Below are 71,383 nucleotides of genomic sequence, written 5' to 3' on the forward strand. Positions count from 1 at the left end.
AAAACAGGGCCATTTCAGAATGGATGAAGCACACTTTTTTCCCCTCTTGAAGGATTAATAGCTTTTACCTTCAAACAGTTCTTCCTCTTTCATCAGGTAACATAAGAAACAAGAGAAAAAGCAATTTATTTAAAAAGGTTCCTGGCAGGATTAAAACAAAGGCATTCTCAAAAATTAAGAGGGGGTGGCTGACACTACCTGTCAAAGCTTGCTAACATTTGGGCTTGCAGCCAGCTCTGCAAAAGCATTCAGTTTTGTTTGGTGGTACAATCACTTAGAATCTCTTCCCTGCAGTGGTTTATGAGAAGAGTGGAAGAGGTCAGCTTTTGTACATGTCCATCTTGACACTTCTAGTTTGGAGAAAGTGCCAGCAGTAGAAAAAGTTAAATCTATTTGAGGATACTTTTGGGGTTACAAAACATGGCTGATTGTATTTCTGTAGGTTCTACAGTCTGTACTCCTGTGGGATGCTAGTGATATCCATACTAACAAAGAAGGGATTGGTAGGGAAAATGTTCATGGTATGTGTGGAACAAGGTATACCTCAAAAAAACCAAAAACTAACCCCAGTTACTTACACAGTAAGGGGACTGAGGATGGTTCTGTGAATCCCAGTAGTGCTTCAGTTAAGAAGCTGCTGTGGGATGTGACAAGAGGCCAACAGCCTCCCTTGCCTATAGATCTCAGGGAATATGCAAGGTGTTCTTAAAAACTAGAACAATATGGGATTCACTTGCATCACTTTTTAAACATTATTGGAGAACTAATTTTAATGATGGTGTCAAATACGATAGGAGGGGTACCAATTCAAAGTCTTTAAAGCATAGGCTAGGAGAACTATTTAGGGTTATCATCATTCATGTCAGTGGTTGAACCTTAAGGTTTTTTCCTAGTAGAAAGAGAGAGCAGCAATTGTTGTTGTTCCGAGTACATCACAGCAACCCAAATGTAGAAGTGGATGCAAGGTGTGATTCCCACCCCCCAGAAGACTGTGCCAAAAACAGCAGAGGGTGATTTTTGTATGTCTGTTCCCTAGGCTATCAATAGGAATGGGTGGCTGAAAGTAGCTTCATCTTGTTTATAGAAAAAAGTTACCTGAAAAAGGAGGTGGGGAGAGGGGCTGGAGATCAAAGAAGCTGACTTCAGAATTCCAGAGAAAACAGACCAGGCTGTGTCTGCAAGTAGATGAAGAAATAACAAGGCTGGCTTATGAGTGGGAACCTCATGATGGTTACACTGAGACAACCATGGTGTCATGCATTAAGTACACAGAACTCTGCTGCTTCAAGTTGCATTGCAACACCAACTGAAAACCACAGCAATGAGCTCCATTACATCATGGGGATATCTAATCCATGCCGCATTGTGCCTCCCACAAAGAGAAATGCTTTAAGAGCTGCCAATCTTCCCGACCACACCAGCTGCTCTTCACACACAACCAGCCATCAGCAGCTACCAATTTACAGAATGAGAAAGCCACTGTCTGCACCCTGCAGTCAGGGGCCTTGCTACTGCCAGATTTAAGTTTCAGCACAGCTAAAGCAAAAGCGCCACAATCCGCTCACGGTAGAACAGAGTGCAGAATTCACAGTATGAGGAATAAAGAGGTATATCCGCCACTCACTGTGCAACAAACAGAGTTACAGCAGTATTTAGTTGACAGATAGAGAGTGGGAAACAGTCAGTATGTATGTCTGCAAAAAGAGTCAAAATAAGCAGTTTTCTACTACACTTTTTTCCTTTCCATAAACTAGCTAGATACTAGGGCAACACTGCTATTCTGAGAAAGCTCCAGAGCTGGCCTGTGAGACTATGTTTACTGGTCAGATCCAGACAATTTGGAGCAACTCCAGAAACTGTCACCAGACACTAAACACTCAGAAATCGTATAAGCTTTCAAACAGCTCAATATTTTCCTAGTGCCTGAGTGCATCTAACCCACACAAATGAAAACACAAGCTAAACAGAAGGGTTTGCTCAGCAGCATATTGTGACTTCACAAAATGCACTTTTCATACACTTAGATTGCAAATAGCAAAGGATGACCCATCTTAACAGCCCAAACCACAGAATTATTAGTTTTCTGACATGGCAATTCTAAGTATCCTTGAGCAGCTACTTCCTTCTGTGCTCTTCTCACACCCTTAAAACAAAACAAAAAAGCAAGAATGGAATAAAAGGTGGCAGTTCAAACCCTTAAGAGCATGTAGCATCGGCTTGAGATTCTACAGTACAAACAAACCACAAGTAAGTGAAAGCATATTGAACTTGTTCTGGCAGAAAGCCAAATCTCCCCCAAGGAAGGAGGTGGTGGGAATGCCTTGGGGACAGAGATTTTTGCTATCTTCCCTCCATTGATTAGGTCTAATGACATAAGGATTCTCCTGTACATGCAGGTTTTCCTTTTGAAAAGCATGGCACTGCAGCCATGACACTCTGACCTTTTCTTCAAAGTTCACAGCAAGATCCACAAGTCTGTCTACACTGCAAAAAAGCAGCATAAGAAGGAGAGCCTTCAGCTAGCTAAAAACAAGCTGCAAGTGTTATAGTTACACCACTGTGGTGCACTGCAAGAGCTATTTATTGAGTTGAAAGATAAGACTAATTTACAGCAGATACAATGCAAAACTCACATGGCCAAGAGGCTTTCAAGAGCCACAGCCATAGCTTGGAATATGATTTTGCACTGTGTAGGTGTAACTAAGCCTGGTGCATGTTGAGTATCCTTGCAACCCACAAAGTAGAACATGGCAGGTATGCTAAGTAGATTAAGCTACAGTGACCAGGATGAGCTTCACAAAGCAACCAAGCAAACTTGTGAAAGAAGAATCCATCCAGAGTTACTAAATGCAAAGACATCACCTCTGGTCCAGGGAGTGCGGGGATGAATCTGTCATCTAACAGAGGATGGCTGCATTCTTGAATGCACAAGCAGCAACATCTGTGCCTTGTTTGCCCTGCTTGGGCCATCTCCCTGTTGTGGTTTAGCCCCAGCCAGAAACTAAGCCCCACACAGCCACTCGCTCACTCCCCCATGGTGGGATGCGGGAGAGAATTAGAAGAGTAAAAGTGAGAAAAGTCATGGGTTGAGATAAGAACAGTTTGATAATTAAACTAAAACAATAATAACAACAACAACAATAATATAATGAAAAGGAAAATAATGAGAGAGAAGCGAAACTGGGTGGGGGGGAATAAACAACCAAAACAAACAAGTGATGCAACCACCCACCGACCTGACACCACCAGTCCCCGAGCCAAGATCACTCTCCACCCCCATCAACTACCTCCGTTAATATACTGGTCATGACGTCATACGATATGGAATATCCCATTGGCCAGTTTGGGTCAGCTGACATGGCTGTGGCCCCAACCCTCCTGGCTTTATGTGAATATGGCAGAGCATGGGAAGCTGGAAAAGTCCCTAACTAGTATAGCACTACTTAACAACTAAAACATCAATGTGCCATCAGTGCTATACCAGCTACAGTGAAGAAAATTAACTCTATCCCAGCCAAAACCAGCATACTCCCACATCAGGTCTGCCTCTCAGCTCTTTTTAGGTTCCAGGGAACTCTGCCCCAATTGTCTACCCAGTTTCCCACTGCTTCCTTTCAGGCTGCAGTTCTTTCACCCCCATTGGTATCATTTAAACCAGAAGACTTTATCTGTTAGTACACTCCCACTTTTACAATACTGTTCTTGCTCTGAGTTACAGCAGTGATCTCGGAGATCTTTTCTCAGAGCCTGCCCATGGTGGTTAGAGAATGACTGAGTTATTTCAAACATTTACTATTGTATCTTTGCAACAAAGCATCCCATGCCCCCTGAAAACTGAGCCCAGGTTCTAACATCACTGTCTCCTTCCACAAAACCCAGGCTAAAATACTTACTCTAGCAAGATGAGTTATAGACCAAGGGGAAAGGGCAACATAATAATAAGAGGCAGATTAACTGTACAGTAAAAGGCATGAGAAACTGGCCTGTAGCAGAACTGGAAAACAATTACAGATCTCAGCTACTTGGGTAAGGTCTGCTACTCCTCCAGGCATTGCTTAACCTCTCTACTTCAACAGCCTTGAGAAGGAGCTACAGCCTCAGTGAAGAAGTTTTGGCAACTCTGGACAGTTCCCCATTATACAGTGTAGTGGGATGACAAACTGAAGACCTCATAGTGACTTTCCATCGCCTGCTTTTCCTATTATTTTTGCATACTGCTACAGTCCTTTATTCTCAGCTTCCCCCAGGAATTATTACTTTGTCCCTCTTCTCAGAGCTGCCTTGACTTTTGAATCACTGACAATTCTTCTTTTTAAGGGGCAATATAAAATAATGAGGATATTTACATATATCCTTAAGCAGACAGCTTATAATTTGTCTATTACGTCTCCTTCTAGATATTTCAAGGCAAGTGTGTGGAATACTGCAGAGAGTCATTTGCATATCAAAGAAGATAAAAAGAAGTTTAATACTTTGGCTGGCATCATGATCAATGCATACTGTACAGTATATTAAATTAGCCTGACTACATCAGACCAGTGCTAGCATTTTTTACCCTTTGTAGCTCAAAGAGCTGGAGACTGCCTAAAGAAGAACCAAGGCATCAAGCTAGCTGCATTTAGTTTACACAATGCTGTGTTACTGTTTTCAAAGAGAAAACAAGAGTGCATGGTAGTTACACCACCTACAGGAAGCCATTCATTGGAATAGCTGATGCACATTTCACTTCACACAGACTTTCAAATCTACTAGAACTCCAAAGCAGGAATTTTTCTCTTGTGAAACCTCCTTACTGAGGAGCTTCTCTATTCTGCACCAGAACAGGGAACCATCCCCTTCTGTCACCAATAACTGCCCCACTAACCTTCAGAAATCACAACAGGTAGAATGCTGTCATAAATTGAGACCACAATGGATCATAATCCAATTAGAATTTTATTAATTGTAGCAAGTAGAATATGAGCAAATACAGCGCTGGACGGCAGGGGAGTCTGCGCTCCGCCAACTACCGTACTGAGCAGTTCAAACAGTCTCTCTTTATACATCTTTACTTCCATGTTCAATGAGATAGTGGAGGTACTCTTCGCATGCTTCAGTTGTTGTTAGGGGGTCGTTTCCTGCTTCCTGGTGATATGGGGTTGCTTGTCCTATCTCTGTCGATAAGTTTGGACATCTGATGGTTATCTTGCATAAGCATGCCTGGGAGGTATTCTTCGCATAACCTTTACATTGAGCTTAACATAAGTCTTAATAAACAATACCTTAGTTCAGTTTCTCACAATCCCCCCTTTTTCTTTTTATCCTATTATTGTTTATTAGACACTACTTTCATTTTCAGCACTGCAGGCAAATCTTCTTCCACAATTCCGACATTTATCATAACACTCACAAGGTAATATCTCACAATTACAATCATAGTTCTTATGTGGCATAATGCATTCACAACAATCGTCATCTTCATTAATAGATACACTCTTATATTTTGCTTCAGACCTTGTAGTCAAAATAAGCAATTTAGCTGGGTCAAACCGTTCTTTAATAAAATGTAAAATACAGCGTAATATACAAGGTCCAAATATAAGTCCCAGAATCAACATAATAAGCGGTCCTGCTAAAGCAGACAACAAAGTGGTTAGCCAAGGTGAAACATTAAACCAGCTTTCATACCATAACTTGCCCGCTTCACGATCTTTTTTACGTTGATCTAACCTTTTCCGGAGTTTGGGCTATTATCGATAATAAAACTAACGATATACCAGGAAAAAGGGTGTCTGTCAATTTTTCCAATTTAAGTACACTTTTACCAGTCTTGGGGAAGTTCGACCATAGCTGCTTTTGCGTCTCATTGTTCTGGTTCTTTTCTCCACAGTTTGTTCCTCCTCTGCCTCGCCCGTCGACTCGGTTGCTTCGAGCCACGGGGTGTACCATCTTCTTGGCAGCAAGGGAAATCTTCAGGAGAACAGCTGTTTCAGGCTTTCTGCCTGTTTATATAGGCCTCCCACTTTGCAGCTTTAACTAATGGGACTAAGCAAGACACAGCTAGTACTTCCCTTCTGCACTTTGTAGCCAAAATTTCAACCACAAAGGGGATTGATTCGTTGGAATGGTAACAATAATACTAAGGGTTTATTCCTTTGGCAAAACTTTCCACCATTCATGGGATCCTCGAATAATTTCTTGTTCCGACTCTAATTGTTTTTAATTTCCACTCAGTGAGAGTTCTTTGGGTTTTCCAACACTGTGTGCAAACTCCTATCGGAGGGTATCCATATTCACAGTGTGTCCACCATTTATCCTGGCATACCTTACACTTGCAACGAGCAAATGGATAACAATCGCAGTTCAAATGATTGCATCTAATTTGTATATCTAAAGTGCTTATTAGCTTTTCCTCTATATTCAATATTGTGTTACTACATAAGTTTAGCAATTTCCTTCAACACACTTTGTACGCTTCCATATATAATAGATTAAAAAAAGATAATTATAGCAAATATAAACAGCAATATACACTTTATACCAAAAGGTAATGCGGCAAAATAATCAACTAAAGTTCTTATCATTACGTTATCTTTTCAGAGTTATCTTGGTGTCACCTGGAGTACTGATTACTTTCCAGTGGGGTCTCGTCACTGGGCCTTTAATGCGACTAGCATGAGTCCATCCACGCTCAGCAGTCCGGACAGCTGTTTCTGTTGTAAGCAAAACAAGATAAGGTCCCTCCCAATTGGGTTTTAGGGTTTCTTCTTTCCACGTTTTAACCAATATCCAGTCCCCAGGTTTAAAATTGTGAATTTTTAAGTCCAATGGGGGTCGTTGCACAATTAGTCCATGTTCCCAAAGCTTGTTACGATGTTCTGTTAATTGTGAAACATATTCATTAATCACATGATCTCGAATTAAAACATTTGTTTATGGACTTTCGATTCTATAGGGCATTCCATACACCAGTTCAAACGCTGATATCCCTACATCTGCTCGGGGCCTGGTTCTGAGAATTAATAGTGCCATGGGTAGGCACTTAACCCATGATAATTTGGTTTCTATCATTAATTTAGTCAAAATAGTTTTGATTTCTCCGTTCATCCTTTCAACTTTTCCCGAACTTTGTGGATGCCATGGTGTATGGTATTCCCACTTAATACCTAAACTTCCTGTTAGATTTCTAACAATTTTTGACACAAAGTGTGTTCCTCTGTCCGAATCGATTACATCAGGTACTCCATATCGAGATATAATATGTTCAAGTAATACCTTAGTAACTTGGTTAGCAGTTGCCTTAGAGGTAGGAAAAGCCTCAACATAATGTGTTAAATGATCCACCATTACTAATAAATATTTGTAACGCCCTACCCTGGGTAGTTCAGTAAAATCCACTTGTATGTGTGAGAAAGGTCTGCATGCTGGGGAACGTCCTCCAAGAGGTTTTTGTCTCATGTTGTTTCGATTAACCTTTTGACAGGTCTCGCAGGCTGCCGTGACTGCCTTTGCTATGTTATATACGCTTATACAGGCAAACTGTTGATTGAAATGATCAACTAACGCCTGGGTTCCCCAGTGTGTTTTACTGTGTATTTTTGAAAAGATTTCGAGTGCTATGCCCTTCGGCAAGACTTCTCTCCCATCTGGCAATATGTACTTACCATCTTGTTCCTTAGCTCCCATTTGTTCTAGTTTTTCCTTTTCTGCAGACTCAAAACTCAAATTATTACTAACAGGTACTTGTTGCATAGTCAAAATCGTACTATAATTGCCTGCTACTCGTTTTGCTTCTGTATCAGCTGCATTATTTCCTCTAACTTGATAACTCGTGCCTCGCTGGTGTCCCTTTATATGTACAACTGCTATTTTATTTGGTATTTTCAATGCCCCCAGAACTCGCCGAATTAATTCTGGGTGTATCAGTTCTTTTCCCTGTGAGTTAACAAATCCTCTCTCCTCCCATATTTTCCCAAAGGTATGTACTACTCCGAACGCATAGCGTGAGTCTGTATATATAGTTCCATCCTTTCCCTTCAGTGACACTAAGGCTTTCCACAATGCGTACAGCTCACAGGCTTGAGCCGACCAGCTGGCACTCAGGGGGCCCGATTCTATTGTCTTAAATTCTCCTTTTGCCCCAATTACTTGTACTTTTTCAGGGGAAACTGTACATCCCTCAGGTATTTGCCTAATAGTCGATTTCTCAGCCCCAGTGTCTACTAAAAAGGTGAACTCTTGTTTATGGGGACCTATTTTTAATTTTATCAAGGGCTCATGATGACTCCGGTCCCCTAAGATATAGAGCCCCTGACTCTCCTATTCCGTTTTTAATATTTCCTCATCCCTGATCCTTTCTCTGCAATTCGTCTTTATATGTCCCTTCTTTCCACAGTAAAAACAACATCTCTGTTCCTTCTTTACTACCACGTTCCCTTGTTTCGTTCCAGCAGATCTGTGTTCACCAGTCCGCCCTTTGCGATCCTCTCTGACTGCTGCTACCATCATTTTTACTTGTCGCTTGCTGCTCTCTTCTTCCCGCCTTACGTAGACTTTCTGAGCTTCCCTCAATAATTCATCCAACCCTCTATTCTGCCAGTCCTCTAACTTTTCAATCTTCTTTCTGATATCTTCCCATGATTTTGCCACAAACTGAGTTTTGAGGAGCGCTTGCCCTAAAGGGTCATCTGGATTTACCCCAGAATACAGCTGAAGGGCTTTCCTCAGTCGTTCCAGCCACTCAGTAGGGCTCTCATCTTTCTTTTGTATTTCATTAAATGCTTTATTGATATTCTGGCCACGGGGTACTGCTTCTCTAATCCCTTGAATTACTATAGTTCTCAGGTCCTGCATATGAGTTCTATGCACCGGATCCTGATTATCCCAATTAGGTCTTTGGAGTGGCCATTTAATATCTGCTTGGGGTCCCTGGGCATGCTGAGCATTCCACAGTCTCATTCCTGCTCGTCTAATCATATCTCTTTCCTCGGTAGTAAATAATTGACCAAGGATAGATTGCATCTCATCCCAAGTATAAAGGTTTGGTCCCAAAAATTGATCTAATCTTTCTGCCACTCCGAGTGGGTCTTCAATTAGGTTTCCCATCTCGGTTCTTTTAAAATCTCGTAGGTCAGCCGAACTTAGGGGCACAAAAATATATCCAATCACAGGTTGGGGTCCCCCCATGGGCATTTCCCTTAAAGGATACATCTGAGCTGCCCCTTTTTGACTCCTAGTTACGCGTCTAGGAGGAGGGGGAGACCCTTGTTCCGATTCTGGTGGGGGAGTGGGCACTCTGGGGACCTCTGAAGGGGCTGCGGGAGCAGGAGGAGAAATATAAGGAGGGGGGGTTAGAAGGGTTTCGTCTAACTCTTCCTTCTTTTTCTTTTGTTCAGTTTTTACTTCATTCAGTGGATAAAGTCTAGCTCTCTGTGCTGGTTTTGGCTGAGAAGGGGTTAATTCTCCTCACTGTGGGGGTCGGCTACCTTTCCAGCTTCCCGCGCTCTGCCGCGTGGCGGGGGGGGCTGGGAGGGGCAGGGCCATGGTGGGGGCGGCTGACCCCGACTGGCCAATGGCAGGTTCATTCCATACCATGTGACACCATGACCAATATATTGAGGTGGGGGCAGTTGCAGCGTCAGCGCGGAGGCGGCGCGGCGTCGGGTCGGCGGGCGGCGCGCGGCTGCGGCGCGGGCAGTGTGTTCCGGCGGTTCGTTCCCCCTCTGCCCTCCCTTCCCCCCCCCGGAGCTTTGCGCCTCTCGTTGTTCTCCTTTACATTGCATTTCTACTGTTGTTTTCTTTTAATTCTCGTTGTTCTCCTTTACATTGCATTTCTACTGTTGTTTTCTTTTAATTCTCGTTGTTCTCCTTTACATTGCATTTCTACTGTTGTTTTCTTTTAATTTTAATTATTAAACTGTTCTTATCCCAACCCACGAGCGTTACCCTCCTGATTCTCTCCCCCATCTACCGGTGGGGAGTGAGCGAGCGACTGTGTGGGGCTGAGCTGCCGGCTAAACCACGACAGTCTTTTTGGCGCCCAACGTGGGGCTCAAGGGTTGGAGATAATAACAGCTGCTGGTCACAGCACCATGTTGTCCTTTTTGCAGTTGGTGTTACAGATTGGTGTTGGTTTGTTGAGTCTGCTGTGTTCTGCTGTGATTAGTAATGTTTTGCCTACAAGATTTGTTATACAAACACTCGTTTTCAGCTTTATCTGGTATTTGGGGTTTTTGCTGAAACCGTTACTGTACTTTGGATACCACCTTGTTGAGGCAATTAGCAATTATACCTCCTCCTCTGAGAGATTTTATATGGAGGAAATACAGAATAATACCTTTGCAACTTTGTTCTATGATGTCTGTGCCTTTGTTACAACAACGTCTTTGTATCTTGAACATCCTTGGGTGGTTAAGGTGCACTTATTGTTAGTTTTTGGGCAGGTTGTTTTGGTTTTGACTAAGCAACTTAAGAATATCACCCAGAAATCTGCCCCGAGGCTTGATAGTTACGAGTGGCAGGGCATGTGGGATAGCATGGGCAAATACCTAGGGCAGTGGGCACCCCCAGTGTTTTGGAGTTTCACCCCCGAACAAGTGCAGAATCCTAAAAAACTAGTAGAATATTTGGAGAAAGTATGTTGTTACGCTGGGAACTCCAGAGAGACACAGATAACTGCAACATGCTGGGGTCTGGCCCATGCATACCGAGCCCTGCTCAACAGCATTCAGTGCCCCCAGGGGGAAGAGAATGTCTCTGGATTGAAATGCAAAGTGACTGGCGCTGTAGACAATCCAGCCCGGACGACAGGCACTGCAGCCACTCAAACCCCCACAACAAGTACCAGAGCTAGCTCAGAAAATAAACCCGTCCCAGTATCAGTTGCCCCCATACACAAGACAAAATATTGGAAGCGGACATCAACTCGTTTAGAACGGGATGATGAAGAACCAGGGCCATCGCGGGGAGAGGAGGGAGAAGTAATAAATGAAATAGAGACCACCCGATCCCTGTCCTTAAGCGAGTTGCGAGATATGCGAAAAGATTATAGCCGTCGTTCAGGTGAGCACATTGCCACCTGGCTGCTCCGATGCTGGGATAATGGGGCCAGTAGCCTGGAACTAGAGGGAAAAGAAGCCAAACAATTGGGATCCCTTTCTGGGGAAGGGGGCGTTGACAAAGCAATAGGAAAAAAGCCACAAGCCCTCAGCCTCTGGAGGCGACTCCTGTCTGGAGTGAAGGAAAGGTATCCCTTTAAAGAAGATGTTACATATCGCCCAGGAAAATGGACAACTATGGAGAAAGGCATCCAGTATCTAAGGGAATTAGCTGTGTTTGAGGTGATTTATGGTGACCTGGATGATCAACGGTCATCCAAAGATCCAGATGAAGCCGAGTGCACACGACCCATGTGGCGGAAGTTTGTACGGAGCGCACCATCTTCGCATGCAAACTCATTGGCAGTGATGTCCTGGAAAGATGACGAGACACCAACGGTGGCAGAGGTGATAGATAGACTCCGAGATTACGACACAAATATCTCTTCCTCGCTTGTCTCTGCTGTGGAGAAACTATCCCAAGAGGTCCAGCAACTCAAAGAAGATCTGTCCTACTCCCCACCTCGACAGAGCAGTGTCTCAGCTGTTAGGAATAAGCGTCCTTTGGCTCCAAGAAGGGGATACACACCACGGGCCACCCTATGGTTCTACCTGCGTGACCACGGAGAGGACATGATGAGGTGGGATGGCAAGCCTACCTCGACCCTACAGGCACGAGTGCATGAACTGCAAGGAAGAACAGTCACTCAGGGGGGCTCTTCCAGGAAAGCTGCTGCTCCAATTTCCAGTGAACAAGTCCCCAGACAGAGGAGTAGAAGCGCAGATTTTATTTCTAAGTGTAATAGAGGGACTCCTGATTCACATTTGCAGGAAGTGAGTTGTGACTGCCATGATCAGGACTAGAGGGGCCCTGCCTCCAGCCGGGTGGAGGAAAGGGATAACCGGGCTTACTGGACTGTGTGGATCCGATGGCCTGGCACGTCCGACCCACAGGAGTATAAAGCTTTAGTGGACACCGGCGCACAGTGCACCTTAATGCCATTGAACTATATAGGGGCAGAACCCATCAGCATTGCTGGAGTGACAGGGGGATCCCAAGAGCTAACTGTATTGGAGGCCGAAGTGAGCCTAACTGGCAATGAGTGGCAGAAGCACCCCATTGTGACTGGCCCAGAGGCTCTGTGCATCCTTGGCATAGACTACCTCAGGAAAGGGTATTTCAAGGACCCAAAAGGTTACAAGTGGGCTTTTGGTGTAGCTGCCTTGGAGACGGAGGAAACTGAACAGCTGTCTACCTTGCCCGGTCTCTCAAAGGACCCTTCTGTGGTGGGGTTGCTGAAGGTCAAAGAACAACAGGTGCCAATCGCCACCACAACAGTGCACCGGCGGCAATATCGCACCAACAGAGACTCTCTGATCCCCATCCATAAACTCATTCACCAACTGAGGAGCCAAGGAGTCATCAGTAAGACCCACTCACCCTTTAACAGTCCCATATGGCCAGTCCGGAAGTCCAATGGAGAGTGGAGACTAACAGTAGACTATCGTGGCCTGAATGAAGTCACTCCACCGTTGAGTGCTGCCGTGCCAGACATGCTAGAACTTCAATACGAACTGGAGTCAAAGGCGGCCAAGTGGTATGCCACAATTGATATTGCTAATGCATTCTTCTCAATCCCTCTGGCAGCAGAGTGCAGGCCACAGTTTGCTTTCACATGGAGGGGCGTCCAGTATACCTGGAATCGACTGCCCCAGGGGTGGAAACACAGTCCTACCATTTGCCATGGACTGATTCAGACTGTACTGGAACAGGGAGAAGCTCCAGAACACCTTCAGTACATTGATGACATCATTGTGTGGGGCAGCACAGCGGAAGAAGTTTTTGAGAAAGGAGAGAAAATAGTCCAAATCCTTCTGAAAGCTGGTTTTGCCATAAAACAAAGTAAGGTGAAGGGACCTGCACGAGAAATCCAGTTCTTAGGAATCAAATGGCAAGATGGTCGTCGTCATATTCCAATGGATGTGATCAACAAAATAGCAGCCATGTCTCCACCAACTAGCAAAAAGGAAACACAAGCTTTCTTGGGCGTTGTGGGTTTTTGGAGAATGCATATTCCAAATTACAGTCTGATTGTAAGCCCTCTCTATCAAGTGACCCGGAAAAAGAATGATTTCAAATGGGGCCCTGAGCAACGACAAGCCTTTGAACAGATTAAACGAGAAATAGTCCATGCAGTAGCTCTTGGGCCAGTCCGGGCAGGACAGGATGTAAAAAATGTGCTCTACACTGCAGCCGGGGAGAATGGCCCTACCTGGAGCCTCTGGCAGAAAGCACATGGGGAGACCCGGGGTCGACCCCTAGGGTTTTGGAGTCGGGGATACAGAGGGTCCGAAGCCCGCTATACTCCAACTGAAAAAGAGATATTGGCAGCATATGAAGGGGTTCGAGCTGCTTCAGAAGTGGTTGGTATGGTTGTATTGCATCATATGGGACCTGGGCATGGTGTAAATGGTATGGAATAAGGGGTGGAGAATGTGCTGGTTTTGGCTGAGAAGGGGTTAATTCTCCTCACTGTGGGGGTCGGCTACCTTTCCAGCTTCCCGCGCTCTGCCGCGTGGCGGGGGGGGCTGGGAGGGGCAGGGCCATGGTGGGGGCGGCTGACCCCGACTGGCCAATGGCAGGTTCATTCCATACCATGTGACACCATGACCAATATATTGAGGTGGGGGCAGTTGCAGCGAGGGCGGAGGCGGCGCGGCGTCGGGTCGGCGGGCGGCGCACGGCTGCGGCGCGGGCAGTTTGTTCCGGCAGTTCGTTCCCCCTCTCCCCTCCCTTCCCCCCACCCCCCCGGGGCTTTGCGCCTCTCGTTGTTCTCCTTTACATTGCATTTCTACTGTTGTTTTCTTTTAATTCTCGTTGTTCTCCTTTACATTGCATTTCTACTGTTGTTTTCTTTTAATTCTCGTTGTTCTCCTTTACATTGCATTTCTACTGTTGTTTTCTTTTAATTTTAATTATTAAACTGTTCTTATCCCAACCCACGAGCGTTACCCTCCTGATTCTCTCCCCCATCTACCGGTGGGGGAGTGAGCGAGCGACTGTGTGGGGCTGAGCTGCCGCTAAACCATGACACTCTCGGTCTTTCTAGCCACACTTCCGCATACTGACTCTCTTCTGGGTTAAGGGGTTTTTTTTATTGTTAACCCAGAGGTTTAATTGTTGTCTGACCCAATCCTCTTCTGACCCATAGACTGGCCAAACGACATCTTTAGAAATCTTCTTCCCTCCCCATATCCTAGTACAATATTTTATCATTTTCTGTTTATCTTTCCCTAGGGTTCCAGGGAAATATCTCCAATTGTCTAGGATATATGCCAGAGGGGTATTCTTAGGTACAGTGGGTACCTTTCCCATGGGAGTCGAAGGCTTGCTGCCCTTCGCCCCCATCTTCTGGAATATCCACAAGCGTGCACTCACTCGTTCCCCTTGTTCCTGGCCCAGTCCCTCGCGAGAGATGGGAAACGCAGTACTTAAGGGTCCGCACTCGCCTGGTTCAATATAGCGAACCTCTCACTCGTTATATTCCAGGAAACCCAATCCCGCCCGAACGGTAAACCCGCGAACAAATTCGCCATATACTTACGCGCCCTGCGTCTTCGTCCGGACTCCCGTGCACAGAATTTTTATGGGATTTTACCGGTTTCTCCTTTGCTCATCATTCTAGAATTTAGGTTCGTCGGTAAGGTTGAGGTAAGCTGTCGGTCACGGGGCCGCGGATTGCCGCGGGGCGCCTCCCCGGAGGACAGAAGCTCACCGTTCCTTATCCGAGTCACGGCACCAAAATTGTCATAAATTGAGACCACAATGGATCATAATCCAATTAGAATTTTATTAATTGTAGCAAGTAGAATATGAGCAAATACAGCGCTGGACGGCAGGGGAGTCTGCGCTCCGCCAACTACCGTACTGAGCAGTTCAAACAGTCTCTCTTTATACATCTTTACTTCCATGTTCAATGAGATAGTGGAGGTACTCTTCGCATGCTTCAGTTGTTGTTAGGGGGTCGTTTCCTGCTTCCTGGTGATATGGGGTTGCTTGTCCTATCTCTGTCGATAAGTTTGGACATCTGATGGTTATCTTGCATAAGCATGCCTGGGAGGTATTCTTCGCATAACCTTTACATTGAGCTTAACATAAGTCTTAATAAACAATACCTTAGTTCAGTTTCTCACAATGCAGTTAGTCAGAGTTTCAACCACCAGGAATTAGAAATAGGATTTCCCTGTATCACAGCCGAATATCCAGCCCCCTAGGTTATTACGCATGCAGAGGGATTTCTCCATCTCTGGGTTCCAGAAAGTCTGCCTGGGACTTGAGCAATGGTGAAAGGAGCTAAATCCATTTGGTGGCCAGTCATGAGTGGTGTTCCCCAGGGTTCAGTTTTGGGGCCAGTCTTGTTTAATATCTTTATCAGTGATCTGGATGAGGGGATCAAGTGCACCCTTAGTAAGTTGGAGATGACACAAATTTGGGTAGGAGTGTTGATCTGCTGGAGGGTAGGAAGGTTCTGCAGAGGCTGGATCAATGGGCCAAGGCCAATTACAGGATATTTAACAAAGCCAATGGCCACATCCTGCACTTGGGTCACAACAACCCCGTGCAACACTACAGGCTTGAGGAAAGAATGGCTGGAAAGCTGCCTAGAGGAAAAGGACCTGGGGGTGTTGGTTGACAGCAGCTGAACATGAGCCAGCAGTGTGCCCAGGTGGCCAAGAAGGCCAATTACATCCTGGCTTGTATCAGGAATAGCATGGCCAGCAGGAGTAGGGAAGCAATATTGTCCCTGTACTTGGCACTGGTGAGGCCACACCTTGAATATTGTGTTCAGTTTTGGGCCCTTCACTACAAGAAGGACATGGAGTTGCTGGAGTGCATCCAGAGAATGGCAATGAAGCTGATGAAGGATCTGGAGAGCAGGTCTTATGAGGAGAGGTTGAAGGTACTGGGGTTGTTTAGCCTGGAGAAGAGAAGGCTGGGGGGAAACCTTATCACACTCTACAATTTCCTGAAAGGAGTTCCTAGTGAGGTGGGTGTTGTTCTCTTCTCCCAAGTTACTAGCAATAGAACAAGATGAAGTGGCTTCAAGCTGCATCAGAGGAGGCTTAGGTTGGATATTTGGAAAAATTTATTTATTGAAAGAGTAGTCATGCAGTGGAACAGGCTACCCAGAGAGATGGTGGAGTCACCATCCTCGGGGGTATTTAAAAGACATGTAGACGTGGTACTTGAGGGCATGGTTTAGGAGACGTGGTAATGTTGGTTTGACAATTGGACTTGATGGTCTTAGAGGTCTTTTCCAACCTTACTGATTCTATGAATCTTTATCCAACAAAACGTCACTGAATCTGGTAGATTCACAACAGAATACTAACCAGTGTGGGCTATACTCCAACACAACCACTAGCAGATGGACTAGCAGCTCTTCTCTTCCAAACTGCTCTTCAAAGGATATATACCATAGGGAAAGAAAAAGATCCAAGTAGAGCTGAGTACTACACCCCCAAATTTAGTCCACGTGTTAAGCAATTTTACACATTCTTGTGGCAAAAATACAGTAGTGGAGCCCAGTCTCCTTTTATGGGAGTTTCCCCCTGTATGGAAAAAAAAAAATTTGGTGAAACCCTCTAACAAATCTTAACATCGCTGCCACTATTTGAGAGCCTGACCATAGGCAGTGCTTTGCTATAGCGTATATCAAAACAAGTGTTACAATACAGACAGGAGAGCTGTCTTTAAGCTGCATTCTCACCACACTATCATGTAAGACAAGCTTTACAGTTTGTGTACTTATTCAAAACTAAGTGTTCACATTTTACACTCTTCAGAGACATTCACACCTTTGTTTAAGCAATACTAAGAAACTCAAGTATTAAGTGTATATATTTTATAGAAACATAGAATCATTAAGGTTGGAAAATACCTCCAAGATCATCAAGTCCAACCATCAACCCAACATTTTACTAAATACTCATGCAGTTTTACCCAACACCATATATTCTGAGCTCCTGTTTTTCATGGGCTTGCAGTGAAATTTTAGTCTGAGCAGCCTCACGCTTGTTCCTTGTGGTTGGCTTTGACATAACACTATTCATTCATTCCAAAGTAGGTTTTTTTCCCACCCACCCCTGAAAAAACCAGCCATTTCTAAACCTGGAAGATGGGTTTGTGCAACAAACCCATCAGTCCCCTCTGATGGCTGGTGATACAGCCATACCACACCAGTTCAAAAAAACCAAGCAGGGGTTAGAGGCTGTAAAGAAAGAAAACCTTGCAGAGAGGTCAGTGTCAGCCAATGAAAGATAAAGCATCTTTCCTTTGCCAGAGAAAAGCAAAGGAAAAAACCTATCTTTCAGCTTAAATCAGGTATTTCCAGTAAATAAACTAGGAATAGTTTAATAACAAGCATTATTTTAAGAATCAGCTCAGGCCCCAAGGTTAGCAATAATATTCTCTCGTTATTATTTTCCTTACCTGGCTACCCCATACCAAGGATTCCTAAATCTCAAGGTCATGAAACATTTCAAACTCATATCAGAAAGGTATCTTCTTGCAACAGCCAACTGAAATATCAAATAAAGTACTTGGGGAAGAAAGAGTAGAACAACACAGGACTCCACATTTCAAATAAGAGGTCACCACTTCTCATCCTCACCCAACCCAGCTTCCATCAGCCTGCCTTTACAACCGCTAACTTTCCCCCCTCTCTACCAAGGTGGTGATTTTTATAGCAGCTGCTGCTCATCCCCCTCTCCTTGATCCCAGTCAAGGCTCCAATTAGCCTTTCTTTAGCCCTGCACCAGGGGCAGCTGGGGATGTTGTTTACCCTCCTCCAAAGTCTTCATGCTGCAACCTGTAAGGAACTTGGCACCTATCATCTGCCTGCTGTTTGTTGTACAGAGCTGGCTGATGTGCTGGTAACACCACCCCCCTGTGGGTATGGGCATCTCATATACTGTCTCCTCACTACAGGGCCAGCACTCTTCAAGAACATACAGTGCTCTTGTTGACAGAGTGCATTGGTATGACAAAGTTGTGGTGGCAAGAACATATTTTCTGTGGAAGAAACACATTGCAGGAAAGCCCCAAGTGAACTTCTTTCTTGTCATCTTTCATAAGCCCTAAGGCATGTTTATTTTTAGTAGAATAGATAACAAGATGCTTACAGCAGTGTACGTAATTAGGAAAAAATCTCCCGTGTAAAATGTTAGTGCCATCACAAGTAAGAATCAGATAAGCATGTGTGAATCCTTCATAAACTCTGTCATCCTTATTGTTAACAACAAGCCAAATCAGGAGCCTGGCTTGCTGCTGTGCAATTTGAGCACTTTCTGTGAAGAGACAGTGAGATGGGCAGGGGGGCACCCACCCTGAGAGGAGAAGCTGTGGGACCTGGACTTGTTCAGTCAAAACTACAAGGGGTTTATTGAGAACATGGATCTTACTGAGTTGTTCTGTGGAGGAAAAGGGACAATGGACATTAACTGAAAAAAACCCAAGTTTTAGATAAAGAATGTAGTTTTCACTATGAGAATAATTAAGGAACGAATTACTCAGGGTCCTTGGAGGTTTTCAAGACTGGGCAAATCCGTGAGCACTCTGATGTGGATTCAGTGTGACCCTGCTTTAGTTTTAGGCAGGAGACCCCTGAGGGCCCTCCTGGGTGGGGTGTCCCTCTGATGCTACTAACTGGCCTTCCTACACAGTCCTTCTAAACAGTCCTTCCTACGGCCAGGCAGAAGCCAGCCGCTGGATGTCACCCTGCGTTCACCAAACAACGCTGCTCCCACCAGCAACCAAAGGATCAAATCCCATTGCAGCTGGAAGAAACTGCAAGGACAATAATCACTGCAGAGGAAAAATAAAGAAACTAGAAAAATCAAAAGCATCCTCCACTGCTTGCTAGCATAATATTGATTCCCCTCTCCTCCTGAAAGTCAGCTCCTGTTTATTTCAGCTAGGTACGCTACAGCATGAACACTTAGGGGTCTGAATGGCAAGCTGTGTTGCTCTGAAATGAGCTTCACCTAAGAATGTGAAGTGCAGAAAGCAGATCTGTGTTCAGTGTCAAAATAATTGATCTTAACTGTCAACTTCACTCCCAACTGCAAGCACTCAAAAGTTTTCTACAGACATCCCGTGCTCCCCTGCCATTTCTCCCTTCCCCACTTCCCCAAAATTTCATTATACAAGTCTGGGATCGTTTTTTTTACCTTTGGCACTAGTGCTGTTAAGATTAAGGTCATCACACTTCCCTACATTTGGAAAGGGCAGAAGCTTAGACTTTCTTCTAAAAACACGAGATTCTCATTTTTCTCTTGTAATAATCAGGCCTTAGCAATTTTAAGTTAATCAAAGGTTGTGAAACTTGTGATAAGATAATGAAAATTGGCATACTGAAAATAAAACCAGGCACCGATGATTTGATTCAAGTGAACGAATGACAATTGAAGCATGCTGTGTATCTTCTCTAAAGTGAGAAGACCATGTCAGGCTGCAACATCTCCACTCTTCTGAGTACACACACCATCCCTTGCAAAGTGAATCTACCTAACAGGCCTTCTCGGTGTAGCATTTACAATTAAGAGCCTGCCCTCAAAGAGGCACTGGCCATAAAGATCAGGAATTGCTGCATTCATTGTATCATGTCCCTAGTGACTAATGAATGAACTCACAATTCTCCTTTGGACAAGACAAGATCCTGCTGATAAGTCACATAAGTTTATCTAGTCTATCATTACCAGAGTTCAGATTGTGGCATAGGTCGTCAGTGCATGTGAATGACAGTTTTACAAAGTGGATATGTAAAATAAGTGCCTATGACATTGTGCAGACAAAAGGTGCTATAAAGCTTCATTAGATTGGAAACCATTCAACAGTTGGACATTAGAGGATGAATTCAGTAGACAAGTAGCTTTGCCAGAACAATACTTCTTCACAGCCATATGCTTTATGAATACCACAAAAAGTGAACCCTTATCTTACTTTCCTCAGAATTAGATTTTCAAGTAGCAAAGACAGACTTTGACGACCCTTGAAAGCCTGCTGAGTTATTTTCTGCACAGAACAGATCACCACAGAACAGGGCCTCTGATGACTGCCAGGGAAAAGGCAAAGAGAAATAAATACATACCGCCCACATTCTGCCATAACGGCCCCAGGCTTGCTGTAAGTGCCAAAGAAGTCATAGCAGGCTGTTTTTCACTGATACTCCAAATATTGCCCTTCATGCAAGCTCAAAAAGAACAATATATGTATACCTACTCCCTGCTGTATGCATTCCGCACTGAAAGTGTTCTCCTCTTAGTTGTTTAACTCTCCTGAAGTATCCATAGCTGATAGAAGTTGGTTAAGGAGCTAACAGGAGCTAACAGGAGTTTTGTCTGCAACCTTTTCTTTACAAGGACATGGGTTAAATTAAGTGCACTGGTCTCGCTTTATACCACAGAAAGTCCGATTCTCCTGCCCTGGAGCTCTTGCACTATAGATGAAGAGAAAAGGAAGAAATTATTTGTGAAGAAATGTATATAAAACCTTTTACATCTGCCTCTTACACATCTATGTAGAACTGTGTACATGAATAGCTGTAAGCAATTACCTGAGATGATGATGATTTGGGGAAAAACTTGTATTTTCTGATAGCAAGTGCTAAACCTCACAATTTTCATTCATTATAACCATAGCGCAATTTAATGTATTTTGTGTGTTGTTTGTAAACACCTACTACTACGCATAATTTTCTGGTACCCGCAGCTTCTAACTTGTGACCATATATAGGATGCATTTCCATAAAGACTATCTAAAATGAACGTGTACAATTGCAACACCTCACCTTGGAAAGCTGTGCTCAGTTGGAACGATCCCGCTAAAAAAAAATTACACTTTGTTGGTTAAAAAGTAACTTTGTTCACAGACAACCCTGCCAGAGGACTTTGACGAATGCAAGTACTACTGGTCCTAGAATGTTTTGTCATGGTGTCCCGCGGGGACGGCCCTTTCCTCCTCCCGGGTACCTGCGCGAGTCGGGGTCACGAGGGGGGCAGGGAATGCCCGATTCCTATTGGCTGCCACGCTGGGGGGCGGGCGCTCGCTCCCGCCCTCCCCGAAGGTTCTCCGCCGGCTGAGGCGCAGGGACCCTCGCCCGGTGCCGGGCTGCCACAAGAGGGGGCTCGGGGGCGGATTTAATTTTTTAAATTAAATTTAAAGGCGGCTTTAATTGCCGCGACAGAGTACCCATCTCTATTCTGTGGCTTCAGCAGCATGCTTGTTGGTAAAAAATTACACACGTACGTTTTCTACTTCTTCACCCGATTTCATGAGTGAGGTTCTTCCACGACACAGCAGGCATCCCAGCGCTAGCACTACGGCTGTTGAGAGGGATCAGCAGGATACCTCCTCCAATTCTCGTACACTTTGAGCATTGAGCAGAGACTAAATGTCCCCTGTACCAGCGCTCAGGGGAGCAGCAGGACACTGTGCTCCCTCTAGGCTGGGGGAGGTCCTGGGCAGGCACCAGCCCCAGCCTTGGCCCATCCTCCTGTTTCAGCCCATGGCCCTCAGCCAGGTTCGGCTTGAACACGCCCCATACCAGCACACACGATGGGTGAGATACTCTTTTCAACACACTGCTAAAGCCCGTATTTAGTTACTGGAGATTTCTCAGTTGTTGGATAGGCTCTTGGAACAAAAACTATTTATTCCAGCGAGTCACAGATGGCTCACCCAAGGAAGGTATTTTTAATATCTAATACATAGTGTAAGGTTATGGCAGGAAAATGCAGGTGAAAATCATGCATCTAATCCCATACACAGCATATTTATACCACACAGACTTACAGCAATTCAAAGGCTATTAGCTTTATTAACAAGTAATGAAGTATATGCAGGTAAAAATTCTAAAGAATAAATCCTGTGTGAGATTATTTCCCCATCCCAAATCACTCCCTTTAAATGAAAACTTTCTTGTCTTGAAGAAGGATTACTTGTTTCACAAACATCTATTAACAGGAAGGGCTGTGCGTTCAGGGAGGGTGTCCAGGTTTCCTCCTGTCGGCTTCCCCTGGTAGCAGCCAAAATTACTCAACTGCTTTCAGAGCTATTCACAGAAAAAATCAATGTCCTGAAAAAGAGAATTAAAAGGCAAGATGTTTTCAGATTACTGAAGGATTAACTGTCCTTTATCACCCCCCAAAGATACATGAGTAGATTCAAATGCAGAATACACTATAATATACTCAAAGTATTCTGGAAAAGAAAAAGGTCTCTTGACTCGTTTTGCATAGCTGGGATAATCTGTTCCTGACACAAATTTTTAAAGCGATTTAGGCAATTCCACCTTCTCTCTTCATTTCAAATGATCACTTTATCTCCCCTTTTTTGTTTTGTATTCCCACATCCATACCTGGATTTATTAGCCATGTGTAACCCTTTATCCTTAAAGAGTTCCTAATCACACGTGAAAAAGATGCCTTACACAGACTGAGGCTATGCGATACACTTGCTACAGAGAAATGTGACTAAAATATAAATGCCAGTATTAGACTTCCATACCATATTGCTTTCATCTAACTTTGTGCTATTATCTTGTATAGCTATGTAGATCTCAATTCTGCTGCAGGGAATTGTCACACTGTGGTGCTCAAACTGTACAACATTTACATTAGACCAGCATATCACATATAGCTGTCCACTGGAAGCAGAAGACAGGGAGCTGTTTCGGAACAGATGCTTACTGGTAATGAAAGTACTCTCATTTTAGCCAGCAAATGACCAATTTTAAGTGATTGAGGGAAGATACGCAATTCAACACTGCTTTGTAGTACACGCAGTATATTGTATTGAGCCTGTTGTATTAAGTGTGATTCAATGGTTCAGAAGTAACAGCACTGGGGAAAAAAATATTTCCTAAGATTTATTGCTTGAACAGCAACAAACAGGTATGGATTACCCAGTGCTGCACAAAAGGATGCTGAGAGAAGTTCACAGGCTGAAACATTTACTAGCAGGGTCGGTAGCTGATGGCATACATTGACTCCCAACACTGAAGGTTACTTTGGGGGGGAGGGGGGAGGAAATCAGAAGGAGGGTCAGAGACCCAGAGGCCCCCAGGCTGATGTCCTCTTTCATGCTTTACTCCAACGCAGCAGATGCCCCCCCCAACATTTTTCCCCATCAAGTTCCCTATCAGTTGCTCCTCCACACAAAGCCATTTGTCTGTGCTACCCGGTGCTTTGATCAGGGGCAGATGCTGCATGCTGATTAACCATTAGGCTTTGAGCATCATCAGGTCCCCTAAGATAAATGGCAACCCCTTCCCAGGATGAACCCATCGTAACACCAATATTGGGCTTTGCAGGTGCAAGGCCAGGAAAAGAAGGCAAAAACATTGCCAGCGGTGTGGAAGAAGGTTACAGAGCTGTGAGCAAGATAACGGCTTCTGACTTGCAGATGGAAGGCTGGTGGCATTAAAGGCAGTATGGTGGTGCACAACACTAGCTCTGCATAAAACAGCACCTTTAAGGGATATTTCTGCAGCATGCCCATACACAGATTGGTCAAGATGGGCTGTAGACTGTTTTAAATGTGAACTTAGAGTCAGATCCTTAAGGTCATATTTGCAATGTATGACTGGGAGCAACAGAACAAGGAAAAGAACTATCTGTATCGCCCTGCCCTTGCTTTTCATTGCAAAGTTCCTACATAGCAAGAATGTGAAGTAAGGGTGAAATGACTGTTGAAGTCTGCGTTGTTAGTTGTGTGAAAGAAAACTACGGTCCAATTAAAGTTCTGCATTGTAGCCTGACAACAGCCCATTCTGGACCCTGAGTCTGCCTGCAGGCTAAAACATCACTTTAACCTACCTCTGCTTCTGCTTCAGCTGGCCATGCAAGCAGAATGGCTGTCATATTGTTGAGAGCTTAGAAACATATTTTAGTCATTCTTTCATGTTCTGTGACTAATTAATTGCTGCAGTGCTTCTGGGCCACATTCAGAATAACCTAATGTAGTGTCAAGAAAAGCAATTGCTTATGAGATGCGCATTTCCTCAAATAAAACTTGTCTGACACATAATGCAAATCTTAGCGACTATTACCATGAAAAAAAAACCCCTTCCTTTCACTTATCTCCTCTGTGTTAATGAAACCCATCTAGTAATCTGGACTTAAGCTTAAAGACTCCATATACAATTTCAAGATTGACACACTAATCATATTTTGCCATATGCTGCAAAATGGCATAGATAGCTAAATATTCAATATCGATGAAGATAATTCCTGGAAACCTACCACTCAACTTGTTTTAATCATGAAAATAAGCTACTAGTATGCATTAATTGTAAGCCAAACCATCTGAGAAAGGACCCTTGTCTTCTACACCTCTGTGAAGTGTTTCCGATCTTCAGTAAAATTATGAATTTTCTGATGTATGAGACACTACTGTACATAATCAGGGACAATCACCCTTTCAGAAATACAGCCTGCTTACTCACAGAACACTAATGTGTTTCCAATAGCTTTTCAATTCAGCTTTTTGATGTACCAGTAACTTTGTTGTGAGGAAGTAAGCATGCTTTCAGTAAATTGGAAGTTCTGTATGACAGTGTCCATCTATATACACAATTAATAGAAAGCTCACTTGTACATTCACTGAAGCACGCAGTGCAATATCTAGACTCTAAAAAGGCAAGCTTCTTGCAACACATGGCAAATGGTTTGGGTAAAACTTCTGCGGCCTTGCAGGAATACTATTCAAATCAATAGGAACTCTAATAGGATTGAACCCTTAATGCAGCACTTGCAATGTCTGCAATATCAGAACGTATGTTCAGAATTTATTGAGGTTATTTGCCTGTAAAGGCCTAAAGATTGGATCCCTAAGCATCTGTGATATGCTACAATCAACTGCCACAATTATGATTTGTTTTTATAGCAAATTAGCATTACACAGCCAACTATAATTATGTAGCCAGCTGGGCTTCTGCAAATTCCTTACCGTTGTAGGAACAGTCTTATTTGCTTCTTGATAAACATGTTGTTCTGAGACTAAACTGCTAGGAAAATAACCCACTGTCCCCATATGGTCTTCATACTGTTCTCCATAAACCTTCAAGGAAGAAGATGGATAATTAGGTACCTTAAAACAGTCTCATCTGGTTTTAGCTAGTTCATAATTTAGTCAAAAGCAGTTACTAATAGTGCTTCTTACTCTGATTTTAGATTTCCTAGTTTCCAATTAGCTGGTACGTGAAATGAACCATTAACAGAAGCTCTGATACAGGCATACATGTTTTGGAGTAAATTAATAGTACCTATAGTTTATCTGGATTTTTTTTTTATAAATGCAGCTAATATTTACCCTTGCTTCCCTTAAATTTCAGAGTTTTATGACCAACTGTGATAAAAGCTTTCTCCTCTATAGTTTCACCAAACAGCCACAGAAAAGAACTGGTAAGCCTTTCTGTTATGGTTCAGTTCATTATTACCATATAGTTACTGAAGATATGTCATTAAAAAAAATTAAATCCCTCAATACTTCTCAATCAGTTTAAGTTTAAACATTCACTTTGAAAACTAAGTTGCTGCTTTAAAACCCATCCTAAAACGTCCACTTCTTGACAGAAACGCATGTTAATCTACTTCTGGTTTGCTCATATACACAAGAATCTCCTCTTACACTTCCAGCCCAGAATTCTCCAGAGTCTTTTTCTTTTACCAGTTTTGAGTAAACATAAATCAACTGCCCTTTTTTAATATTAATGAATCTGCAGTCTGGAGCATCATAATCCTCTTCTGCTCTGGCAAGGGAAATGGTGTCTAGGAAAAAAAAAAGAATGAGGTGGATGAATTTAAATACATATATACTTTTAGAGAGAGAAATATAAATACATGTGTGCTTATATGCACACATGTGAAACTAGTTCTACAGATAAAAGTAGGTTATCCTGAAATTTAAAAGGGCCTTCACGAATTTGTTCTGCTAATTATTCTGTTCTCCAGTGAGCAAAGTAACAGCTTAAGAACACGCCATTTCATCATAGTGGAAGTTAAAATCCTCTCTACACCTACCTTCCACTTGAGTGCAAAACGTCCTTTATGAAACCCTTTTTGTAGTAAAACTACATGTGACATTCTACACAAACCCTCCCACTCTGCTTTTAAAGGTGACAAGCCAACACAAATATAACAGACCTAAATAAGTAGTTTTCCCTCACACTACTGCATCCAAACTGCAGTCATTTCTGAGACTATTTTGTCCTCAAAATTAAAGTAAAATTACTTACAGACACAGTTGTCATCAGCACACTGCTTCTTGCTGGCAAGCTTGTCCATAAAAATTCCAGTTACCAGAGGACACATTAATCTAAGACACAAAAGTAAAACAACCAAATAAACACGTTGTGTCATTTTTCTTTGCTGCAGCGCTTGTTGAATGTGGGTTGAGTCCAGCGACCCCTGCCTTTTATGGAAAAGGCAGACACCTGGACAAACATGTTGAGCCAGTGGGAAGGGATCAGGGCTACATTCCACCCTACCAGAGGAGCTCCAGGCAGGAGGAAGACCTCAGGGTCCACTCACGAAATGGAATCCCTTCCCAAAACCAGTCTACATTAAAACATTTCAATCAGAAACTTACTATTGAAATGTTTTAAGCCTTCCTGTAGTTGTCCATAGTCTTAATCTCACCTCAAGCAAAGTTTGAGAACATAAAATTAAGTCAGACCCTGGTAAGCAGCAAAGGAAATTACATCCTTACAAATCCTCAAGTCCTTCATTTTCCGAAATGCTCGCTGACAAGTGTAATCTTCCCTGGACCATAAACCCTCAGCAGCAGAGATTTCCCTGTTACCGTCTGCGGAAAGGACCCTCTAGGACCCTAACACATGGATGCAAATGTAAACAAACCATTTGGGAGTTGAAACAGTAAAAAGGCTTTGTAAGTCAGCAATTTAAATCTGAAGTCTAGAAGTTCAAGCACCACATACTTGTACAGGTGAGATCCCTTCCACAGGGAGGCACAAACATGCAGGTTACACTGCCAGGACAGTGACCAATTAACTTTTATTTACACAGCTGAACTCTGTTGAGAGTTTGCAGATGCAAGACGCTGAACAGCATGCAGTGCCACAGGCTGACTGTAAAGGTCCTCTTTATGCCTTGGAGAGGACTTTCAGAATTCATCCAACTTCCCAAAATCTTGTCCTTGCAAGACTTTTAGGGAGTATCTTAATTAAAATAGACGCGCACACACACAAAAGGAACAACCACCGGAGTTACTGCCCTGCAAGTGATTCACATCACAGCTGTCAGGCTACAGAAGGCTGGTCTGGATCAGTCCTTAAAAGTGACCAAGAGCCAGTTTGGGGATTCCTAAAATGTCGCTCCAGAGACCTGGCACTACCTGATTCACCAGCATACCTGAAGAGCTGCTGGATGTACCAGCTTTCAGTCAACAAGCAGAACAGAGGAAGCTGTCAACTGTCATCCAAATCCCACACTCTTTTAAAGAAAGCCTCCTGCAGTTTCTAGCACCACCTCCTATTACAGCTGACTTCACCACATTCTCCTCTGATCTTCCAGCCCATTACTCCCTCCTCCAACCTCCTGTATGTGGTGTCTAACTTCCTTCTCAGGCAGCTCCACACGAACCCTTCAAAGTGAATAAAGGTGAGGAGCAGTGGTATGCAGTGGTAGTCTCATGTATGCAGACTAGTAGGATGCAAGGACAGCATAAGTAATACATATAAAATTATGACTGCAGAAGGAAAAATATAAGGTTCGTGACAGAATAACGTAAGTCGCTTTTGCTCCCTTACAGGCACACTGAAACAATTTTCACTTGCAAGCATTAGAGTACTTGTGAAATAACAAATCACTAAAAGGAATGAAAAAATGCATATATGGAGGTCATAGAATCATAGAATGTCCTGAGTTGGAAGGGACCCACAAGGATCATCAAGTCCAACTCTTGTCCCTGCACAGGAAAACCCCGAATTCACACCATGTCTCCAAGGGCGTTGTCCAAATGATTCGTGAATATCTCCAGGCTTGGCGCCATGACTACCTCCCTGGGGAGCCTGTTCCAGTGCTCCACCACTCTCTGGGGGAAGAACCTTTTCCTAATACCCAACCTAAACCTCCCCTGGCACAGCTTGCTGCCATTCCCTCCGGTACGGTCATTGGTCACCAGAGAGATCAACACCTGCCCCTCCACCCCTTGTGAGGAAGCTGCAGACCACAATGAGGTCTCCCCTCAGTCTCCTCTTCTCTAGGCTGAGCAAAGCAAGTGGCTTCAGCTGCTCCTCATATGGTTTCTCCTCTAAACCCTTGCACCAACTTTGTGGCCCTCCTCTGGACACTCTCTAGCAGCTTTATATCCTTAATGTACTGTGCCACTCAAAACTACACACAGTACTCGACGTGAGGCTGCACCAGTGCAGAGCAAGGCAGGACAATCCCCTCCCTTGCCCAGCTGCAGTGCAGTGCTTGATGCACGCCAGGACACAGGTGGCCCTCTTGGCTGCCAGGGCACTGTTAGCTTATGTTAAACTTGTCATCAACCAGAACCCCCAGGTCCCTCCTCTGCAGAGCTGCTCTCCAGCCTCTTGTTCCCCAGTCTGTATGTACATCCAAGGCTGTAAAACCCAGCACTTGCCCTTGTTAAACTTCCAGTCTGTCCAGATCCCTCTGCATGGCCTCTCTGCCCTTGAGAGTGTCATCACCAAACTTAATACTCTTTCAAGTCCTGCATCCAAGTCATTAACAAAGAGATTAAGGAGTACTGGCCCCAAGATGGATCCGTGCAGAACCCCACTAGGGACTGGCCACCAGCCCGAGGTAACCCCACTGAGCCTGACCCATCAGCCAACTGCTCACCCACTGCATTATGTGTTTATCCAGCTGTATGCTGGACATTTTGTCCAGGAGGATACTGTGAGAGACAGTATTGAAAGCTTTACTGAAATCCAAAAAGATCACATCGACTGGCTTCCCTTGGTCAACTAGGTGGGCAACCTTGTCATAGAAGGAAATCAAATTTGTTAGGCAGGACTTTCCCCTCGTGAACCTGTGCTGGCTGGGACCAATGACTGTGTTGCCTTTCAGGTGTTTTTCAAAAACTCCCAGAATAATCTTCTCCATAATTTTACCAGGCACAGAAGTGAAACTGATGGACGATACTGACAAGATATGACAGTAACCGAGATGACACTGGAAGGGGCATCATCTTGCCATGTACTCTGGGAGATGAAAAATTTTTCAGGTCTCATGCAAAAATGGTGATCTATGTAGCTAGTTTTATGCTTACAGGTGCATTGAAACATAGCACTTGCTCAGAAAATAATTGGACATGCCAGAACTACCATATACAACATACTAAGTAGTACACCAAGATTTTATAAAAATAAAAAAATCAACCATACTTTCCTGAAGGTGCAGCACTTTGCCCAAAGACCAGTTTCAAGTTAAGTTTAAGATGTTTCAGAACGCAAACTGGGGGAAACAAGATGCTCTGCAGCTACTGCTGAGCCCAGGCAACACAGGAAGGGGCTACACTGAGCCACAGACATAGAGGAAAGGCTATGGCCTCCAGCATCCTTCCTCCTGTCCCCACTGACTAAATCACTGTGGAAACAGAAAAAACCTCAACACTTCCAGTGTAGCTACAATGGAACAGAGTCTTCCTTGTAGCTTCTTGCCTAAACATCAGCTACCCTAATACTTACCTGAACTACTTCTAAAGGAAACCATGCTAACTCTATTCCATGTCTTCTTTGTCTGAAAGGACAGTTAGAGGCCTCACAGAGAGTGTGTTCGATAAGCAAGGAACGGTGCAACATGACAAGCACTGTGCAACAGCTTCCTCTCAAACATTAATCTTCAAGGGTCTGATTGCAATCCTCCTAGCCAACAGCATGCAACAGCTACTGCAAGATTCACCACATTTTAAGCAAATGTCATTATTATTTTAACCTAAAATATCTTTTTAGGTCTTCCACCACCTGAACAAAATACTTCAGCTTTTGAAGTGATTTTTTGCACCCAAATATTTAGAACAGTTAAAACTCACAATACTACATTTGATGACTTCACTGCATACATTGTATTCCAAGTCACACAAGACCTTAAAAGGTTTCTGACAAATGGAGGGGGAAAAAAACCCCCAAACCAACAAACTTGGAAGCATTAGGACATGTATTTTAGAAAAACCTGCCTAAAACTAGACCATCAGGCTCATCTGCATTGTCTTTGTAAAGAGCCAGAAAGCTCTTCCTAAACTGTTTATTAAAATCACTGGTAATAGGGCTGGAAAGAGCAGAAGAGAAGACAACACATAATTTTTGTTTCTTCTGTGGACCTGCTTCTACTATCAGCCATCATTATAAAGACAAAACCAAGTTGAACAACAGTGCTGTCAAATTGTAATCAATTTCTACTCATACCTGGTAAAAAAAACCCATTAACGATAAGTTTTTTTCTCTTAAGTGACAAAATTATTCTTGCTGAAAAGCAGCAGTCCTCTTGATGGTGAGGCTCAAGACTGAGTGTTGCATTTATTCTGATTATGCTGACATTTAGCATTCCTGCTTACGCTTTTTACCCTGGAAAGACAGCTATTTTTCCAGCACTCACTTCTGAGAAATGAGTGTCAACTTAAAAGTAGTGAAACCAATACACTGAATAAGCCCTGCCGAACAGATCCATAAGAAGACATATTCAAGAAAAAACATGGCTTGAAAACAGCATAAACTGAATTTTATAAAAATTAGTATTTCAACACAAAGATTTACTATCCAGTAGATCCATGGAAATTTCATGTCTGTCCTGGCTGCTGTGGTAATTTTACACAAGTCTTAAGTTTCCCATAGAGAACAGCAAACATGCTAGCTGATCAAAGTATCATCACATTAAAAATCCAACTATCCACAGAAGTCCTTTATAGGAGCATCCCATTATTTCTTCGCATAAGTGATTTTCATGGCATGAGATGGAGTAATCTTAAATCCTTGGAGAGCATCTCGAGCAGCTCCTGCTTGATTCTCATTTTCAAACTCCACAAATGCAATGTCATGGCGCCCAGGCACTAAGCGTACTTCTTTAAATCCAGGAAACCTTTAAATTAAGGTGAAAGAGTCAGATAATATTTCCTAGTATGATAATACATCTCTCTTCAGTAGCCATAAGACCTTATAATAAGCGTCTACCTAGTGTAACAGTTACTACTAAAGAAGATTGAAATTGAAGGGTTTTACATGTCCAACCCGTAGCATCATGCCTCCATTAAGGATTATTATGTGGAAGCAATTTAATCAGTCTTCTGCACATACAGAAGCAACTTAAGCTAGTTTTAAAACTGCTCCTGCTGTCATAAAGTCTTTAATATTACATTCACCCACTTAAATCCAGTGCAGATTAATAGTAAATAAATCACACAATCAAAACCAGCTTTGAAAAAAAAAAATCAGATTTGCTTTCTGCACCAAGTCATTAGAACTGATATGTGTAATCTTGGCAGTAAGACAAAGAACTGAAATACCTACAGAGAAACCCATTTCTAAAATGTCAGCTTGCCAACTGAGAAAAAGCATACGGGTAACAGAAGAATTCAGTGGAGAAGTCCCTTCTATTCAAAACTTACTGATTGAATAACATGGACAGCATCATCTCATTTGTTTCCTCAGGCAAGTTATTAAGGAAAAGGATATAGTTTGGTGGGTTATCAGGCACCTGCAACAGAAGATCAAAGCTCAGAAGATTATACACAGCTATCTGCTCCTCTGCATCTGTCTGCATGATTATTTGAACGAAGACTCATATCCTTAGTTTTGCTCATAACACTGCTAGCTGGACTTCAGTATACCTTCATGCTATATGCAGAGAGAGCCCCTTGGTTCTTTTACAAGGATATATTAATTTCCACAAAAAAATCACATAACATATTGTCTTAGGTATCATATTTAACTCAACAGGTGATAGTGCAGTATTAGTATTCTCAGCCCTGCCAGGGTGGGAGCCAGGTGGTCAAGTTCTGGCTGTAGTGCTGTCCAAGACACCTGTATGGCAGTGGAAGAACCTACTGAAGACTCACATCCTTCCAGAAGAGCAGCGGGAGGCCAAGATAAATACCCTGTTCATCTGCAGTAGTACCAAAATACTGAAGATCTTTGGGCAACTGAAACCCACAAAGCCCCCATGGTTTTACTACAGAGCTCTACTCAAATTTATTAATTAGAAACCCCATTGGATTTAAAGCTTTAGAGTATTTACCAGATTTGCCTGCTAATATGAATTTGTAGCAACCCACAAGACACAAGGCTGAGTGTGTCAGTTTGCTGACACTGGACTGCAGGCTGGAATCTCCCTATGTCATCAAGGAGATTACAAAAATAAAAGAAACCGGACCCCACAACTTCAAACGTCCTGATAATGGTGCCAAGTAAGTTAATGCCTCAGCAGGGTAATTTCTGTCAGCTGATGGAAATATTCCAGGCAGTGCCATTAGAAAATAAACTTCTGAAGTTCAGACAAATACCCAAATACTCAGTGTTGTGCTTCAATGCAAACTAATGTACACATTCAGGTATCATTTGTAACAAGGTACAGTAAGAAAAACCAGGCTGGGAGCAAGACATTTTTCCCTGTGGATTATGTAGGCAATTCTAAATGACAGCACTCATGAAGGAGATGCAGGGCAGACAAAGATATGCTTCTGTAGTATTTGCCCTCCTGCAAATCCTGGCTGTTTAGTACCTCCACTTCTAACACACATGAATCATTGAGAAGATTACTGAGTGGACAAGATGAGTGAAGTGTAGAGAGTTGTTGCTATGTCTCCACACAATCTTATTTTCCAAAGGACACTTATGAGAAAAAAGAAAAAGTGAGCAGAGGACCCCCAAACTCCTGAAAGGAAGCTTTTAGGCAGATATTCTGGCATCCTGTGTAGTCTGTCTTTCTCCTTTTCTACTACTAGAACAAAATAAGTTAAAGTAGATTTATCAACAATAAAAAAGAAAATTAAGAATCCTTCAACTGAACCTCAGCACAGTCTAAATTTAAGAACCAAGTAAGATTTCTTAATACCAGTTTTCTGTGAATAATGAGAAACTGCAGATTTTAATTTCCTGTCAACCAGATATAGTAAAAGTGGAATTTGTTTGTTTACTGGGATTTAGCTGTTAGACAAATGTCTCACAGAACCAAAAGGAGGCTGTAAAACATATCCTCAAGTTTCCATGTGTAACAAGTCATTATTCAGAGAGAATAATTTTAAACATTAGTGCTTTCAGTCACGAAAAAAAAACAGCATTACCTGCTGATTCTGTGCTGCAGTCCCTGGGGCATTGGCTGAATTTTGTGTTGCTCCCTAGTAAATAAGTACAAAATAGTTTTACAAAGGTGTTCTGTTTGAAATACATAAACACACATCACTGTGTTCCTGTATGTTAAGGGTTTTTTAATGCTACAATCCAAGGAACATTTGTTGTTTATGAGATACCTCCTGAAGGGAAATGTTAATTTCGCTGAACTCCAAAACCAGACAATCGAAGAGAAAACATCAGTAGTATCTGATCAGTCGCAGATACTGTAAATCACTATTTCCCCACGTTATAAAATTCAGTTTAATACACCAAAGGAAGTAGTTTTGAAAATGAAGGCCCAGACAGGGGACATCGGCGAAAACCAGGTGTTTCCACCAAGGACTCCAGTTTAGCAAAGGATAACTAAAGCTGTTACCATTGTAGGTAGCAGCAATTTTTCTTGCTAAGAGATTTGTATATAACAATTGATTTTTTAATAAATCCTGAGAAATCGGAATGTTCTTCCTAAAAAATGTTGCTTTCTATGAACACTCTTATCTCTCCTTGATATCAATTTGTTCCTTAGCAGGAAGTATAGTTAAATAACACAATATTCAAACTCTGTGCCTTGGTGTTTTCTGCTGTACTTCAGCACAGAAATTACTAGATGTTGTTAGTTTGGGCCAGACTAACCCTTAATGGAGATGCACTGCAAGCCAACTCCCTTTCATGTACCTGTAAATGTTCCTGTTTGCCATTCTTCAGTGCTTACAGACCAAATAGGGCATTAAAACGCCAAAGGGAAAAGGTGGTTAAGCACTTGAAGCTTGCATTAGAGATGAGCACATACCCCTTCTTCTTTTCCCTGTTAAAAAGTGGTTAGTTTCTTTTTTGGTTTATTGTGCCTTTGCCCTATATCTTTGCTTCCATCTGGTAATAAGAAAGCAGCAGGGGAGGAAGGAACAGCAAGGACTATTCGATCAGCCCCCTCTCCTGCAACTTCTAGGGAGTACTCAAGAGCAGTAGATATTAACAGACCACAATTTAGGGAATTGAGAAGTACCAAAAGGCAATACTTCATCAAAAAAAAAAAGGCCCCACCACAAAAAACACCCTAAAAAACTTTTGTGTGTGTTTGGTTTTTCTTTTCTGAACAGAGAAGCAGCCTACCTGGATAACCTTTTTATTTGCTGCATTTGCTGACTGCTCCAGAGATTTGGCCTTCTTCTTTTCCTTCCTTTTTTCCTTATCGGCAAAAGTACCACGCATTTTAGAGATGATATCAGAGTCTGTTTTTGCATACTGAATACGCTTTTTAAAAGGGGAAAAAAAAAGCACATTTTGCAGTTAATAATACTGAACATCTTGCACCACTTTCACTGTGTTGGACTGTGCATTTACACATTTTTTTACTTCCTACATTAAAAATACTGTTATAAACTGTAGGTATGCTTACAGAGTATCTAATCTTCTTAATTCTGAGCACAACTATGGAACTCTAAAAAACAACACCTAAGATGGATATTACTAATTTTAACCCATTGAAATTGGAACTCTATTAATCTAACAGCGTCTTTTTAACATCTGTCAAGGTAACAGATGTACAAAGCAATATAAGAACATTTGAGAAAATTGGCACTACCTTCTTTAAAAAATCTGAGAGGATTTTTTTAACCCCATTTTAAGGGGAATTAGAATCATACAGTGATTCCTCAGGAATCTGCAGAAAATTGAGTTCAGCAAAACTCTGAATTCTTAAATAGGAAGGCAGCCATCTGCCTTAACCCAAACCAGATTCAATAAATCGTGTCAGCAGCACAATGGCGCTGGTTTTCTGACAAAGGCTGCCCGATGTACTAATTGGGGAGGTAAGCAGATTCAACTATCAGTATAGAGGTGTGCAACATCATACACACAGAGTCCTGTAGCTTTCACTATCAGAGACTACCTCCATACAAAATTACACAGCAGTTTAAGATTTTTTTTAAAATGCTTTTGTTTAGTGCTTAGATAGAGTATGCGTGCTACAGGCAATATTCAAAGAGGGAAGTACACCTGAAAGCTTATGAAGCCTTAATCGTTTTAGTTCCTCTTGAGTTTTACTGAGAACAAAACTCTGAAAGGGTGACAGAACTGAGCTTGCACAATTCCTTGTTAATGATTTCATTAGAGAATCTAAAAATGTTAATGAAAAAAACTTGTGGCTCAGCAACACAACTGTCTGTGCTCTCCTTAATGCTGAAAGCCACTATTAATATATCCATCCATCACTGGAGTCAAGTGGGCAATTTGCATGTACCTTTACGCCTCACAAATAGTTGCTGAATTAAGAGATGCCTAATTTTCCAAGCAGCCAACAACATGTCAATTGTGCTATTCTGCATGTTATGGAGTATGTGATTAAATCACATTCTATCAACCAGCAGTGTTATTTGCTTCACGGAAGTTATACTGAATTCAGTGATTTGCCTTGGTGATCTGATGCATGCACAAGCAGAACTGGCCATCAATGTAAAAAATAAATCACTGGTCACATCTGTTGATTTCTGGGAAGTAAAACTGCAAAAATCTTCACCCTACTCACTGTTACCTCAAAAAGGAAGCATCATATTCTAGCTATTTGTTACAAATATAATAGTAATTAAGGTTACTCTAGGTAAATTAACTGCAGGCACCTAATTTCAATAACATTACACAATTAATTTAATCAGTTCAAAGAACACATGAATAAAATGGACTTATTTAAGATCTGAAAAACTTTAATCGAGCATAGAAAGCCACCACTTAGGTTTCTTAAGTGGTAAGTTCAACATCTGTGTGTGCTTTAGCTACAGTCTCTCCAATATCCCTCTAGCATACATAAATACATATACTCATCAAGATGTGATGCAACTGATTAAAAGCACAATTACAAGTACACATGATAGTTAGTTCACAAGGTGCAAATACCAAGCCACTGTACGGTACCATGGCAATTTTCTTTTCTTTAAAAAGCTAATAAAACAACTTACCATTGGTTTCCCATAAAATGGAAAGCCTTGTAGTTGTCTCAAAGCATTGGTAGATGATCCAAGTTCTTTAAATATAACAAAAGCCTGTCCTCTCATCTTCATAGTCTTTAAAGCCACAATGTCAACCACATGGCCAAACTGTGAGAATAACGCATACAGTGACCTCTTCAGTTCTGTTGACAATAGGAAAAAATAGATTATAACAGGTTACATGCAAATGTCCACTTCAGGGACAACAGTTTTGACAGCTTTAGCTCACAGAGTGATACCTTATATGACTTTAGTCAAAACTGTTGCATGAGTACAAGTTTATTTGCCCAGTTTTTGTAAGTTGGTGTATAACGCTTAAGTTTCACACCTCAAGTATTCAGCTAGTGAAAAAGCTGTACCGCCATCCATTTTAAGGGAGTAAAAATTATGCAAGGATAGTGGTGTTCCCCAGGGGTCTGTGCTGGGGAAGGGACAAAGCATACCCTCAGCAAGTTCACTGACAATACCAAGCCGGGAGGAATGGCTGATACACCAGCAGGCTGTGCTGCCATCCAGTGAGACCTGGACAGGCTGGAGAGCTGGGCCAAGGGGAACCTGATGAAATTCAACAAAAGCAAGTGCAAGGTCCTGCACCTGGGGAGGAACAGCCCCATGCACCAGTACAGGTTGAGGGCTGAACTACTGGAAAGTGGCTCTATTGAGAAGGACGTGGGAGTGCTGGTGGACAGCAAGCTGACCATGAGCCAACAATGTGCCCTTGTGGCCAAGAAGGCCAATGGTATCCTGGGCTGCATTAAAAGGAGTGTGGCCAGTAGGTTGAGAGAGGTTATCCTCCCCCTCTACTCTGCCCTAGTGAGACCCCATCTGGAGTACTGTGTCTGGTTTTGGGCCCCCCAGTTTAAGGAGGACGTGGAACTGCTTGAGCAAGTTCAGTGGAGAGCTACAAAGATGATCAGGGGACTGGGGCATCTCCCATACGAGGAAAGGCTGAGAGACCTGGGTTTGTTTAGCCTGGAGAAGAGAAGACTATGGGGGGATTTCATCAATACCTATAAATATCTAAAGGGTGCGTGTCAGATGATGGGACTGGGCTCTTTTCAATAGTGCCCAATGACAGGACAAGGGGCAATGGGCTCAAGTTGGAACACAGGAAGTTCCAGTTCAATGTGAGAAAAAACTTCTTTCCTGTGGGGGTAACAGAGCAGTGGAAATCACCTGACTACACGCCAAATTAAACCCTAAATTCATCCAATCAAGCTAAATAAATCCTCTGTATTGCATGATTAACTAACTTGAAGCATTTCAGCAACATGAGAGCGCTGCCTCTTGTTTACTGCTGTTGAGGCTTGATAACACCAGCCCACTGTCACTTTCTCCAGCTACTCTTGACTAACTGCAGAGCTATACTTTTTTAAACTTTTATACTTTTTCTTATCAAAGCACTTTCCTTAAAAATAAATTCAAAATCTGTATTTAAAAAAAAATATCACATTTTAAAGCTTTACAGGTAATTTGAAATCCTACGTTTAAAAATTATAACCGTGCAATTTCATAATGGAGACTTACTAGTTTATAAGGCACTTAAGATGCTACACACAAAGCCTCAGGTTAAATTTATGCAGTAGAACCATCTTGACAAGTAAATAAATAACTTCTCAGCAAAGCTGTTTCCACTTTCAGATCCATCTCTGAAGCATCCTGAAGAAATATTTTAGAGCTAGTCTGATCCAGCCACTCAGTTTAGAAACAGTAACAAATAAATTACCTTGATCATTTTGAATTACAAGCTAAGCATAAGTCTTAAGTGGATGGTTTGATGCAGACATTGAATACACAGCGAGATAAGGGCAAGATATATTTTTTTTTAGAACACTGCGAGGAGCTAAAATGCCTCAGCATGCAGTCACCTGTCTCTACAGAGGGCTGCAGTGACTGCAAGGCAGTGTCTCCAGCAGAAAGATGCAAAGCAGGCTAGCTCATGCCACGCTCACCTCTTTTGCATGGTACCAAAACAAAGGAGGAGCACACAGATGCTTCCACATTTCAGTGAGGGGACTGCAGACCACCGAAACGCGTGCCATTGATATGCTCATTACTGCTATCGTTAGTTATTCACTGACAAGCTAACCTAACGTAAGGAGTTAGCTACAGAACTACAGTAGCGAGGCAATCCTTACAAACACGGGCCCCGGCTTACAAGAAGACTTCGCCGTTGCGCTACGCTTGTTGCCTCCAGCTGTTGCTGCTCTATCCCAAGCAGCTGTGTGCCGAGGGCTCGGTGCGCGGCCACCATCCGGGCGACGCTTCGGGGAGCTCCGGCAGTCCCCGAGGCCCCGGCGCGTTACACTGCGTGAGAGAGCGTGCTCCCGGTGCGGGAGCCCCCGCCGTGAAAGGCGGGTCACGGACACCGATACCTTCTTTCTTAATCTTGTCGTTGATGTTGTTGATGTAGATGGTGTGGTTCGGCCTGATGTCCATCCTCGGCGGTGGCCACAGACCTGCCTGCGGGCAGAGCACAGGCGGCAGCCATTAGCCGTTACCGGCGGCCCAGGCGCGGGCCGGGACCCCGGGGAGGGGAGCTGGAGCTCTCCGCTCCCCCCGACGCGGGACCGGGGACTGCCCAGGGAGCTGCACGCCTGCAGGCCGCACGCACCCCCGTTCCTACCCTACCCTCCCCGCGCGGGCAGGCCCCAAGAACGGCGGGACGGGCGCTCTTAGAAGGGAGCCCCGAGGCAGGCCGCCATCCCTCCAGCTCCCGCCCGCCCGGGCCCGGGCCCGGGCCCGGGCCCACGCCACCACCCGCCTCACCTCCTCACACCGAAACAGCAGCCTGCAGTGACGCGGCGCAGGCAACAGAGCCGCTCGCGCAGCAATCGATGTGCCAAGCGCCGATGCCGCGTGGCGACTGCGCAGTGCAGGTCGCCGTCCTGCGGAGTCGTTACGCTGCCGGCGCCATATTGGTTGGGCTCCCCAAGGACCGATGCTCACGCACGAGGGGCAGGGAGATGAAAGGGGAACGGGTCATAAAGCCGTTCGACGAGCAGCTCGAATTAAGTAACACGGCTTAATAAACGATATTGGCTATTCGTTCCTGGGCCTCGCTGCAGAGGCAGAACAGTCTGCCGGTAGGCTTGGCCCTGCAGTGGCCTCAGTTCTCCGAGGCCCTGCTGTGCCCCAGGGCTGCCCCTCCCTTTGCTGGAGGGGTGTCGCGCCCGGGGAAGTCCGTAAAGGGGCCTCGGGGAGTTCGGTCTGTCTGTGGATCAGCACCGGCATGAGAGAGGGGTCGTAGTTGGGGCTCCATGGAAATTGGCAAGGCTTAAAGCTGACCGAAATGGGTTTTATCTCTGCTCTGTGCCAATCCAGTAATAGATGTGGTTTTGTGTCTTCACAGTTAACACCTGATAGAGCAACTTGAGGAGAGTGAAGAGAAGCAGTAACTGAAAAATATCTGTAGGCATTCATTAGATAACATTTGTTTTTAGTTTTGATACTGAAAGGCAAAGCATATGAGCACGTTATTTCTTAATGGTACTTTGAAAATCCTCATGGTAGCTCAGGATAAATAAACAGCAGAGATTGAGGTTGCAGCCTTTGAATTTTTGGAATAATTTTGTAAGCTGCATGCCTTCATTTCTATGAATAATTATGAAGTCTTTCTCAGAAACAGTTTTAAGTTGCAAAGGTTTAACCTGGTTGCATACCAAAAAGAAGTTCTTGGGGGAAAAATACAGTCAAGAAGATAGTTCTTGCTTAAACTATAAACTGTGTTTGAACAGGTCATATCTTTGTAAGGAGATGAGAATATTAGGGAGAGGGTTGTTAATCCAGTCACGTTTCAGGGGGAAAAAAAACCCCCGATGTTAGTTTAAGATTCTAGAGTTTGCTTGAATAAAACAAAATCTGGTATTTAGGAAGCCTATAAAGAGCAACATGGATTAAAGTGAGTTGAATATAAAAGGAAAAAAAAAGCTGGTGGAGGAGAACAGTGTGTTCTTCAGTTGTTTATATCATTACATGGTATGGGGAATGGTGTGCCAGTACAGTGCTACATGCAATGTCTACGTGCCACAAAATTGGATGATGATAGGCAGCAGTTCTGGTCATATTTTAGGGTCCTTTTTATTATTCTTTGTTTATTGTCTTAAAAGTAATTGTTAAGATAAACACAACTTTGAAATTCAAAAATGAACAACACATTAAAACACTTTTTCAGAAAGGCTATTTTATGTGTTCATCAGCAGTATGGTTTATGTGACTTCATAATTTATTAACAACATTCAAAACTACTTGTTTGTTACTGAATCACCATAGCTAAGGAAATTTGTCTCAGAGTCAAAAATATGGACATATTATAAAGGATTTAAAAAATGAAGTCGTTAAACTCTTCGTAGAGAAGGTGCTTTAAAGAAAACAAACACATGGAAAACCTCAACTTGACACAAAGTAAGGAAGATTTCATGGCTTCTGTAATTCTTCCAGTGCAGTGTGCCACACTTGTACTTGCTCAGTAACTTTAAGCACAGCTGATTTATTCTTGCAGCATTTGAATGCAATAAAGCAGAAAAGCTGTGTCTTTCCTGCTCTTGAGGCAGGATTTTACAGTCAGTTTACAGTCAGGTCAATAGAAGTGACATTCATTCTTCAGGCTGGCTTTCCCTCCTGCCTCCCCAAGGTTTGTTTGGATTACTTTTGTTTTCTTAATCCCCAAGCTGAGAGGTACAGTGCTCTCATGTTCACTAAACTGATCATTTGTTTAAAAGTCCCTGAAAGCTTGGAGTATTGTAGAAATTATTGCAAGTTTTCTTAGCAAGAAGGCCCATAGCAACTTAGTAAGCAATTATAATTCATCACCACTATAACGGGCTGGAAACATACTTCCAGACGGAACAGGTAGCTGTTCCGCCAGAGATTGTCAAATGGCATTGGAAAAACAAAGCGCAAAGCACAGGGTTCTTAAAAATGTATTTGTAGCCACTGCTCTACCGCCTTCCTGCCCTTTGCGCAAGGTCAAGGAAACCTAGCATTTCATTATTATTGCTGCTGTTTGTTATGAAACCTGTAATAAAAATTGAGGGTTTTTTTTTCCTTTGTCTTCCTTTTATAAACTCACTGCAATTCTCTGAGCTAAAACAGGATAATAATCAGGAGCTGCCTGTAGTGGAAGCTTCACAACATGGTGCAATACTCACAGCTTTCATTGGGTCCACGTACACATAACGATGCCTCACACTTTTCACAGCTGTTATCTTTGTGTGTGAAGATTGTGGGATAAGTAAAGTTACGCCAATTTAAGTGTATAGAAATGTTTTGAATGTCTTGTGCATGTAATCAGAATCACCTGCTAGAAAGATGAGTGTGAATGCTTTGTGATATCACTGGATCAGTCTTTGGTATTTTGGTTCTATCCTTTGACTGACGCGTTCTGTTGTGTCAAGTACAATAATACAACACATCACTAACCGTTGGAACACGGACAAAGATGGTGAACAAAATGACAGGAAGTACGGAAATTCCCTTGCAGGTAAAAACGTATGGCAGTGGTGCTGTGAGAGCTTGCAAAGTCAATATGCACAAAACCTCACATTTAAGACAGAAAAGGTTCTTTGAAGGATGAACAACTTCGTGATCTGTATTCAACTGGAAGGTGTGAAAGCGAAGGAATTGCATCCTATAAATCAGTGGTTGCTGGGCAGTTGTTCTGACGGCCATCCACGAGTGCAAATTGCCAGGAGCCAAGAAGGCTGCAGTGATTTACAGACTATTGTTCGCAGCCTCAGGATACATGATCTCTGCAAACTAACAAAGCAGAGTCAATGGACAACGGGAGGGCAGGAGAGATTTGAATATTGACAAATGTGTGGCAAAGCACTTGGAAAAGCATCATTTGAACCACCTGAATTGACTAATCATTCAGGAAGTGGACCCAGCTGACCCCTTTTGGGGGACAATAAAACACCCAGTGTTAGGGAAATAAGCAAACAAAAACCCCTATGCAGAAGAGAAAAAAAAAATGTACTGCAGTTCCTTTCAGGCTGTTCTGTTATCTATAAAAAGGTGCTTGAATGTATTACAGCTTGATCTAAAGCTTACTCTAAACAAAAAAAACCCTCCACTCATTCCTCTGATGTTTACTATTGGCTGTTTATGTAGGGTTCACCAGATGAGGGCAGCTGTTGCTACTTTATTAATACCTAAAAGTTTCAGGTAACATAAGGGCTTTTGGAAGCTGGTCATAGACCACCTTCCCCACCCCCCCACCCCCCCACCCCCAAAAAAAAAAACCCGCAAAAACCCAGAAAGGAAGGGTCTGTGCCCCAGAGAATATGCCAAACCCTTAATTCAGTTTGCTCTGTGGCTGTATTCTGCTTCTAGGCTGGCCTCTCCTTTATGGAAGAGCCTTTTCCATCTCAGACCAGTTGCTCTGTGTCCTTTACATTACACTGCTACTTCAATCCCCTGGTGCAAAAGATGATCTGAAATTGCAAGTATGCTGAACACAGCGCTTAACAGAGAACTCTTCACATCTGCTGTATTTATCACTATGATTGTTCCCAATTAGTTTGGGTGTGCTAATACACCAAAAAAGGTAGAATGTGGGTAGTGCTTTTAATTTCATACAGCTGGTTCCAAATTAGTTCAGGGTGCTGGGGTTGTCCTTTTGTTAGTATTAATTGGTGGCAATGCCATCTGCCCACACTGAGACTCTATACTGGGGAGAATAAGTGTGCTGGTTTGATGGATTATTGTGCAAGAATCCTCACATTTCCTTGTTCTTTCAGTCTGGGTTAATTTTTTAGTTTTACTGTAATCAGCATGCTACTGTAGTGTAAGTGATGTGACTTACACTGTGCAACTGAAATCTAATACTTTTCTGTCCTAATACATGCGATATGTGGCAGTGTAATGAAATCAAGACTTACCTGCTTAGTTGTGGAGAACTGCCTTGTTGTTTCCATCACTTTTTAAATCTCACAAACTTCCAGTTGCCCATTGTGAACATCTTCACCCACATCAATACAAACCTCTTTTAGCTGCAGCTCTTGCAGCATTTCCCTGGTGCATGAGTTCTTAGTACACCAGGAGCGTCCTGGCTGCAAAGACAGGAAAAGTGGAGTGGTGCTCTGGGCAACATGCTCACAGGGGGCACTGGGTGCCAGAAGGACAGAGGGATAGGCTCTCACAGGGCATGAAGCCCTTTCTGGAGCTGAACTAGGAAACTAGGCACTGGCTGCAAAGCATGACCTGCTAGAGGAACAAGCCTGGGTGACTTGTGAAGTCAACAGCATTTGGTGAAACAGCTGGAGAAGGCATTGCTGTCTGTTAACAGGGAAATGGAGACAGAGGGGCAGCCAGACACCTGGGAGGGATGGGCTGGGGGCCCTGGTGCAACCACAGACACCTGAAGGAAAGGTAGAGGTGGGTGCTGGGAATGTTACCAGTATCTCTGAGCTTGAAGCAGCTGGGAAATATGAAGTGAGAGATGATGTTCGCAACAGCCCAGATAAACTGTGCAGAGGTGAGTAGGAAGCTTAGCCTGCTTTAAGCAGCACTGCTGTCCTGGAAGCCAGGGCATTGGGTGGGTATGGAGGTCTCAGACAGCTGGTGGCACCACTGTAGAGCTGAGGAACACCCTCCCCAGATGGGGAGGGAACAGAGTATGTCCTGGATGGAAGGGTAAAACTGCCCTTGAAAACAGATTGACAGGGAAACTGATACAAAAATTTGCGGATACTATCTTTCAAAGTCCGAACCTCCCCGTAAGAGGAAGCGGAGTATCCAGAAAGTTCCCGAAATAAAACTCAATAGCAACAAAGTCACTATTAAGCAGGCATCCTTTATTACAGCGCTGGGCAGCACTGGGGATTGATCCACCATAAGTGCTCCAGTGATTCAGTAAACTTCCAAAGATTATATACTATGAAGTCATACATATTAATAAGATTCACGAGGATTCATTAACATATGTAAAAGCTCAAGCTGCATGCATAGTTGTCCTTTTAGTGGTCTTTGGGAGTCCTCCAGTGGTCTCTGATGGTCTTCCTCACCTGTCCGCTGGCTGAACTTTGGGTTTCCTTTGCCCATATATAGTCATTGAATGAGCTCCTCGGTCCTTTAGCCTTGGACTGTCACAAGGGGTTGATTTAAACTAGTTCCTCGAGTGCTTATCTCGGCACTGATGTCCTGAGTCTCTGTTATCAATGAATTTACGAGCTTATTCACTATCTTTTTAATCCTGTCTGGCACCAAGTTGCATTCTTCAAAACCCTGAAACTATCTTTGCAAGGGAGGAAACCACAAGAGAACAAGGATGCTTACAATAAGGACTAAGTCAAGGACTGTCAGGGGTTTAGTTCTTTCAAAACAGAGATGGGTTTGCCCAGAAGGAGGACCTCAAGAGCAGAGAGCTGGTTATACCAGCTGTACCTGAGGAGGGAGGTCTGCCCAGCTGAGGGTTTCCGCAGTGCTTACTGGTAGCTTGCTATCAGCATCAAGTGTGGGGCTCCATGAACAATAAGATCCTATATGGAAGCTCTTAGATTTCCAAACGCTTCTTTCTCAAGCTAGCTCAGCCTTGAAATTGCTAAGACTCATGCCAGCATCGAGCTATGAAGCCATAAAAAAGCCTCTTTATTACTAGTCTTATGGTTAATAATTACTGCAGTTTGGGCAAACAGCAGTAGTAAGCCTCTAACAAGTTCTGCCTGGGCTTGTGTTGAAGCTTTGCTAGTTCCCCTTATGGATACTAATAAAGCTCATGAATTATTTTGATTGTCTCATTCCTTCAGACATTTATTGATTTATATAATTTAGTTCTCAGTCACAGCAGACACTGGGGAGCTGATGGTAAATCATAGCATCTCTGCTACTTAAGTTGGCTGTAAATTTACCATATGTGGTAGACTTGAGCTGGCTATAAATTCTTCTAGCGCCCCTAAAGCTTGGCTGGCTATGGAAAAGACTACATGTGTTGTGCTGCCTTATGTTTGCAGCCATGCTGGGAGTCAGAGAGCCTTTCTGTGCCTCTCTCTCATTTAGCCTCAGTGTGGTAGAGCCCCTTCCCAGTGTTAGGGTTCTCCTGTGCCATCCCCTTAAAAAAACCCTACATCAACAACTAGTCTAGGTCAAGAGCAACATCAAACACAGCTTCAATCTCCTCTCCATCAGAATTCTACCACAGAACAGCTTTGCATGCTTTGGCTTTCTAAAAGACTCTGTTCTGACTATGATTTACCCCATCTTGCCTTCAGTAATGTAAAAATAAATCTAAGCTGTGTGAGATGAGAGCTTACCTCTGAATTAATAAATTTCCCACTTCCAAAGAGTGAAATGAGAACAGGTGCTTGGATATATGAAGGTATGAATCTGTTGGCTTAAAATTAAGTGTGCGGGTAGATTGAGACAATCCTTTCCACTGCACTCTGGTTACAAAGTAAGGCTATACAATATTAAGCAGTCACCATCCTAAATCAAATTAAAAATTCCTGTTTTCAGCCTGAAAGGCAATTACTTCACATATAGCTGGTTATAATTTTTCAAGAGAAAACTGGTACTAGTGACAAAAACCCTTTCATTTAAGAGTATTTTTATAAATTATATAAATTTTTAATAAAAGGTTTTTGTTCTTCATAAAATGGATAAAACAAACATTTTCAAGCACTGAAAAGTTTTATTAAAAAAGGTATTTTGTTCTTTTCTTGCAAGACAGAGGAACCATGAAATCTCCCTGCACTCCTCCTGCCTCCTTAATTCTGTGTGAAGTGATAGTTTATCCTGGAGAATTCCATTCAACCGATACAACTTCATTACTTTGAGGTTAGTCGTTTTTCAGATAAATGTGAAAATGTGATCTTGCGGTTGCTATCCGAAGGTAAGTCTGCGTCACAGCCGAAGGTGTGATTTCCAGCGCAGGGAGACATTTCTGCTCTAACAGTAATTTAGTTAGCTCGTGAAGCAGTAACATCAAGATGACAAGAGCACAGAAGGATGACTTCTGCAAAACCACTGATGATCTCTAGTACTTGGATGGCAGCATTTCACTGCTTTTCCCTCCCCTGCTTGATTCAGGTAGGTATTGAAACCACCTAAAGAATGCACAGAGAAGTGCAGCTGTAAAGCAGACAAGAAAGGTCATGTCCCCACCTCTCCTCCATCTGAGAGCACAGGGCAGGACTGGCAGGGAAGGACCAGCTTATATGAGTGTGTCAGTGAAGATGCACCTATTGGGTAGTGCTGTCTTAAAATACAGTGCCTTCTTCTAGACTGCTCTCTCCCAAACCTGCAGTAAAATGTTAGAAATATAATACTACTTCTTCCACATTGTATAAAGTCTCAGCTAAACAATGTAGAGTAGGTGTAGTCTCTTTCTGTTTGCTGATTGCAAAATATTTTGGAGTTTGGGTTTTTCTGTCTAGGTTTTAACTAATCCATCGGTCACTGTGAATGTTTAGTCCTTCCTAACACTGCGTTAGGAATAAAGCAGTGTTAACCATTCACAAGTAATGACAAATTACATTTTGGTTGTTGGAAATGAATTTCTGTGAAAGAGAGGAATTGTCTATAGTCTGTCCTATGCAATATTACTAATATCAAATAAAGGTACAATCCTATTTCTGATCCTGTTCTCCTGTACTGGATTTGGGTGTTCCCAGTAAAGACTCCCTCTGCCTCAGTCTCCATCCAAGCACCAGCTGCTGATCTGGAAGCAGCCCTGCAAGGACAGCCTGAAGCTCTCAGCTCTGGCTAATCTGCCTCTAATATTCTGAAAATGGAGACTGTGAGTAGGAACTGGCCTCCGGAGAGTCAGCTAATCGGTTGCATTTGGACTTCATCATGCTGCATCCGTGCCTGCTTTTTACAGCTGAGCAGCAAACAAGGCTTGGGAATGTCATTGCCCCTTTGGACTTCAGCAAACTTTGAACTTTCAATTTCAGGCAATACTCAAAGGGAGAAATACATACCCTGAGGAGGGAGTAGCCTGTCCTTTAGCCTAAGTGGTTCTGTCAATGAGGAGAGGATGAATATTGTCCCTTGGTGCTTGGCACTCACGTCTCTGCACCCTGTATGACTTTCCCCAGTCCATCGTGGCCGTAACGGTGGCACTTCTTGCCCCTGTGTACTGAGACCTTACATGTGTATAAATGACCACAGCTGTGGATTGTGTCACAGCTCGTATGTCAGGGGTTGTACTTCTTCAGTGAGTCCCTCAAAAATGTTAATTTTCTATTTTTTTTGTGTGTGGGACATCTGCCTATACCCAGGGAACATCCCTGTGCTGACTTTGTTCAGGAGCCTCAGCCTTTGAGTGAGTCAGCTGGTGGTGCTATTACCCTAAGAAATACTGTTCAGCAGCCAGATTATGTGCCATGAACCATTTCTTCAGGGAATCCATCTTAAACTCATTTTAGGCTAACACAGCCAGAGCTGTATATTACAGAAAGGGGCAGCTAACCCTTTAGATCTGCTAAGTGTGATTGAAACACATTACTCACTTTCTTACTACCTGGACAGTTTTATCCAAGAAAACAATCGTTGAGGGGGAAAAAACTCGCTATGCAGACGGTCATAGAGCAATGTTAACAATCCAAAAGGTTTCTTTGCCCTGACTTCAAACCAGAGCCAGCTGCCAGAGAGAAAAGCACAGAAAATTAACTTCCAGGGTACACTGGGTACCTAGCATTCCAGGGTATGCTCAGATCTTTTTCAAGTCAAACAAATTTTGCCTTAGGACTTTGAAGTATTAACAATATTGGCAGCATCACTATGAACCTGAGTATTGATTCTTTGTCGATACAGTGGTTTTTCTTGATCATAAGACTATGCAATATATCTTCTCTGTGTCCACATGCTGTGAAGCTGGTGGCATTTTGGCATGAGCAAGCCCTTGGGGAAGGCAGGCACAGTGCATAAGGGTCCATTCATTTGTTAAACACCACACTAACTAAAGCCTCACCAGGGCTGGGGACCGAGGTTGTAAGGAGTGTCAAATGAGATGTTCATCAGAGGACTGCAGATAACCTGCATAATCTAATAACCAACATAATGGAAATGAAAGAGAGAAGCCTCCTGGTATCAGAATACTGGTGAAAGTTCTTGGTAACCAAGAACAGCAAATAATAGTCTTTTCCTTTCTCTTTCCATATACTTCAAAACCTGTCCTAATCCTAATTCAGCAGAAGCGTTTTTGGTTATTTGGTTAGGTTTTTAAAGCAGTCCAGGCTTCCTCTAGACTGAAAAAGATGCTAGCGGGTACCATTTCAGATCACAAATGAGGCTGAGAAAAGCTTCTGGTGGACAGCAAAGCCCCAGCACAGCACAGAGACAGGAGTGTGTCATGCAGCCCCCTGGGGTAGCATCACAGTAGTGTGGGAGGATCCTGCCATTTCCCCTTTCTCCTCTCCTTTTCCCCTTTCCCCTTTCCTTTTCACCTTTCCTTTTCCCCTTTCCCCTTCTCTTTCCTTCCCTTCCCCTCCCTTCCTATTTTGGTTCAGTTCAGAGCCTCCAAAACAGCGGCTAACTATGGGGAGGAGGGGAAAAGAAGGTTGAATATTTTTGTTTGAAAACACTGTGACAGTCACTCTTTCTGCACTGCCTTTTTCACCCCTTGCCTGCTTGAACATTGAGGAGAACTTGCTCTTGGAGGGAGCAATCCTCTCTGCTTGTGCATTCACAACAGTTCAGACACAAGAAGCATCTCCTTTTCCTACTTTTTTGCCATTAGTTACTTGTGCCTTAGTTAAGTGCTAAAAAGGCTGAAGAGTAATACCACTCAAATAGGAGAAAGCCTAACATTCTTATGACGTGGCTTTTTGTCTTTTAGTCTTGGTATTAATGAAATAATCTCTCTGCTTAAAAATGGAAATGCTAAATAGTTTCCTTTTAAAAATAAAGATCTGTTACATGCCCAGTATTAGATTTGTCACATTAACACACATTGATCCTGTAAACTAGAAAAAACCCCAAACCAACCATCAAACTTCCCAGTTGATAAAGGCAAACCTCCTGATAAAATCAGGCTTGTTCTACACAAAGTGAACAGAAATGGGATTGTTACGTTTTGGGGTGAAATGTTATGGTATGACTCCAAAAATAAATGCCTAGAAAGAAAAATAGAAGTGATTTTTAGATAAAAATCACATTAATAGTGCTTTCCCCATGCAGAAAAAAAATTATTTTGTGTTTAAGACTGATATTGCAGGAGCAGATATTGTTGATCCACTCATTCATTTCGGCAGGGGTCTCAGGAAGGGTCTGCCAGCAGGATGAATACGGATTGTTAGCATTCATAAAAGTGGCTCAGTGCTTTGTTGCCAGGAAATGGTAATGAAAGTATAGGGATGCCAGCTTGATGATAGGGATACAGGGCAGTGGCAGCATTAATCCTGTGCTTTGCTGACACGAGATCTCTATCATTTGCAAACACGAATGCCTGCACAGGCTGGCGGAAATTTCGGAAGGTTGTTTCACTAATGCTTTTGTAGAAATGTGGAATGTTAGAAAAGCTTAAGCCAACAAGAGCATCATGCTAGAGCACTGAAGAACACCCTCTACCCTGTAGAATACAGTTTAATGGGATATTATGCATGAAGTATTTGTGCTGTTTGCTTTTTAGGTAAGGATTGTATAACTAGGGTGACTCACCTCTGCAAGGATCAGGGACCATCAGGTGTTATTGTTAATTAATAAGCAGAGGGTTGCTTATACTTTTACTGCAAAAGGCAAAGGAAGAACCTGGTAAATTAAGATGGGGCTTTTCTAGATAGGCTTGCCTGTAAGCAGAATTAAGACCTTTGGTAAGTCCCAAGGGTGGGGATGCAGTGGTCAGGATTTTACCTAAGTCTGAGAGCTTTTATTTTTTGTTTCTTGCATGCAGTTTTCTAGTGTTCTAGTGTTCACTCAGTGAGAAAGACATAAGGTTCATATTTGTACATTCATAAAAAGGTAGTTTTTTAAAGGTTTGTCCTGTACAGGGCACTTTATGTTGTGCTGCCTTTCAAGGGATCAGCATAAGTTCCTAGTAAGGGTATTGAAATCTTGTAAAGTTTTATGATTCTGCTTTGGTTTTTACCACTCCTTCAGAATAGTTTATTTAAATGTGTGTAATAGGAATGTAGTGACTATAGCAAAGACTTCAGAGAAATCGAGAATTTTTTTTTTAAAGGGACAGCTATTTTTCACTCTGAATGGTCACTTGTCATTAGGCTGGAATTTCTAAGGTGGGGAGAAGCCCCATGAAATAGAGGGGGAAATCTCAGTGCCCTTGAGCTTTGCTGGACTTTCATACAGGAGACTTCTTGTAAGGCAGAGGGCTGATTATAATGAAAGTCTGAGCCTGCTTTTAGTCCTTCTGTTCTTTAATCTTCAAGAAAAGCAATCATTGTGTGTATGGCTCTTCTAAAATGACTCCATACATCTTTTATAAATGCTCAGTGGAAAGTATAGGTCAGCTGAAACAATGTCGGGGATAAGGATGTAGGCTGCACATCTCCTTGCCATTAAGAGTGCCCATCACCCTGGAAAGCCCACTCATCTTCCGATAGTCAGACTGCCATTTATTTGTCTTCAATTGCAGTCATCCTGAAAGCAGCAAACTTGTATCTTGTTCTTAATTATTCAAATAGCGCTTCTTAAGAAATGTTTAAATTTGTGATAATACTCAAAACTTCCCAGATGGAAAGTGATGCAGAAGTCCTGAGTGCTGCTCTGGGGTCACATGCAGAGAGGCTGTTTTGTACCATCAGTTTGGAAATTAGATACTGTGATATGACATTTCCTTTTAGCAATCTTGGGAATCTTTTCTATTGCTGATAGCAATCATCTCCAAAGGAAAAAAGTCACTAACCTCTGGTGAATATATCTCTTGAGAGACGCAAAAACAATCTTGTGAAAGGTATTACCTGGCTTCTGAAGGAAGGAGCCTTGGTAAATGCGCCTGTTGTTTTGACCTTCCCAGCCACTGGGATGTGAAAATGGGGAGATTAAAGAAGCAGAGCTCGTTCATCAGATGGGAGCTTCTGAGAGAGGACAAAGCATAACAAAAGAGAGCCCCAAAGCACTGTTAGAGACCTCCTCTAAATGGATTCAGGGAGAAAGGGAGAAGTGAAATGGTTCCCTGGAAGACCTTCAGCCCTGTGAAACAGGTGTAATGGATATGGCTGCTTCTCTCTAAATAGGCAAGCACTTTCTTGCCATACCTGCCTACTGCCCTGCCTTTAGGAAGATGCCTTTCCTCAGTGAGATGAATGCCGACCTTGCACTGACTTGGTGGTGGGTGGGCACCTGGAAGATGTCGTGGTAGAGTGACCCAGCAAGCTACCCTTTGTTAATGGGGCATCTTTTGGGACTCTGTTATTTGACAGATCATTTAGGGTTAAATCCCAAACACAATGGCTGAAAATTGTGATTATATTTAGCCTGCAAGAACCTTCACTGTCCAGGGCTGCTTCTCCTTTGCTATCAACATGCAGGAACGCACTGATTACCAGTGCTTTTCCATATGGGATTAGCAATGTATCTTCTGACTATACACTGTTATGAGGTCTTTAATTTCAGCCTTTGAATGGTAAATACACCTTAAAATTGCACCAACTTAAATTTTAGGACTTTATTGATTTACTAGACTCAATTTCATACATGAGCAGGTTGTATTTTGTTTAGAGGCAGGCCCCATTTCTCTTGTGGCATGCCAGATTGGGCAGGTACCTGAGATAAAACACATGCACGACATTATATTTTTAGTCTTTTGCTTCTTTTTAAGTAGTGGAAGGATTAGATGGGGGGATGCAGGGGGCTGTTCCTTCGTTTTCTGACACAACGTACACCAAGCCCTGGCTGTGCCCTTTCCATCAAGTCTGTATGACCCAGGGGTTGGACTGTGAGCATACGGTTCAGAAAACCTCTGTTCAGAAAACCTCTGTTTTTAGGTGCTCATTGAGTTCTTCTGTGGCCACGTGCATCTCCTTTCACTTCTTTTCGCCATCCTCTTTTACCTATCTTCCCTGTTCAGGTGCAAATTTCTGGCATGGAAGGAGCTATGCTGCAACATATCTGCTACTGTGGGCTTTCTGGCTTGACTGAGTGGATACTCCAGACATTTTATATAGCAATATAAATTGTTATTGCTGATAATAATATTACCATATTTATTCCAAGGCAAGGAGTGGAAACATAAATTCTCTCTGGCAATGCTTATCTTCTGAAAGTATGTGTACAACAATATCCCATATAAATTTTCTAAATATGCCATCCTCATTATAGCAGCAATGATGCTTCTCACAGCCAAAATAAATGCTATCAGTTTTTTTAATGCGGTCAAGTATTGGTGAAATACTGTATTAGTTTTATGTGTTTATACACACAACTTTTTGCCAGTAAGAAAGTGATACTACTTTAAATAATTGAAATACTGGTGATACCTCATATCAAATATGGGAAACTGTATCAATTGAAATACTTATCAAAAAATGTGTTCGAATCTTGTTTCTTCTATTTTATACTCCAGCAAAAAGTGGCAACTCCTTAATGTAATGATTATATGGCAGATTAGAAATGGGTTTTTTACTTTTTTGCTGGATCAGTAAATTCAGCAACTGAAAGGCAGCTGGCCGCTCTCCAATGACATAATTTTGATTCTGGTTTTAAAACAGATGATTCTCCCTGTAGCTCATGCAGTAGGATGTGCAAGATCTCAGTGTGCTGCCTTTGACCAGCAACATTAGATCTGTTAGTGAGACATTGCTAAGCGGAAAAGTAGACACTTGAAGTGAAAAGCAGTTTCAGCTCTTCTTCGCTCATTTCTTTTCCATCATTGTATGATTTATCTCCATGCCAGGGTTTTGTTTGTTTTTAAGGAGAAGCGGTGGCCACTAGAGGGAGAGAAGTTATGCTTTTGTTTTGGCCTTGCGTAGTTTTTATTCATGTTAAATATGTCTTCTATGTGCAGTTACTGACGCATAAACCTGTTTTTATTGTTCTGGTTTGTGTGATCCTAATCTAATTTTATCTCATTGAAGAAACACAATGAGGTAAGAATGACAAGCTGTAGTTTCATTAAAATACTTCGCTTGGCTTAATTTCAGTGTGAATTGCAGTGACCATTGCCTAATGCCCTTTGCAGATATTATTAAAAAAGAAATAATGTTGTAAGTTGAAAGTCTTCTTAATAATAAATGACTAATTTCTTACTAGTAAGGGTTATTTCTGAAAGGAACTAGGACCAGGTAACACTGGCAACTTGGAAGAAAAAACCTTTCTGATGGTGTTCAGTTTCTTGGTAAATTCTCCCCCAAACACTTTTAAAAATATACACCAGTCCCCATGTCTGGGATTTTGTTTGGATGGGCTGTTCAATGAACCTGTCTGAACATCTTTTCTGCTCATGAACAGTGTATGAAATCCTTTTTGCATTGCTGAATGAAGAGAGTCATCTAAAGCCATCTGCTAAAGGCCATATTTGGGAGGATGTTTCACAGGCTTGGTACCCTGGCATGCTGTAAAGGGATGCCCTCTTTGTGGAGTCCACTCTGCAGCTGAAGCAACACTGACAGCAATTTTGGAGAGCATACCAAACAGCCTTTGAAGCCAATGATGATGTTTATTTCATCTTGTGGACAGCAAAAGTGGAGTCAGTTAAAAAATTCTCCAGGGGATGGGCAGGAACAGCAGGGATGGATGTACGCAGTAGGCCTTTCATGATGTTTCCCTGATGGGCTGAATCCTCCCTTGTCCACCCTGTGCAGAAACACAGCTGGTATTCATCAGTCAGTTATTCTCCTTGCACCGATGCTTCCCATGGGCTTCTTCCTGCAGCAAGTGCCTGCCTGCCCTCCCCACCCCCAGGCAGTAATCTCTTATGTCACTCTTGCTTCTGTTTGCTGTTTCACAGAATCACAGAACAGTAGGGGTTGGAACGGTCCTCTGGAGATCATCTCATCCAACCCCACTGCTAGAGCAGGGACACAGAGCAAGGGGCACAGGAACGTGCCCAGGTTGTTTTTGAATGTCTCCAGAGAAGGAGAGTCCACAACCTCCCCGGGCAGCCTTTTCCACTGCTCTGTTACCCCCACAGGAAAGAAGTTTTTTCTCACATTGAACTGGAACTTCCTGTGTTCCAACTTGAGCCCATTGCCCCTTGTCCTGTCATTGGGCACTATTGAAAAGAGCCCAGTCCCATCATCTGACACGCACCCTTTAGATATTTATAGGTATTGATGAAATCCCCCCATAGTCTTCTCTTCTCCAGGCTAAACAAACCCAGGTCTCTCAGCCTTTCCTCGTATGGGAGATGCCCCAGTCCCCTGATCATCTTTGTAGCTCTCCACTGAACTTGCTCAAGCAGTTCCACGTCCTCCTTAAACTGGGGGGCCCAAAACCAGACACAGTACTCCAGATGGGGTCTCACTAGGGCAGAGTAGAGGGGGAGGATAACCTCTCTCAACCTACTGGCCACACTCCTTTTAATGCAGCCCAGGATACCATTGGCCTTCTTGGCCACAAGGGCACATTGTTGGCTCATGGTCAGCTTGCTGTCCACCAGCACTCCCACGTCCTTCTCGATAGAGCCACTTTCCAGTAGTTCAGCCCTCAACCTGTACTGGTGCATGGGGTTGTTCCTCCCCAGGTGCAGGACCTTGCACTTGCTTTTGTTGAATTTCATCAGGTTCCCCTTGGCCCAGCTCTCCAGCCTGTCCAGGTCTCACTGGATGGCAGCACAGCCTGCTGGTGTATCAGCCACTCCTCCTAGCTTGGTCTCATCAGCAAACTTGGTGAGGTTACACTCTATCCCATCATCCAGGTCATTGATGAATATGTTGAATAGGACTGGACCCAGCACAGACCCCTGGGGAACACCATTAGTGTCAGGCCTCCTATCCAGACTCTGCTCCATTGATCACAACCCTCTGAGTTGTGTTGTTGAGCAAGTTCTCTATCCACCTCACTGTCCACTCACCCAACCCACACTTCCTTAGCTTGCCTGTGAGGAGGATATGGGAGACAGTGTCAAATGCCTTACGGAAGTCAAGATAGACAACATCCACTGCTCTCCCTTCATTGACCCAGCCAGTCACGCCACCATAGAAGGCTATCAGGTTGGTCAAGCATGATCTTCCCTTGGTGAATCCATGTTGACTATTTCTGATAACCTTCTTTTCTTCTACATGCCTGGAGATGACCTCCAGGATGAACTGCTCTAGCACCTTTCCAGGGATGGAGGTGAGGCTGACTGGCCCAGGTCCTCCATCTTGCCCTTTTGAAGACTGGAATGACATTTGCTTTCCTCCAGTCCTCGGGCACCTCTCCTGTCCTTGACAACCTTTCAAAGATGATGGAGATTGGCTCAGCAAGAACATCCGCCAGCGCCCTCAGCACTCGTGGGTGCATCCCATCGGGGCCCATGGATTTGTGAGGGTCCGGTTTGCATAGGTGATCTCTGACCCGATCCTTCTCAACTGATGGTAAGTTTTCCTTTGTCCCAATTTGTTCTCTCTTCACTGGGGCTGAGATGCCTGAGGGCCAGCCTTAGCATTGAAGACCGAGGCAAAGAAGGCATTCAGTAACTCCGCCTTCTCTGCATCCTGTGTTACCAGGGCCCCTTCCTTGTTCATCAGTGGGACAACTGTATCCCCAGTCTTCCTTTCACTGCTGATCTATTTAAAGAGGCCCTTCTTATCTTTGACATGCATTGCCAGGTTTCTTTCCTTGCTGTCTGTTTTGTGCCTTGAAATTCTCAGCGGGACTTGCACACTGGCATACTGGGCAGTAGACTTGGCTTACTAGCCTGATTAGAAAGAAGGTTATGTTTATTTTCATGAACAAATATCTGGAAAATGGCTTTCCAGACTGCCTAAATATTTCATTGCAGTCAAAGGAATCTGTAGATCCTCTGAAGATGTGTGTGCCACCTTTCAAGTACCTCCTAAAATAGTTTTCTTACGGATATTACCATATTCACCAGCTCAGACCAACACCATCTCTTTTCCTGGGGATTGCAGATAAAGCCTTATCTTATTAAGAACGCTGACCCGTACTCCAGTCTATTTTTCTGCTGATCCTAATCTTAATGTTAAATACAACAAGATTTCATGTAGAAGCAGTGCATTACTACATAAATGTGCTCTGTACTAACTCAGAGTAATCTCTTTATTTCTCTCCAAATTTGGCTTCTCCAAATCTTCTAAGTGTTTTCTCAGGGAACATTATTCTAAGAGTATATTTGTCTGCTTTTCCCTGTAGATATTGATCAAATTGCACTGAATTCAGTACAAGATTTCTCAATGATTTTTAGTGTTTTACTTTCAGCTTTGCATAAATTTTTATTTTCCCAGGTTGTTCTTATTTTATTCTGAGCTTGGCTATAACACTAACCATCATTTCCATTGGAAATCCAGTAACTGCTAAAGATCAGGAAACTAACTGAGTGTAAATAAACACAGTGATACTTTTTGTGCCCACGACCTTCCAGTGTCTGGCCCTAAGCTGTCATTCATTACGTTACCCTAAACCCACAGTATAAATTGCTCACTAATTCCCACCATGAACCTCTCTAGGCAAAGGAAAAGGGACTTTCTGCTGTGAGAAGAAACAGAAATAACATTGGAAGTACAGAAAGAAAGCTTAATTATTATTCCTTTCCCATATGCCATCAATCAAATCTTCTCTGGCCTCCAGGAAAGCTTCTCATACTTTTTCATTTCTTTCATGGACTCCATCTGCACCCTGATGTCTCCCAAGGTAGATACTTGAAAAACACTTTCCTGCCTTAAACATAGATACGCTCACAGCAACCATAGCAGAGCTCCGAGGTTTAACGTGCAAGGCAAATGCCTTTCACAGCCTTTATCTCTTGCTTGGTGAGGATGTTGGCATCAGCATAATTTGTTTTGCTTCTCTGGATGCAGAGTGAAGAAGCAGTTCTTGCTGCTAAACTCTTTGGTCCCTTCAGCATTGTGGCTTTTTGAAGTGCGGCATGGCTAGGGGTGCAAGATGGCAACATGTGGGTGCTCAGTCTCATGTCTCACTGAGAAGTCTGGAAGAGACTTCTCTGGAAGAGACTTTGCAGCCCCAAACCTCCTCCATCTTTAATGCCAATAAAGGTGATGAAAGGGGTCCTGGAGTGAGGAGTAAGAGGGAATGCACTGCCTGTGTTTTAAAAAGCAAGGAGTAAATGGCAGTGGTGTATGCAAGGAATTTCCTTGGCCTTGTGGATAAAACTACACTGGCATACCCAAGAACTTGGCCCTGACATAGCCTCAAAATATATGGCTGTTTTTGATCCCGAGCAGTGACATGTTGATGTGTTGTGTAAATCCCACAGTGCTGCTGAAAGAACATCTCCAAACACAGCACTGTGATAATTCATTAAATGTTATTAGATCTTTTATGTGACTTGTTTGCTTATCAAGCCCTGTCATATTGCCTTTTGGACATAACAGATTGCCTCTGTGTTAATTGAATGATACACCAGAAAACAGAGCAAACAAGAGAGCTCAGAGGCTGCCACCATCCATGAATTGAAAATAATAAGAACTTGATAAGGAAAAATTATCAGAACATCTCCCCATTATATTTAATAAAGAAACAACAAATTGCTACATTCTTGGATGGTTGGGAAAAATAATGAGTTGAACAATAGACAATCTCATTTCTCCTTCCAGCTGTGCAGAAATTAAATGTCAACTACAACCACTTATTCTTCATTTCCACTTCTCTGTACTATACTTTTCCTTGTCAGGCTCCTTAACTGAAAGTGAAGCAGGAGAGGGGACAAAACCAACCTCATTTCTAAGAAGCCAACATGTTTAAAATGCTAGAGCATACTCCATGAAACTCATGAGTGCTCTTCATAACACGAAAAGTTTCTGCGTAGGGCAAAATTCTATTGTGCAAAGCCATCTCCCATTAATATTTTAAAATAGAAATTAAGTGGCTGTGTTTCTACCATTGCAGTTCAAGGTGACAAATGTGTGCCAGAGGAGAAAGTCATCTCCAATAGAATACATATACGAATATAAGAAGTAAATTTGTTTCTCTCTTGTTATATACCTTATTTGCTTATTCCCACATGAAGTATGTTTAAAATGCTTTGAAACTAAACGGAGGTGGAAAGCACAGCAAAAGGAAAGTCAGCTCACAGAAGAATTAATTAAGCAATTAGCAGGAGATGAAAGCAGCAGAGAGTCAGGCCAGTGCCTCAGTGGTTGAGTTCTAACTAAGCTTTGGCTGAAGCCATTCTGGTTCAGTTCTGGATCAAGCCTAACACAACAACTTGAAAACAATGATGTATACCCAGCGGTTTGAATCTTTGCTTGATTGATACCCCCGAATGATCAAACTCAAAGGCTATTTACAAACTGTTTCTTCTTTTGTGTGGTCCAGCAGACCACAGGAAACTTCTGGTGTGGACTTTGGTGTTTCCTCATCATGCCACAGCTGCACCTTGGTGGCTTCTCAGGTTCCTCCACAGTAGGGCAAGAAGCTGTGCCTGCTTCCCCATCCCAGCGCAAGAGCCAATATAGCTGTAAACCCTTTCCACCCTCCCTCATGGCTCAAACGAAGGACTATGTAAGGGGGTCCCAGTGAGGACACCCTTCAACCCAGCTAGCCATCTCCATATATCCTCTGGCCAGGAATTTGGAGGATCCCTGCATGTGTACTGTCTGCACTGGAAAAAGGCTCCATGTCCACCATCTCCTGTACAAAACTCTCATGATGCAGCCTCCAAATGTCTGTGATAGGGACAGGGCTCTCCAGGAAGGGATGCACCTGGAAAGATGGGCAGCGGTCACCCACCACGACATCCAGCTGCTGGATGAACTGCTGATGGTTCCTCTGCCAAGCGTGGGGGGAATGGCCACTTTCTGGTTTATATTGTCACCACTATATGGTATATGTGAAGGCCAACAAGAGGGCTGGATGCAAATGAAAACAGACCTGCTAATATTTAGTTTAAGCTAATTTCCTGTATCATGGCAGGCAGAGCACTGGCACACAGCCTGGCACAGCAGTGGTTGCTGCTGATGCTGCCAAAAGCACCAAGTGCTGCCATTTCTTCTGCAATTGCTGCTGCTGCTCTACCCAAATGCTATGGGTATGGCATGCCAAGGCTGGCAGTGCCAGCTCCAGGCAACACTCCTGGGCTGCCCTAAATTCATTACTCCCACCCTGAGCTTCTGGCAGCACCCTGGCAGGTGGACTGACTCCATGTCCACAGCATTTCATTAAAAAGAAAAAGGCAACTGCAGGAAAGAGCAAGAGGGAAATACCAAAACCCAGCACTGGCGGTAGCTCATTAAAACCACACAACTCTGAAGGAGAATTTCAAGCTGAAAGCTTGCTGCTTATTTACTTGAAACTGCATGCTGAGACCTACTGGAAATGGGATAACTCTCCTTGTTTAGTGTGTATTCATACAGCACTTGGTTTAATTCTTAATAGGGTGAAATCCTTTATTTTTCAGCCATTAGGTGACTCCATCTGGACCATCCATTGGGAAGCTGCAGTGAAGCCCTGGCACTTGCTGAGGCTAGCAGAGGGGTATTTGTCCCCTTGAGAAGTTATCCAGAGCAAGCGCCTCCAACTGAATACAAGTATGAGTTCAAACCAGAGATGTACAGCCATGTTTCGTGCAAAATGGGTATGAATATAGACCTGAAACTTGGCTTGGGAATGAGCTCAGGAAAGCAAATTGTGTGTATGGATTAAAAGGTGTGTGTTTGTGTGCTGCTGGGGATGGGCAATGCTATTTATTCCTCATGATTTTGACAGACTGGAAAATCAGAGCAGCCCAAGGAGGAGGAGGACGATTCCTCTGGCTGAGATAAAGGAGTTTATGTGTCTCGGCAGGGACAGCAGAAATGGCATCTGACTCTGCATGGCATGTCAGTTGTGAATAGCCCTGCAGAAGCAGACTGGAGGATGATGCTGAGTCCCCAAAGGATTCCCAGGAGTGGAGAGAAGGATAATTCCTGATAGATTGGTCTGTGACAAGGTAATCCCTTCTCCCAAATACTGACCACAGAGGGCCCTCTTAATATCTTTAGCAGCGAGCATTGAGCTTTCTGCATCAAATTAGCAAATGCTGATTTGCTGATCAGCAAATTGAACCGAGGCTGATGGCAAGTGCCGGCCTGATGGCAAGTCTTGTGGGATGGGGAGATGCCGGTCCGTCTGTCCCCTCCATCGTCGGCCAACTGGAAGGGTATCTCAGCACACTAAGATAGAGGTCCTGGTCGATGTCTCCTTCTCAGAACATATTTCAAACTGCAATGGGAAAAAAGGATGACAGCAGGTAAGATGTAACCATTGGCCAAGTCATTAATTCCTGCCCTTCCAGGCTATTTGCATATGAATGCAAGGAAAGGCAACCAGTCATAATCACGGGGAATGTGCATTGGAAGGGCTTGAATGAAAGACTTTGCACCACTCGTTATTAGTAAGGTCCAGCCTGTCATCTCCTGGGCTTGGGACCTATTTTGCAACCCCAGGAAATGAGGGTACGTGCCTGAAGGTGTTTCTGATGGAGCAGGGCCACTGCAAGAGGTCAATTAGGAGCTAGAAGGAGGCGCAGAAGATGGTGGTCAGGAGACAGTCAGGTACAGTGCAACATGTCTCCTTGCCAGCAGGCTGGAGTCTCACAGAAGCTCCAAAGATGCCACCTCTGAGTCCAAGCACCATTTCTACCACAGGTGGAACTGGCTTTCCCAACTCTGTGCAAAGGGTAACAGAGAGGCTCTTTGTGATAATGCAGTGAAAAACCTTGGAAATACTTCATTAACCATATCTGAAGTGTGTGGGTTTTTTTAATTACACTTATACCCAAGGAGTAGAGAAGTATTTGGGAATGTGTGTGCTTTGGGTTTCATTTGGATTTGGGTTTACAAACTTTGCCAGGTATTTCTGAGTGCAAAATATTTAGTATTTAGAAACTGACAACTGTATTTTCTGCCAGGTCTTTAAGGAAAGGAGGTTGAGACACTTGGTGTGGTTATGTAAATTTACATACCTTTATATAATGATTTTTTTGGATTGATGTCTACAAACTGTTATTTATATGTGGAATTCTCAAAAATAACCCTTCCTGGCAAGTTTTGTAGAAGCCAGGCTGGGAACAGAGAGACTTTCCTAAAGCCTTTGAACATCTGCCAAGCAGCTTAATTACAGGACACAGCCCTAAGAAAAGCAACCTTCCTCCTGGATGCTATTTGTTCCCTACTGAAATTGCAGGAGATGTTACATACAGTGTGTAATAATTTAATGTGAATGAACTGATGAGAATTTCAAGCAAAATGTTAACTCATTGCTGAACCAAAGGCCCGGAGAGAGAGGTACCTGGAGATAGAGATGGGTCAAAAGAACAAGCTGTGCTGTCTGTGGATGTATGTTAAAGCCAGGCAAATAGTGCAGATGCTGAGCAATATTTAACCAAGTCCTGCTTAGTTTTGCTGAGTGGACTAATTTATCCCACTTTCCTGGCTATAATTTGTATTGTATTGAATTACAACCCAAGTGGAGCCAGCCCCTCTCACCCTGCTGCTGGGTTGCACCGTAACCACACAAGTGCTCAATGCCTATTACAGCCTACAGAAAAAGGGTTCATCCATGCTGCTGGACAAAACCAGGTCTGGCTTTACTAACGATAGACTACCTCCAGCATTCATGTCCTGGCCCAGTGAAGGAAAGGCATTTCTGAAATAGCAAGGCACTGAGAATTGCAGGAGGACAGGAGAGCCCAGGCATGTTTTGCTGCTTCGTGCCAGGCGTGCTGTGGATACGTTAGCTGGTCCTATCCCATTGGGATCCCATAGTGCTACTGTCCACAACCAGCAGTTGCTACAGAAGTGGAAAAGCATTTTCCATTTCCTGGGAGGGTCTGTGCGGATGGAGAAGCTCATCGTATCCCCTAATGGCTGGATGTCTCCAAATGCAGCATGTGGAGACATACTTACTGAACCAGATGTATTTCTTCAATAGCTTTGCTAATCAGAGAAAGGGAAGCACGACTGTCTGAGAGGAGTTATTAAATGCTCTATATTAGGCTACGTATTGGTTGGCTTTTCTAGGATCCCTAACTAGGTTTGAAAATTGTTACATTTTTTTTTACCACTGCTTTTTATTCTTTTATCCTATTGTGCATGCATGTACACACCTATTTTTTTCTTACACACTTTTTAGCTCCTTCTATCTTTCTCATGTGTTTGTGCTATTCTCTGTCAGCGTGTCACACATTGCCCAGATCCTCTTTAATGCTTTCAATATGCTTTAATCAATTTGCCTGATACCTTGGCAGGGGTCCCCCCGCCTACACGTTTGGCTGCTGCAGTGTGTCAGCTCCCATACTCACCAGGGTGACCTGGTCTTTGGCTGATCTTTAAGGAAATATTGCTCCTTCTGTGATTTCCTAACACCCCGGTTCTTTCTCTCCTACTGTAACACCTCTTTGGCATAGCACAGTTGATCCCTTCCCTTCATTTTTAGTGCTCCCAGGACCTCTGGTCCATGATAATCTGGCACTGGTGCCAAAAATTCTCCCAGCACTTTTTTTTTTACCCTTGGAGTTTGTCTCAGCACCACAAACTCTGTCTCCCTCCTTGCATCTTTCCCCCATGCTCATCCTCACACGTTGTTGAAAACCTCAGGAAAAATCAGTGTTATGAATCCACTACTTTCTTTTCCATCTCTAATTCTTCAATACGGTTTTTAAACTCTGACTCTCAGGCCAGAGGTCCCGTCTGGCTGTTGAAAGCCTCCTGGGTCTCCAACAAGGATGAGGACGAGGTCTGAGTTATCCAGAGCAAGCGCCTCCATCTGAATACAAGTATGAGTTCAAACCAGAGATGTACAGCCATGTTTCGTGCAAAATGGGTATGAATATAGACCTGAAACTTGGCTTGGGAATGAGCTCAGGAAAGCAAATTGTGTGTATGGATTAAAAGGTGTGTGTTTGTGTGCTGCTGGGGATGGGCAATGCTATTTATTCCTCATGATTTTGACAGATTGGAAAATCAGAGCAGCCCAAGGAGGAGGAGGTCTGAGACCTTCTGTGTTTCATCAACTGTTTTTTTTTTGCTTGTCGAGCCATTAACATCCTAATAACTTGAATGCAACTGTTTGTATAGCATTTTAAATGGTGTCTCCATCCTGGGTGTGGTTTCCAGGCACTGACAAGTCCAAACAAACAAAAACATTACTTATGATAATATTACTTATCCTGCTTTTTTATATTCTCTTCTTCACAGTTACTCCTTACAAGCCAGATGTCCTGCTACAGCTGGGGTGCCAGTGAGGTCGTTATCCCATCCTGTGCCATTGGCACCACAGTGGTTTCCGAGGACTCATTACAGTTTTTCATTACTTAAGCATGGTGTGAAGGGTCCTGCTTCAGGCTGGTCCAGGCTCTGGCTGATTCTCCGAAGGCAGTGAAGATGGCAGTGTTCCCTCTGGGAGCCCTGCCAGTGTGGGTTTGGTGTGAGGTCTCCAGCCTGCCATGCAGGATGCATCCCCTGGGACGAGGGCTTATCCCTGCTGCCTGCACTGCCTAGCCTCACAATGTCCTGGGCAGCCAGGCTGGGTTTCTGCAAAGCAGATGAGGATGTGGCTCTCCATCATATGCTGCACCTTAATGTACATTTGAATTTACCCTTTTTTTACTTCTGCTTTTCTCTGAGCTAACCTTAATCGGCTTTTTCTTATGTATATGCAAAGGACTTGTTGGAAGAGCTGCTGTGTGCCCTGCTGTGTAAGCAGTAAAAAATAATAACCCAGATTTATCATGTTATAGACATAAATATTATTTGGCTGTGATGCACACTGCTTAACCATTTCTGTCTCCTGGAAATGTTTCCTTCCTTTGCTGAGGCAGTGCTGCCTGCGTCTGTGCTTTGCTGAGCACATCCCTCCAGATGGTGTGACGAGGTGGGGTGCCAGGTCTAGGTCCTGTCCCCAGCCTCGTGGTACCAGCGTGGTGGCTGCCTGGCCTCACTGGCGGCATCCTGCCCGAGTGCGGCAGGGATTGCGCAAACAGCTTTGTTTTAACACCGTCTCTTAAACAAGTACATATGTATATACATATATATAAGCAAGCACAAAAAAAATATATAGATATATATGGATATATATGTAGATACATATAGATATATACGGACATACATATTTATATATCTATGCATCTGTATAGACACCTCTATCCCCCCATAAAGAGGTATATATAGGTGTATGCGTACAGGTGTGTCTGTGTGTATATAGGGAGAGATATATGGGGCACATATATGGGTATATTTATAGGTGTATTTATATAGAGATACCCCTAGCTACAACCCTATACATATCTATCTATATAAATATATATCTCCCCATTATAAGCGGGGGCGTGTGTGTGTATATGTATATATATCACACAGAATCACAGAATGGTAGGGGTTGGAAGGGACCTCTGCAGATCATCTCATCCAACCCCCCTGCTAGAGCAGGGACACCTAGAGCAGGGGGCACAGGAATATGCCCAGGCGGGTTTTGAATGTCTCCAGAGAAGGAGAGTCCACCACCTCCCTGGGCAGCCTTTTCCACTGCTCTGTCACCCCCATAGGAAAGAAACTTTTCCTCATGTTCAGGTGGAATTTCCTGTGTTCCAACTTGAGCCCATTGCCCCTTGTCCTATCTTTGGGCACTATTGGAAAGAATCTGGCCCGATCCTCTTGACACCCGCCCTTCAGATATTTATAAGTACTGATGAGATCCCCCCTCAGTCTTCCCTTCTCCAGGCTGAACCAACCCAGGTCTCTCAGCCTTTCCTCATAAGGGAGATGCTCCAGTCCCCTGATCAGCTTTGTGGATCTCTGCTGGACTCTATTACTATTGAAATAAACTGAGCATAGAGCCAGACCTTTGAATTGCTGTATCACAGAGTGTTAAATATTTTCAAAAATAATGAAGCATATTCAATCATATAGGCCTCAATAAAAATATTAACAGTAATATTTTTAGAGCAAAAAGGGTTTCGTACTGTAACCAGAGCGATAGAATTAACCAACCATGGATGTTGCTGTACTCCTTGTACAGCCCTATCCAACTGGACATTAAGTCTGGGGACATGGAGTATACCAATCAGTATATTCTTTGATGTGCATTTTAGTCCCTATGTAATCATTAATGTGAATGAAACAATAGACAATGTGCTTCTGCCAGAAAAGGATGACAAAATGTAGTTTCGTATAGTGGACTGAGAAAACTGGCCAGGATTGCCGGGACTGAGATCCAAAAGGGTAAAAGGTAATCCCGGCAGGGGGAGATCGCGACCACCGACCCAAGTAATACCACCTACTCAAAAGAGAACAACAGAAGAAGACAACTGAGTTTGCGCAGTAATCTACATGTAGAACGAGCAAGTTTGTACCAATCAGCAGAAAGGACAATAATGAATATGTATGAATAGGTAAATTTTTGATCTATAAATTGTATGGGAAAGGTGTGTAAGGTATGCACGTTAGGAGGAGCGATCCCCCGTGCATCCAGTGCCGTGAATAAAGAATGCCTGCTCTTTAATACTAAATTGGTGTTAAAGAGTTGTTTCTGATTTTACCGCGTTTTTCGGTAACAGTACCATTGATAGCATCAAATTACTTTATGTATATGCATATACCCCCTCTATCTATCTGTCTGTCTGTCTGTCTGTATCACAGGGGCCGGCCCTGTGCAGAAGCACCCACACACCGACGGTAACTATCGCTACCCCCGTACCCCTCCTCTCCAAAGCCCCCCCCCCGGCCTTCCTCCTCCTCTGAGGGCGGGGCGCGCGGCCGGGAGGAGCGGCGCCTCGCGAAGTTGTTTGTCCCTGCGCTGCCCCCATAGCTGGCGCGGTTTGCCCTGGCGGTATGGCCTAGGCCGTGGATCGGCCAGCGTTCGGCCCTGGCGGGCGGTGAGGGCCGGGCTGGGCGGGACCGGGCTGGGCTGGCGGCGGCTGCTGCTGGAGCAGGTGCTGGCCCGGGTCCGGGCCCGGGCCCAAACGGCTCGGCGGGGATGAGCCATGGCTTCGGTGAAGGTGGCCGTGCGAGTGCGGCCCATGAACCGCAGGTGAGTGCGGGCGGCGGCGGGGCCGCCCCGGCCTTCCCGCGCCCCGTTCCCGGGGGGTTGCGCGGCCCCGGGCGCAGGGCGGCGGCCCCTCCGCCTCCGGGGGCAGCGGGTGCCTGAAGCTCCGCGCCGCACCCGTGCGGGCGGTGACAGCTGTCGCCGCGGCGAAGGCTGCGGCTGTGGGGAAACTCAGCCTGGTGGGTCGGTGCTTTCTCGGCCTCAGCTGAGCGGCTCTGCGTTGCAGGAGTGGCGGCTGGGAGCGCTTCTGCTCCCCGGCGGGCTGGGAAGCGGCTCTCCGGTTGTGCTAGAAGGTTCAGTCTGTCGCAGTCTCGCTCATTGGTTTGTCTGATCCTTTTTATAATGAGAAAAATGTTACTTTGGTGAAGGTAGGAAACTACTGAGAGGCAGGGGCCTGCCAAGAGCGCACGGCCAGGCTTCTAAAACGTGAGAGAACAGTATTCATTTCACCTAGCAACTGCAACCCCTTCTACCTGCTTGAAAGAGAGAGGTTGTTGCCTAGTTCATTTGCCATACCAGCTTTTTTGGAGGAGCCATTATGGCAAAGGTTATTAGTAGGCTTCTTAAGCTCAAAGTATAAAAGAGGCAGTCTGCCCCATTTACTATATTAACAAGAGTTTATCCCCCATTTCCTGAGATGCGTCCAGGGAATAAACACTGTTTTCTTTGGTGAAATAAATACATAATATACACAATGGAGTTATTTTTTAATGATATAGTTTAAGAATCATATGTAGAAAATGATCAGATGCTACTGACAGTGCTCTTACTTCTCTTGTTCTGGAATGATGTAGCCAGCTAAAAAGAGAAGTGTTTTAAAAGCATAGGCAGCCAGTCAGGCTCCCACCTTTTCTTTCACTTGATCTAATTCAGGTGTTTAAAAAAAATAATTTGCCAAGTTCTGGAAGTCAGCTGCTATCTTGCCATTTTCGTTGGGGGAAAACCAAGCCTTATGAAAATAAAGTTGATGAAGGTTTGAAGGGGAGAGTATTGCAGGTTGGTTACAAGTAGTTTAGACAGTTTGATGGGGCCAAGTAGTTAGAGGTCAGGGTTGATGAATAATATTGTCACATCCTCCTGCTCCCTCCCCTGAATTTAATGATACAGTTCTTATAAACTTTTAAAATTATTTTCTTCACTCCTCATTCAAGAATCTCTGACAACAGATAGCATAGGTATTTAAAGTATTGATAAGACTTGTTATTTGTGGTGTTTTGGTAGCACAGAGAAGTTTTGTTTGCGGACTAAAACCATGATCTGCTAAGAGACAGAAGAGAGAGGGAAAAGGGCTAGTAATTGTGATAGGCAGTGGAAATAACTGATGAAGTGTGAGTAGAAGTTTGCAAGTGTTGTGGCAAAAGAATGTTGCAGACAATGACTCGGGACCTTGTGCCTGGAATGCACATGGGAGGATAACTTGGATGGGGCTAGATCAGATCATACCTAGAAAATGGTGACAATTGTGATATGATGAAAAAGAAGGAGCCTAAGAGCAGGACAGGCAGAGGCCTGGTGTGATTGACATTGTCTTTGACATGTGTACTGAGTGAAGAACCTTCCAGTTCAAGTTGCTAAAATCTTGCTATTTATGGGAAGGTGCTTGATGTTTATAAAACATCAGGAAGCTGGACTCAGTGTCATGGGATGTTGCTTCTAAGTCTGAGAGCCTAAGCCTTAGAGGATCCAATAGCTTTTTCTGTTGCTGTAGCTAAGGCATGGTGAACCATAAGCCAGGAACAGTAATAATAGATCACTTATATTGGTTTCCCTTGTACATGTTTTCTCTCAGCTTTGCTCCCTTCCCCTTTATGGGTCACTGCAGTGGTTTATGGAAGAAGGACCTTTCTGCCCATTCAGAGGAACTGGCTGTTCATGCTGCTGCACTTGTCTTCAAAACTTTTAACCTGATACTGTATAGAATTAGATTTAATTTCGTGTGTGTCTCTAAATTTGCTTTGGTTTGTTCAAAGCTTAATCATATAATGCAGCTTATTTCATGAGTCATTTTTAATTATAGAAGACAGAGGTAATAGATGGTTATTGGTAAGACTCCTGCATTATGGAAAAGTGCTGTGTGGTGTCATAGCACTGCTAATTGTGTAATAAGTCATGAACACAGATCTTGGAATGAATCATGTGATAGGGAGGGGGTTGTTGTTTAAGGATTACTTGCTGTTTCATTGCTCAGACAACAAACTTGAGTCATCTTTCCCCCAGCCCCTCCTTCCCTTCTGCTGTGATTTATTTTTAGTCTTGTTTTCTGGCTTGACCTGGAAGGAATTTGTTCACTTCCATGCTGTTGTCAAAGCCCTTGACCATTCTTCTTAAAGTAGCTAACATCCCAAATTGTGTTATGCAGAGGTTATACTAGAGGTTTTTTACTATATCTCTGGATAACAAAATAAAAATTATGTCTTATGGCTTTACAGTTACTGCTTTGAAAGCGGTTGTGTGAGCTTAGACAGTTCAGCTACTTGGTGAGTCTCCATCTATTCTTTGGTTTCCCTAATTCAATACCAAATTGCAATGATATCCTTCCAGTCTGTGCTTATGTTTTAATGATTCTGTAAAGGGGCTAAAAAGCTGTCAGCTGGCAGAAGACCAGGTTTTCTTAATTAGGTAGAGATCTGCAGGGAGGTGAGGTTGATGTATTTTGCTCTGGCAAGTTAATGGTTTTGGTCACCATTATTTCTAAGGTTCATTTTTGAAAACAGTCATTAGAAGCTTCCATTTATTGTCTTATGATTTGGAGGACTTGACTGGAGAATTCCATACCTTGTCCCATGAAATGCAGTTTCTCACAAAGATTCTGTCAGTCCTTAGCATGGCTGTTTCCCAGGCAAAATAATGGGATTATCAAGAAGTGCAGTTGGCTTTGAGGCACTTTTCTGGTCATGTACTGAGCAGATGACTTTGGGTTACTGGTTACTAGTCACTGTCTTTTTTATAGTGTGAGATATTTGGGATCCTGATAAGCCTGACCAAATTCTGGCTCTCTGTTTTGTATTATGCACTGCATCTACATAGTCAAAATAAATACATTGCTTTAGGTTCACCTGTTCAGAGTCTTTTAAGAAGAATGAGGGGGTAATCTTAACTTCCATCTTATGGCATGTTTTCTCTGCATGAAAATTATAGTTAAAGTAGTGTTCAGGAAAACCGCTTTTATACTTTTTTTTTTGGTCAGGTAAATAAAACCATCTGAAGTATGCTAAACAAGAAAAAATATTTTGGTATTTAATTAAGGAAATATCAACTTGATTCTTTAAGATACTATCGCCAATTCTTATGCCCCTCAATTTCTTACACCTGATAGCTCTGTTCTATTTGGCTTTTAATTCATGAAGTAATAGATGAAAACAAGCTTTTTCTGTTTTTTAAGCTTTCATCTCTTTCTTGCATTTGCATAAACTAATTATTGTATTTAACTGGTTGAACAAACTTAACAAGGGTCATATGTTGTCCTTACCTGTGGAAGATGTAGCTGCCATCAGAATGTGGGTTTGCACTGCAGTAAGTTGGGCTTCCCTGTGCTTATCCAGTGCTCTTGGTGTTTTTAAATGTTTATGTAAATGAGCTGTGTAGACTTTCCCACACCTGTTGTTATTTCCAATATAAAGAAATAGAAATTCCAACTTATTTTTTAAAATTATCAATTTTTAACCCTGCATGTGCACATTCTGTAGATGAACTGTCTATGTTTTTTCAGAATTAAGAGAAGTAAAATAAGTAGGTGGAGAATATATTTTAGAATTTCCAATGCAGGGAAGAGGGAATTGGTGTCTCATGATGAATTGCTGTGTCTGAAATATAGGTTACTGTGTATGTTTTTAATTTTCATGAATTTATAAAGATGGAGTGTTTTGACAATATATGTATAACATCAGTGTATCACAGGCAGACTGAGAAAAGATGGAGTGATTACAAGCAAGGGCACCCATAGTTAAATATCATATTTGTCTCTGAAGTGCATGGTGAAATTTTTGCTGCATCTGTTTCTGAGCACTGATTGTTGGTTGTTGCTCTTAAAAGGGTCCAGAGCGATAGCAGAGCTTAAATACGGCCAAGTGTTGCAATACTGTCCCTTTCTAAACTACAGTACTGATGGTGATAAGCCATTTATCAGCATGCTCAGATTGCTATTTATGTGAAGTCTTTGAACTTGTGTTTTAATAATGGTGCTTGTGACTTGATTTACAGTCATGTACAATTTCTCTGCTGTAAAAATAAGCTGAAAGATCTGTAAGGATAGGTGAGGCTCTAGTGTGCCTGGGGTGAGTGTACCTCTCTTGCCTCTGCCTTTATCTGTCGGGGAGTCTGAATCCAATTAAAAAAAATAAAAATCTACTTTGATGCTTATTTGGCAAGATAAATTAAGTCTTCTGAGCGTGAATTTTTCATCTTGCTATATTTTGTGTTCAAAACATTCAACTCTATCACTTAATGACTGCCAGCAGTTTTTTCCTTTAGGACAGTGTTCAGAGTAGATACATTCATCTCCCTGGAAGTAAGCTCTGTGTGTGTGTATATATCTATTAAAAAAATTATATGACCTCCATCAGCGTGCTACATCTGTTGTTACTGTTGGACCAGTGCATAAAGGTGTAGACTCAGATCTGGGTTCTTGGATCATGTAAAGGTGTTACTAAGAGAACTTGAAGTCCAAAGAAGTCCAAAATTAAAATTATGTTTGGTTTTGTAAGGTACCTGAAGAAACCATTTTACTTTGCTTCTCTTGAAGAGCTGAGAGATTAGAAACAGTGGTAAGAGGTAAGTAAGTAGTAACACGGTCATGCTCACCTCCTCAGGACAGGTCCCTTAGTACAGGGAGGACCGGAGGGGTGAGCATCAGCATGACAACGTACACATCATCTCTCCTTAATAATAACTACCTTTTAACTGACCTGAGTGAAGA

General features: G+C 43.2%; 3 protein-coding genes and 1 long non-coding RNA gene across 6 annotated transcripts in view; 1 reads left to right on the forward strand and 3 right to left on the reverse strand.

Moving 5' to 3' along the window:
* Positions 1-6,496: 6,496 nt before the first annotated feature.
* On the reverse strand, positions 6,497-14,840 carry LOC135312845 (uncharacterized). The gene is made up of 2 exons (XR_010372465.1): positions 14,681-14,840; positions 6,497-6,857 (listed from the first exon to the last, which is right to left on the reverse strand). It is a non-coding gene; the product is annotated as an uncharacterized LOC135312845 (long non-coding RNA).
* Positions 14,841-21,935: 7,095 nt separating this feature from the next.
* On the reverse strand, positions 21,936-26,948 carry OTOR (otoraplin). The gene is made up of 4 exons (XM_009509646.2): positions 26,375-26,948; positions 25,768-25,907; positions 25,087-25,197; positions 21,936-22,213 (listed from the first exon to the last, which is right to left on the reverse strand). Exons 1-4 carry the CDS (start codon positions 26,496-26,498, stop codon positions 22,190-22,192), a joined length of 399 nt encoding a protein of 132 aa, XP_009507941.1. The 5' UTR covers positions 26,499-26,948; the 3' UTR covers positions 21,936-22,189.
* Positions 26,949-30,823: 3,875 nt separating this feature from the next.
* On the reverse strand, positions 30,824-39,349 carry SNRPB2 (small nuclear ribonucleoprotein polypeptide B2). Its single transcript, XM_064446732.1, has 7 exons — positions 39,202-39,349; positions 38,808-38,895; positions 36,403-36,575; positions 34,562-34,702; positions 33,403-33,456; positions 31,729-31,817; positions 30,824-31,202 (listed from the first exon to the last, which is right to left on the reverse strand). Exons 2-7 carry the CDS (start codon positions 38,869-38,871, stop codon positions 31,043-31,045), a joined length of 681 nt encoding a protein of 226 aa, XP_064302802.1. The 5' UTR covers positions 38,872-38,895; positions 39,202-39,349; the 3' UTR covers positions 30,824-31,042.
* A 26,861-nt stretch (positions 39,350-66,210) lies between these two features.
* The window catches only part of KIF16B (kinesin family member 16B), a 220,564-nt gene continuing 215,391 nt past the window's right edge, over positions 66,211-71,383 (forward strand). For 2 of the 3 annotated variants that reach the window (XM_064446735.1, XM_064446736.1), the window contains exon 1: positions 66,211-66,453. In XM_064446735.1, coding sequence (XP_064302805.1) covers positions 66,407-66,453 — 47 coding nt within the window. In that variant the 5' untranslated portion in view covers positions 66,211-66,406. The remainder of the gene's footprint in view (positions 66,454-71,383) is intronic. The other variant, XM_064446734.1, reaches the window with a different exon arrangement.

Source organism: Phalacrocorax carbo, chromosome 3 (assembly GCF_963921805.1).
Source record: "Phalacrocorax carbo chromosome 3, bPhaCar2.1, whole genome shotgun sequence".
Classification (NCBI taxonomy): Eukaryota; Metazoa; Chordata; class Aves; order Suliformes; family Phalacrocoracidae; genus Phalacrocorax; species Phalacrocorax carbo.

Coding starts and splice junctions, on each gene's coding strand:
- SNRPB2 (XM_064446732.1), bottom strand. CDS start 38,871: ATGGACATCAGGCCGAACCACACCATCTACATCAACAACATCAACGAC. Junction 31,818..33,402: donor CTGCAGCACAGAATCAGCAG/GTAATGCTGTTT, acceptor CTTCTGTTGCAG/GTGCCTGATAACCCACCAAA. Junction 31,203..31,728: donor CTGTCCATGTTATTCAATCA/GTAAGTTTTGAA, acceptor CTTAATTTAAAG/GTTTCCTGGATTTAAAGAAG.
- OTOR (XM_009509646.2), bottom strand. CDS start 26,498: ATGACACAACGTGTTTATTTGGTTGTTTTACTTTTGTGTCTTAGATTA. Junction 25,908..26,374: donor TGCTGATGACAACTGTGTCT/GTAAGTAATTTT, acceptor TTTTTTTCCTAG/ACACCATTTCCCTTGCCAGA. Junction 22,214..25,086: donor ATAAGACTGTTCCTACAACG/GTAAGGAATTTG, acceptor TCTCTTTTTCAG/GACATTGATTTTTTCTGTGA.